This window comes from Heptranchias perlo, chromosome 8 (assembly GCF_035084215.1).
Source record: "Heptranchias perlo isolate sHepPer1 chromosome 8, sHepPer1.hap1, whole genome shotgun sequence".
Lineage (NCBI taxonomy): Eukaryota > Metazoa > Chordata > Chondrichthyes > Hexanchiformes > Hexanchidae > Heptranchias > Heptranchias perlo.
Genome location: NC_090332.1, coordinates 2748181 through 2803130, shown reverse-complemented (window position 1 = coordinate 2803130; position 54950 = coordinate 2748181). Strand labels below are relative to the sequence as shown.

At 49.1% G+C, this 54950-nt stretch overlaps 3 protein-coding genes across 3 annotated transcripts; 1 reads left to right on the top strand and 2 right to left on the bottom strand.

Annotated features, from left to right (window-relative positions):
• Nucleotides 1-5497: 5497 nt before the first annotated feature.
• LOC137324346 (zinc finger protein PLAG1-like) lies at nucleotides 5498-18931 on the top strand. The gene is made up of 6 exons (XM_067988537.1): nucleotides 5498-5642; nucleotides 6216-6328; nucleotides 8572-8721; nucleotides 9357-9479; nucleotides 10814-11301; nucleotides 13931-18931. The coding sequence occupies exons 1-6, from the start codon at nucleotides 5621-5623 to the stop codon at nucleotides 15210-15212; spliced, it is 2178 nt and encodes a 725-aa protein (XP_067844638.1). The 5' UTR covers nucleotides 5498-5620; the 3' UTR covers nucleotides 15213-18931.
• LOC137324290 (zinc finger C2HC domain-containing protein 1B-like) lies at nucleotides 18744-38584 on the bottom strand. The gene is made up of 8 exons (XM_067988431.1): nucleotides 38572-38584; nucleotides 34455-34552; nucleotides 32257-32376; nucleotides 28066-28204; nucleotides 24154-24581; nucleotides 22658-22724; nucleotides 21989-22070; nucleotides 18744-20326 (listed from the first exon to the last, which is right to left on the bottom strand). Exons 1-8 carry the CDS (start codon nucleotides 38582-38584, stop codon nucleotides 20311-20313), a joined length of 963 nt encoding a protein of 320 aa, XP_067844532.1. The 3' UTR covers nucleotides 18744-20310.
• Nucleotides 38585-40160: 1576 nt separating this feature from the next.
• ltv1 (LTV1 ribosome biogenesis factor) lies at nucleotides 40161-54106 on the bottom strand. Its single transcript, XM_067988536.1, has 11 exons — nucleotides 53910-54106; nucleotides 51126-51254; nucleotides 50076-50270; nucleotides 48670-48757; nucleotides 47879-48014; nucleotides 46244-46478; nucleotides 45991-46118; nucleotides 45092-45222; nucleotides 44426-44478; nucleotides 42964-43164; nucleotides 40161-40703 (listed from the first exon to the last, which is right to left on the bottom strand). Exons 1-11 carry the CDS (start codon nucleotides 53910-53912, stop codon nucleotides 40593-40595), a joined length of 1410 nt encoding a protein of 469 aa, XP_067844637.1. The 5' UTR covers nucleotides 53913-54106; the 3' UTR covers nucleotides 40161-40592.
• Between the last annotated feature and the right edge of the window lie 844 nt (nucleotides 54107-54950).

Sequence of the window (54950 nt, the reverse complement as noted above, 5' to 3'; positions counted from 1 at the left end):
TGTCATTGGTGCAAAATGGGCGCTAGTGAATCGCCCCCTTTGCACCCCGCCCGTTTTGCACCCCGCCCCCTTTGCACCCTGCCCGTTTTGCACCCCGCCCCCTTTGCACCCCGCCCCCTTTGCACCCCGCCCCCTTTGCACCCTGCCTCATTATTTTTCCATTGAAGTCAAGCCCAGGGCAAAGATATTCCCACCACATGTGTGGACACAAGGGCAGCTGTAGCAAAGCTTTTTATAGTCTTTGTGTTCTAAATTGCCCAACCAACACAATCCAAAACTATATTGCCTTCCCTTTTAGCCTTGCCAATTTTGGACCAACATCCTACTATTTATTTGACCTTTTTAGTCTTTCCCAACTGAACCTGGATCTGATCCATTGAAGGCATCGTGTGTTTCTCTAAAGACAAACGTTTTTTTAATTTGGTCAAGTTCACACAAATTTGAAGTTAGCCATTTCACCGTAGGACAATAACTGCTCCCACGCTCCTCAGTTCCTCCACTCTCCCAGCCTTTGCCTCTTTCTTAATCCACTGTGTGAGCTCTGGCTCGGGTGGGTGGCACTCTTGCCTCTGAGTTGGAAGGTCGTGGGTTCGAGTCCCACTCCAGAGACTTGAGCACAAAATCTAGGCTGATTCTCCAGTGCAGTACTGAGGGAGTGCTGCACTGTCCGAGGTGCCATCTTTTGGATGAGATGTTAAACCGAGCCCCATCTGCCCTCTCCGGTGGATGTAAAAGATCGCATGGCGCTATTTCGAGGAAGAGCAGGAGAATTCTCCCCATGTCCTGGCCAACATTTAGCCCTCAACTAACATCACTAAAAACAGATTATCTAGTCATTATCACATTACTGTTTGTGGGATCTTGCTGTGCGCAAATTGGCTGCCACGTTTCCTGCATTACAACAGTGACCACACTTCAAAAAGTAATTAATTGGCTGTAATGGGCTTTGGGACGTCCTGAGCTTGTGAAAGGCGCTATATAAATGCAAGTTCATTCTTTTTTTTTCTTTCTTGCACTTTCTCTCGCAGTGGAATTAGGATTCCTCGAGGAGTTGATGCATCGCATCAGTTTATCGAGGTATTCAACAGCAAGCTTATGCAAATCAGTCCACGGGCCTGTATAGCACAATGCCCCAACAGTGCTGCCAAAGGTCTTGTACAAAATATATTTCTTGCTACACCTTTTTTTTTCTCAGATAACAGGAACCCTTGGAAGCTCTCTTGTTCACCTAGAACATTACAACATCACAACCTCAAGTTATGTAAAGGCAGAACGAGGTTAGATGTTGGGCGCTTCTTCTTTTCCCAGAGAATAGTGGGCCTGTGGACCAGCCTGCGGCTCGTGCGGTGAATGCCGATTCGCTGAGTTCCTTCAAGAGAGAGCTGGATCCGTTTCTGGCTGGGGTGGAGATCACCTGGTCACCTGTAATATAAATCAGGGGCAGTGCGGTCCCCTCGACTGGTTTCGAATGCATAAAAGGGTCTTAGAGGAACGTTACAGATCCCCCCCACCCCCCGAATTGGCCTGGGTGTTAATCTGGTTTCTCGCCTCTCCCAGGAGATTACTGGGCGGGTAGGCATTGTCTGTATCGTGATCCATTGGGCATCACAACCATATGGGACAGGTTAGATAGACCGGTCAGTCTTCTCCTGTCTGTCATTTTATCGTATGTTTGTAACTGGTGCTTTGAGAGTTCAGAATGCCAATCGCCATTGGTAATAAGATGGCGATGTTGGCCACTGCCGATCCTATTGGCTGGTGCTTGTCACATGAGTTGTCACTGAGGTACAATGTGTATTCCGTCTCCTACTCCTCGCACCAAAGTCCCGTTCTCCTGCGGTGCCACGCGCTAGTGAGGATAGAAATAGGAGGATAGAGCAGATGAGTGCCTGGCTGGAGAGATGGTCCAGGAGGGAGGGCTTTAGATTCCTGGGGCATTGGGACCGGTTCTGGGGGAGGTGGGACCTGTACAGGCCGGACGGGTTGCACTTCAGCAAAGCCGGGACCGATATCCTCGTGGGGAGGTTTGCTAGTGCTGTTGGGGAGGGTTTAAACTAGCTCGGCAGGGGGATGAGAACCTGAGCGTAGATTCAGATGGGACAGAATCAGAACTGGAAATAGAAGGCAGAAAATTAGTAAGTGACTTAGGAAGGCAGAGGAAACAAAGGTTAGAAAATAAAGAGCTAGGGAGTTTGGCAGTGCTCAATGGTATTTACCTCAATGGAAGGAGTATAGTGAATAAGGCAGATCAGCTGAGGGCACAGATAGACACGTGGAAGTACGATATCTGAGCTATTACTGAAACATGGCTTAAAGAGGGGCAGGAATGGCAGCTCAACGTTCCAGGTTACAGGGTTTTCAGACGAGATAGAGAGGGGGATAAAAAAGGAGGGGGTGGCAATTTTGGTTAAAGAAACAATTACAGCCGTGAGGGGGGATGATATGTTAGAAGGATCATCAAATGAGGCCATATGGGTTGAGCCAAGGAACAAAAAAGGGGCAATCACACTGCTGGGAGTGTACTATAGACCCCCAGTCAGACAGAGATACAAGAGCAAATATGTAGGCAAGTTTCTGAGAAGTGCAAAACTAATAGGCCAGTAATAGTAAGGGAGTTCAACTTCCCTAATATTAACTGGGACATAGACAGTGTGAAGAGTATAGAGGGAGCAAAATTCTTAATTGGATTCAGGAGAACTTTTTTAGCCAGTACGGAGCAAGCCCAATAAGAAAAGGGGCATTTCTGGATTTAGTTTTAGGGAATGAAGCTGGGCAGGTGGAAGGAGTATCAGTGGGAGAGCATTTTGCTGATAGTGATCATAATTCAGTTAGATTTAGCATAGTTATAGAAAAGGACAAAGATAGAACAGGAGTAAAAGTTCTCAACTGGGGAAAGGCCAATTTTACTAAGCTGAGATGTGATTTAGCAAAAGTGGACTGGAAACAGCTACTTGAAGGTAAATCAGTGTCAGAACAGTGGGAGGCATTCTAGGGAGAGATAGTGAGGGTTCAGAGAAAATATGTTCCCACAAAGAAAAAGGGTGGGTCTCCCAAATCTAGAGCCCCCTGGATGTTAAGAAGCTTACAGGGTAAGACAAGGCAGAAAAGGGAAGCTTATGTCAGACACCGAGAACTCAATACTACAGAAAGCCTAGAGGAGTATAGAAAGTGCAGGGGTGAAATTAAACAGGAAGTTAGGAAAGCAAAGAGAGGGCAAGAAAAAATATTGGCAAGTAAAATCAAGGAAAACCCAAAGATGTTTTATAAATACATTAAGAGCAAGAGGATAACTGAGGAAAGAGTAGGGCCTATTAGAGACCAAAAAGGTAACCTATGTGTGGGTATGATTCTTAATGAATACTTTGCGCCTGTCTTCACAAAAGAGAGGGACGATGCAGAGATTGTAGTTAAAGAGGAGAAGTGTGAAATATTGGATGGGATAAACATAGTGAGAGAGGAAGTATTAAGGGGATTAGCATCTTTGAAAGTAGATAAATCACCAGGGCCGGATGAAATGTATCCCAGGCTGTTAAAAGAAGCAAGGGAGGAAATAGCGGAGGCTCTGACCATCATTTTCCAATCCTCACTGGATACAGGCGTGGTGCTGGAGGATTGGAGGACTGCTAACGTTGTACCATTGTTTAAAAAGGGAGTGAGGGACAGACCGAGTAATTATAGGCCAGTCAGTGTAACCTCGGTGGTGGGCAAATTATTGGAAACAATTCTAAGGGACAGGATAAACCGTCACTTAGAAAGGCACGGAGTAATCAAGGATAGTCAGCATGGATTTGTTAAGGGAAGGTCGTGTCTGACTAACTTGGTTGAATTTTTTGAGGAGGTAACAAGGAGGGTCGATGAAGGTAGCGCAATTGATGTAGTCTACATGGATTTTAGCAAGGCTTTTGACAAGGACCCACATGGCAGACTGGTCAAAAAAGTAAAAGCCCATGGGATCCAAGGGAGAGTGGCAAGTTGGATCCAAAATTGGCTTAGTGACAGGAAGCAAAGAGTAATGGTCGACGGGTGTTTTTGTGACTGGAAGGCTATTTACTAGGTCCCTTGCTTTTTGAGATTTATATTAATCATTTGGACTTAAATGTAGGGGGCATGATTAAGAAGTTTGCAGATGATACAAAAATTAGCCATGTGGTTGATAGTGAGGAGGAAAGCTGTAGACTGCAGGAAGATATCAATGGACTGGTCGGGTGGGCAGAAATGTGGCAAATGGAATTCAATCTGGAGAAGTGTGAGGTAATGCATTTGGGGAGGGCAAACAAGGCAAGGGAATACACAATAAATGGGAGGATACTGAGAGGTGTAGAGGAAGTGAGGGACCTTGGAGTGCATGTCCACAGATCCCTGAAGGTAGCAGGACAGGTAGATAAGGTGGTTAAGGCATATGGAATACTTTCCTTTATTAGCCGAGGCATTGCATATAAGAGCAGGGAGGTTATGCTGGAACTGTCTAAAACACTAGTTAGGCCACAGCTTGAGTACTGTGTACAGTTCTGGTCATTACAGGAAGGATATAATTGCACTAGAGAGGGTAGAGAGATTTACGAGGATGTTGCCAGGACTGGAGAATTTTAGCTATGAGGAAAGATTGGATAGGCTGGGGTTGTTCTCTTTGGAACAGAGGAGGCTGAGGGGAGATTTAATTGAGGTGTATAAAATTATGAGGGGCCAAGATAGAGTGAATAGGAAGGACCTATTTCCCTTAGCAGAGAGGTCAATAACCAGGGGGCATAGATTTAAAGTGATTGGTAGAAGGATTAGAGGGGAGCTGAGGGAAATTTTTTTCACCCAGAGGGTGGTGGGGGTCTGGAACTCACTGCCTGAGAGGGAGGTAGAGGCAGAAACCCTCAACTCATTTGAAAAGTACCTGGATGTGCACCTGAAGTGCTGTAACCCACAGGGCTACGGGCCAAGTGCTGGAAAGTGGGATTAGGCTGGGTGGCTCATTTTCGGCTGGCACGGACACGATGGGCCGAATGGCCTCCTTCTGTGCCTTAAATTTTGTATGATTCTCCCATCACCCCTGTGCTCGATGAACTACATCGGCTCCGGGTCCACCAATGCCTCGATTTTAAAATTCTCACCCTTGTGTTGAAATCCCTCCATGGCCTCGCCCCTCCCTATCTCTGTAACCTCCTCCAGCCCCTACAACCCTCCGAGATCTCTGCGCTCCTCCAATTCTGGCCTCTTGCACATCCCCGATTTTCATCACACCACGATTGGCGGCCGTGCCTTCAGCTGGCCTGGGCCCTAAGCTCTGGAATTCCCTCCCTAAACCTCTCCGCCTCTCTCTCCTCCTTTTAAGACGCTCCTTAAAACCTACCTCTTTGACCAAGCTTTTAGTCACCTGTCCTAATGTCTCCTTATGTGGTTCAGTGTCAAATGTTGCTTGATAATCGCTCCTGTGAAACACCTTGGGATGTTTTACTATGTTAAAGGCGCTATATAAATGCAAGTTGTTGTTGTTGTAGGGTGCGAGGACTGCAACAAAAGCCTCCCTGGGGAGTGCAGGATACATGGGCCACTCATCAAGGTGAAGGACAGGGCCATTCCCAGCCGTGCCCGTCTGACCCTCCCTCATTACCTTGCCCTCCGTGTGCTGGAGATGCGTGCTGGGAACAAGCAGGGTGAGTGCCCTGTAGGCTAACTGGGCCACGCAGCCCTCGTTTCTAGCAATATCTGTTACAGGTTCAGGTGGTTGAATGGAAACCAGAGGACAGGGAAGGAGGGGAAAAGGACATAGCTGCACACAGTAAGGACACGGCAGAAAGATGTAAGAGGTTACAAAGTGGGGAACGGGGAAAGGACAGAGGGGCTACATGATGCCGAAAGGATAGAGAGAGAATACGGGGAGGCTACACTGCGGGGAAGGTGGGGAGAAGGATTTGGAGGTCGGCAGGAGAGGAAAAGGCAGATCACGACGGAGAACGTGAAGAGGGAGCGGTGGGTTGTGTGAGAATGGCCACGGAGACAGTTACGGCAGAGAATGGGCTGGGAGTGAGGGGAGGGGTTCTACTGGGGAGGGGATGGAGACTTGGTGCTAACCAATTGTCACTGACCAACGGGAGAACAGTTGGGCGATAGGTTGGGGCAGTTTTAGTACCTGTTGAAAGAGACAGCTGAAATACAATAGTGTAATTCCACGCTGCCCTTCAGTAACTGACCCCAACCCCCACCCGTCATTTGATGTCCCCTTACAGTCCTGGGAGTATTTGCCAAGAAGATCATACAGAAGAGGACCCAGTTTGGACCGTATGTGGGCCAGCTCTCAACCAGACTCACCGACTACGATGACAGCAGGCTTGTGTTACAGGTAAGGCCCGAGAAGGAGGGGCTGTTTATCAGCCCCTGTAATGAGATTGTATTAGGGACCATTTCCCGGGTAAATCCCGGGCACACCGACGGCCTCTCTCGGGCCTGTCGTATTTAGTGACGGATATCCAGGCAGTGGAGGCCAAATCCCTGGAGTCGTTTGAGAACCAGCGGGATGCTTACGGTTGCCAACCCTCCCGGACTGTCCTGGAGCCTCCAGGAATTAAAGGTTAATCTCCCAGACGCTGCTGCGAACATCCCGGGAGAAAAACACTTATTTATTAGTTGTAAAAACATTGGAGATGGGGGGCAACAAAAGGCGGTTTGATCAGGTGGGGCGGCTGGAGGCGGGAGGTCATGTGATGAAACCTCCAGGAATATGTCCAACCAGAGTTGGCAACCCTAGCGATGCTAAGTGGAAGGCTGTATGTTCTCTCTGGGTGGAACAGCTAGGGTGGGGCCGAATGGCCTTTCCCATCTGTATCCATCTTACGATTTATGAATGCATTCAAATTACAAAGCACTCTGTAAAAGAGTGTTTCCAATGGGCAAGTGACCCAAGTCTCCAGATCTGCTCGCTCTCCTCACTCTCTGTGGTGTTGAGTTTGGAGCTGGGTTCATGTTTTCTCATGGGGAGCGAATGGTTTCCAGAACCTTTAAACTTGTAATTTAAAAAAAAAGCTGTGGCGTTCCATCACCCTCAGCTTTCTCCCTCCCTCTCCTGTGCCTGTCCTTAATTCAAGGAGTCTTACAACACCAGGTCCATCACCGGCTTCTCCACATCATGTCCTTAATTCAGCAGCTACTTCTATCTTGTTGAACCCACACTCAGCAGCCTGGAGCTTACCGAGTGCACCAGAGCAGAACGTCCAGGGCTTGGCTCCCTCTACTGGACACCCATGTTTTTAAAAACATTTATTCTCGGGTTATGGACAAGGCCGGCATTTTATTGCTCATTCCTAGTTGCCCCTTGAGAAGGTGGTGGTGAGCCGCCTTCTTGAACCGCTGCAGTCCGTGTGGTGAAGGTTCTCCCACAGTGCTATTTGGGAGGGAGCTCCAGGATTTTGACCCAGCGACGATGAAGGAACGGCCGATATATGTCCAAGTCGGGATGGTGTGTGACTTGGAGGGGAACTTGATAGTGTTCCCATGCACCTACTGCCCTTGTCCTTCTCGGTGGTGGAGGTTGTGGGTTTGGGAGGTGCTGTCGAAGAAGCCTTGGCGAGATGTTGCATTGCATCCTGTGGATAGAACACACTGCAGTCAGAGTGGAGGGAATGGATGTTTAAGCTGGTGGACGGGGTCGAGGTTGTTGACTGTTGTTGCAGCTGCACCTATCACAGTCCTGACTTGCAATTGAACAATTGGGTCTTCAGGTATCCTTCAGGCAGTGCTACTGCATCAATCTTTATAGAGGAGCAGGGCGAGGGTTTACACAGGAAACCCCTCTCTGCCGTATTGATCTGAACTATTGACTATGAGGAGATGCCAAACAGTTCCTGGGTACTTCACCCACAGGGAATGAGAGAAAACCAGATAAAGAATCAAAGCTTTCACCCATATCCTGACCGCCATTTTGTTGGTCGAGGGTTTGGGAGCAGACAAGTTGGCTGCCCATTGGCTGACAGAAGCACAAATGTGTTATATCCCCAGTTTCCCCCCTTTTTTTTAAAGCCACTTCCTTGTATTGGGGACTGACTTTCAGCCCAACTAGCGGAGAAGATAATTTGAGCTCCAGAGGGCAGGTGATGTTTTTAAGCTCTCCAACAAATCAGTCAGCGTTTCTGAAGACCTCTGAATTTGATTAAAGGATTTGATAGGGTAAATAGAGAGAAACTATTTCCTGTGGTGGGGGGGAGTTCAGAACAAGGGGGCAGAACCTTAAAATTAGAGCTCGGCCGTTCAGGGGTGATGTCAGGAAGCATTTCATCACACAAAGGGGAGTGGAAATCTGGAACTCTCTCCCCCAAAAAGCTGTTGAGGCTGGGGGGTCAATTGAAAATTTAAAAACTGAGATTGATAGATTTTTGTTGGGTAAGGGTATTAGGGGTTACGGAACCAAGGCGGGTAAATGGAGTTAAGATACAGATCAACCGTGATCTGATTGAATGGGGGAACAGGTTCGGTGGGGCTGAATGGCCTCCTCCTGTTCCTGTGAAGGTCCTTTGATTATGGCACTAGAGGGAGGGCAGTGTCCTGTGTCTGCTGTACATTGTTCCATGTGCACGCTGTCTGTCTCCTCAGGTCTTAAAGGACGGGGGAAAGTATTTCCTGGACACTCCGGATGAAGAGTGCGGTAACTGGATGATGTTTGTGCGGCCTGCGAGGAACCTGGAGGAGCAGACCCTTGTGGCCTACCAGCACCGGGGAGAAGTATACTTCACAACGGTAAAGGTAGGGGCTCTACTGGGAAGGAGTCACGACCAGCAAAGCGGGGGTGGGGTGGGGGAGGGGAAACGAGTGTTTTTTCCGCCAAAGTGTAATGATCCGTCGACCGGGTTGCCTCCACGGCAACCTCGCATTTCAAAGCCATACGTTCCCTCAATTTCATTCACTGTTAATGACGCAGGAAAAAATCGGCATGCTCCAGCTTATCATTGAAACGGGAAGGTTCTTCCAAACAAGGGCAGGCTCTGATAACCGGTGCTATCAGAGCACGGCTCCAATGGAAGCCTGTGTTTTATCCTTCAACAGCCACCCTGCCATTTCCCCAAGCCTTTCAGCCTGTCAGGGCTGATGTCAGCCATGGCTCAGTGGGCAGCACTCTCACCTCTGAGTTAGAAGGTTGTGGGTTCGAGTCCCACTCCAGAGACTTGAGCACAAAATCTAAGCTGACACTCCCAGTGCCCGTACTGAGGGAGTGCTGCACTGTCTGGAGGTGCTGTCTTTCTGTCACACAGTGTTGAGGCTTCGCAGAGCAGTGAGGGGTCATGTAGTGGTGAGGAGTCACGGAGTGGTGTTATATGATGGGCAGGTGCCATAGCACGATGAGTTATCTATGTAGATGCTAATAATGGTGTCCTCTGCAGAGCATCGAGCCACACGTGGAGCTGAAAGTCTGGTACGCAGCAGATTACGCCACATTCATGGAAGCCCCTTCAGTGCTTATCAAAGAGGAGCCTGGGATCTACATGTCCCCCACTGCCACTGCAGTAAGTCTCATCCCTTGTCGCTCAGAGATGGTTCATTTGGATGAAGTCACGTTGCCTGAGGATTGAGTAAACCACTCTAACTGTCCCAATAGCTCAGAGCTAGAGACTCCATCTCAACATAGGAACAGGAGTAGACCATTCAACCCATCGAGCCTGTCCCGCTATTCAATGAGATCATGGCCGATCTGTATCCTGACCATACACGCGCCTTAGCTCCATATCCCTCAATACCCTCGGCTAGCAAAAATCTACCAATCTCAGATTTAAAATTATTGATTGAGCTAGCATCTACTGCTTTTTGTGGGAGAGAGTTCCACACTTCTACCACCCTTTGTGTGAAGAAGTGTTTCCGAACTTCTCTCCTGAATGACCTGGCTCTGATTTTAAGGTTATGTCCCCTTGTCTTAGATTCCCCCACCGGCAGAAAAAGTTTCTCTCTAACTACCCGATCAATTCCTTTCAAAACCCTAAAACCCTCAATCAACTCACCCCTCAACCTCAAGTTCAATTCTCCGTCTGTAGCAGGTCATTTGCCTGTTCTGGTGGTTGAGGTGAACAGCTAAGGTCCACCGGTAACTATTTAAAGGGTGCAGAGACCCTGAACCAACGATACTCCCTCACCCAGCACCAGCTCATTCATTGCTGTCGGTGGGACTTTGCTGTGGGCCTTGTTTATCTATATAAGAACAGTCATTGCACCTCAAAGCAAATTCATTTGATGTGAAGAGCTTGGAGACATTTCTTATGAGATGTGATAAGACACTACATAAATAGAAGCTTTTCTTTCTTTACAATTGTCCTCAGCTACTTGGGTTCGGGAAGCACAGCACGGTAAGACACAGATGTAAGAGAGGACAGCAAATAGTTTCAACAGTACCTTTTATTTGCTTCTATAACTTTTCCTCACCCTCTCCGAAAGGTTCATAGATTCATCAGGACGATATCTGGGATGGGAAACTGTTAGAGTGGATAGGGAGAAACTGTTTCCAGTGGCAGGAGGGTCGGTAACCGGAGGGCACAGATTTAAGGTAATTGGCAAAAGAACCAGGGGGAAGATGAGGAGAATATTTTTTTACGCAGTGAGTTGTTATGATCTGGAATGCACTGCCTGAAAGGGCGGTGGAAGCAGATTCAATAATAACTTTCAAAAGGGAATTGGATAAATACTTGAAGGGGAAAGCTTTGCGGGGCTATGGGGAAAAAGCAGGGGAGTGGGACTAATTGGATAGCTCTTTCAAAGAGCCAGCACAGGCACGATGGGCTGAATGGCCTCTCTCTGTGCTGTGTGATTCTCTGATTTTAAATTAAAGTGATGTTTCCTCTTTCTCTTGCAGACGGAGACTGCCGACCGCTGGAAATGCTCCAGTTGCTGTAACGTCTTCAGCACCTTCAGCTTGCTGGAGTCCCACCCGTGCGGCCACTGGGATTCGGGGCCCGTCCTGAGCATCCGAACTCCTGCCGAGGCCAAGGGGATGGGCCGGGGGAGGGTCCGCGGGCAGGGCTCCGGAACGACGGTGGCTCGGCGTACGGGGGCCCTGCGCGGCTCCGCCTGCCTGTCGCCGGACTGCTCAGGACCCGAGGGTCAGTTCGGCCGGGAGGCCAGGCCCAGGACCCCGCCACGAGGCGGCCAGGCCTTGGCCGTGAGGAGGGAGGGACGAGAGGCCGAGCCGCAGGAGATGTTCTCCTGTCCACTTTGCGGGAAGATCTTCATCAGCGTGGACAAACTGACGGCTCACTCCTACTCGCACATCGGAGAACGTCCTTATACCTGCTCACAACATGGCTGCACCAAAGCATTTATCTCCAAATATAAACTGATAAGGTAAAGATCCCATGCTCTGGAATTCCCTCCCTAAACCTCTCTGCCTCTTCATCTCCCTCTCCTCCTGTTAGATCCACCTCTTTGACCAAACTTTTGGTCTTAATGTCTCCTTCTTTGGCTCTGTGAATGGCCTTGGGGTGTTTTTGTACATTAAAGGTGCTATAAGAACATAGGGATTGCTTTACGTAAATAGAGCAAAGTCCATCTAGTTCGCCTTCTACCATCCTGATAGTCGCATTTTATAAAGATAATGGAGTTGTTGACTAATCGCAGTATTCAATCTCTATCAATGAGTCTACAACAGACCCAGACATGAGGCGAGGAAAACCCCCAGTGGTGGAGAGCTTTGGGAACCAGAGGTCCAAAGTCACCTGTTCCTCCCGAGCGTGTTACACTCACCATGTGTCATGACTCAAATTACTCGTATACTGTATCCCAAAATGTTATTTTCTGAAAAATATCAATCTAATTTGCATTTAAATGAATCAACACTATCTGTTCCCACCCTCTCCCCAGGGAGCCTGTTCCATAGATTGACCACTCACTCACCGAAATATTGTTTCCGCAAATTAGTTTTGAATTTAACCCCTTCAAACGCAGGCCGTGACCTCGGGTTCTACTGTTCTGGACACGGTGAAACAGCTGGTCAACTTATATAAATGCAAGTTGTTTGATATTTAAGATTCACTAATCACCTGGACCAATTTGCCGATTGGCTAATTCCCATTGTTTTTGTGGCAAAATAGGAGTGTGTATTTTGAAAATATTTTGTTAACCTTGTTGTCATCGAGCATCTCTGGTATGGAATGGAACCGGAAATAAGCAGCGGGTCCACCAACATCTAAAAGGGAAAGGCTATCACATCAGGTGGGGACCCTTCATTCGGAGAAGGGGTCCCAGCCAAAACCCTGGAACTTTCCAGATGCCGACTGACCTGCTGTGCAATCCCAGCATTTTCTCTCGCTTTAATGACCCTGTTCAGATTATCACTGCCCTGGGATTTGACCGTCATTCACCAGGCGAGCTGCTGCCGAAATGTCTGCTGTCGTGGTGCTGGAAAGGGTTTAATCAGGTGATTGGAGATTGAAATTAAACCAGGAATGCAGAGACTCTGACATGAAACACATTGGGGGTGATTTTAAACCCCAAGAACGGGTGGGTTCAGGGGCGGGGGGGTTGGGAGTTGAAAATAGTTTTTTTTTGGGTCGCGACCGCAAAATGTTTGGACTTTGCATTCCCAGTGGGAAGCCTGTACTTTTACACACCGACGTTAAACCTGGAATAAAGCCGGGTTGCGGTCGCGACCCAAAAAAACAACTATTTTCAACTCCCACCCGCCCCCAACCCACCCGTTCGTGGGGTTTAAAATCACCCCCATAATGTTGAAAGTACGTGGCATTTCTGATCGAGGCTTGCACCTTTATTGTGAATCTATCCTTCTCCCTTGATAGGGTGAATTGCTTTTCCTCGCTCCAAGGCGACAATTTGATAACAAGAAGGCAACTGAGACAGCAGTAAGTGTACAGATATCTCCTGGGCTAATTTAGCAGTTCCAAATTGTGGAACTCCCCCAGTCTCTTCCTACGATCTACAGGCTTTTAAGACCCATGCTGGAGTCTCCTCATCACTCGTTCTTGATTAGCCTTGTCTTTTGTCCTATTCTTTTCTATCTTGATCGTATCACAAGACAGATGGGTACTAATGAGGAAGGCCATTTGGCTCATTTTAGCGTACATAGTATCGTAGTATGTCACAGCACAGAAGCAGTACATTTGGCTCACCGCAGCCGACAGCTCCCCCATCACAGCACCAAACTATCTATTAAACGATTCCAGGGTTTTTGCCTCCACTACTGTACTTGGAAGTCCATCCCATGTGTTGATCAGTCTTATACTAAGGAGAACTTCCTGATATCAGTCCTAAATGTGCCTTTTACTAGTTTGAACCCGTGTTCCCTTGTCCCATTGTCACCATCGCAAGGGCACATTCCCAGATTGCAGCCGGCAGCCAAGCCGGAGGGGAGTAGACCATAAGACCATGAGAGATAGGAGCAGGAGTAGGCCATTCGGCCCCTCGAACCTGCTCCGCCATTCAATGGCTGATCTGATTTTTACCTCAACTCCACTTTCCCGCCCTTTCCCCATATCCTTTGACTCCCTTGCTGATCAAAAATTTGTCTAACTCAGCCTTGAATGTATTCAATGACTCAGCCTCCACAGCTTTTTGGGGTAAAGAATTCCAAAGATTCACGACCCTCTGGGAGAAGAAATTCCTCCTCATTTCCGTCTTAAACGGGCGACCCCTTATTCTGAGACTGTGCCCCCTAGTTTTAGATTCCCCCATGAGGGGTAACATCCTCTCAGCATCTACCCTATCGAGTCCCCTCAGAATCTTATATGTTTCAATAAGATCAGATTACAACGTGGTGTAGATAATCAGGGCTGTAGTGTTGTACCTAATCTGCAACAAGCATGGCTCCCCACTGGAAGCATGGGATCAGGGAATTTCCCCAACGGTCTTCTTCATTACGGGCCTTGGTCCTTCACAGTAGGTTTGTCAAACGTTCGTTAACTGGGGGTTTGCGAGCTCGTGGTCCCTGCTAATCTTCTCGGTGTTCTTGCTCCTCCAGGCACATGGCCACTCACTGTCCCCAGAAGTCGCACAGGTGCTCGTTCTGCGAGAAAATGTTCCACAGGAAGGACCACCTGAAGAACCACCTCCAGACCCACGACCCCAACAAGGTCCTGCTCAGGTGCGAGGAGTGCGGCAAGAGATACAACACCAAGCTGGGCTACAGGCGGCACCGGGCGCTCCACGCGGCCACCAGCGGCGACCTGACCTGCGGAGTGTGTGGCCGCGAGTTCAGCCGGACGGAGCAGCTGCTGGAGCACCTGAAGGGCCACGCGGGGAGGCCCGCCAGCGGCTCCAGGGAGAAGAGGCACGGCTGCGATCGCTGTGAGCGGCGCTTCTACACCCGCAAGGACGTCAGGCGGCACACGGTCGTCCACACCGGGCGCAAGGACTTCCTCTGCCAATTTTGCGCCCAGCGGTTCGGCCGGAAGGATCACCTGACGCGGCACACCAAAAAGAGCCACGCCCAGGAGCCGCTGAGAGGGAGGCTGGAGGCTCGCCAGCTAGCAGGGTCTTTGACCGCTGGCTCCCCCATCTCTCTGAAGGAGGAGCTTGGCGCCGTTTGGCCTGTTCCTCTGGGTGAGCCGGAGCAGAAGGACTACGTCAACATGAGCACTGGACCCTACAGCCATCCATTGCAGTCTGGCCAGCCTCCAGGAAGCCCTCACCACGTGGTGCCCAGCCCGCAGAGGATGGGCTCGATGGAGGCAACATCCCCAATTCTTTCTTCTCGCCCGCACCCCCCTACAAGGCACTGTATCCAACATCACCAATACCAACTCAACACTACCTCATATACCCCGCTGCCCACCAAGGGCCTACCAATGAAGGTCGGTACGAGGGGCTACAACCTGGACCCGCCAGGAGATGTACCCTTGCACCAATCCCAATCGGCAGCTCGTAAAGGCAGCCTAGATGTTGATTTGGAAGCTTCGAGGAGTTCCTTGGACAACACTGACAGTCCCGTCATCCACAAAGAGGCCACCGCCGTGGCCAAGCCCATGAACGTGAGCCCCATGGACATCTCCCATTTGCTCGGATTCTTGCCCAGGCCTCCTGGCGAAGGCCAGCCTCCCAACGGGGACATGGGGCTGGCGTATGGTCAAGGGGAGACTCGGCACAGACTGGCTTCTCCCCACCTCGGGCGGCAGCAGCAGCAACAGGACGGGCGACCTTCGGTGGTCAGTTTGAGCTTGACCCAACTTCATCAGGTCTCGCCGCCTTTCCCCTCCACCCTCGCTCCCACTCCACTGCCCCGCTTTCACCAGGTATTTCAGTAGCCAAGGGTGAGCAGCTGCTTCCACTCCATCAGCAAGCTCCAGACAATGGCCGGAAAGGGTAGAGAACGTGGAGAATCAAATTCGAAAGACTCAGAGTTGTATACATTTCATTTTTACTTTTTTATATACATATATATCTCTTTGTTTTCTACTACCATCAGATATTAAGTCTCCACAACCAGTGGGAGAAAGCACTTTGTACATAACTGTTTCTCAGTATATGCTAATCCTTATTTTTGAAGGCCTACTTGTTTGTAATGTTCTAATCTGATGGTTTTCAAACTTTGGGGGAATCCAAAACAAGGGGACCACAATCTTAAAATTAGAGCTAGGCCGTTCAGGGGTGATGTCAGGAAGCACTTCTTCACACAAAGGGGAGTGGAAATCTGAAACTCTCTCCCCCAAAAAGCTGTGGAAGCTGGAGGCCAATTGGAGCTTTCAGGACTGAGATTGGTAGATTTTTTGTTGGGTGAGGGTATCAAGGGATATGGGTCAAAGGCGGGTAAATGGAGTTGAGGTACAGATCAGCCATGATCTAATTGAATGGTGGAACAGGCTCGAAAGGCTGAATGGCCTCCTCCTGTTCCTATGTAACTTTGCTATGTAGCAAATCCCCTGCAAACACTGACGTAATCTCTGGTACTATTAACGCCCATCTAGGGACCTTCTGCAAATATTGACACACTCCCAGGGGGCTCCCTACAAATATTAACACGCTCCCGAGTGACTTTACAAATAATGACATATTCCTGGGGACTCCCGTACAAATATTGACACATTCCCGGGGACCCCCTTGCAATAAATATTGACACATTCCTGGGGACCCCCTTGCAATAAATATTGACACATTCCTGGGGACCCCCTTGCAATAAATATTGACACATTCCTGGGGACCCCCTTGCAAATACTGACACATTCCTGGGGACCCCCTTGCAAATACTGACATACTACAAGGGGACCCCACTGCCCCCCCCCGCCCCCCCCGGCCAAGAGACCTCTACTCTTACTTCTGAAAGGGAAGCGGTGGTTACACTGTAGAAAAAAGTTTTTGTTAAGATACAGCAAGAAAAAAGTGCTAGTGAGTCAACAAATTCAGAAAAGATAGAGAGTGCAGAATTATGGAGATATTGCTCATGGACCTACGCCAGAGAGTCAGAAATCTGATGATCTTGAGGACTAGTTGGGACCCCTTTGGAGAGACCCCTCGGATCTGTGGACCGTGGTTTCAAAACCTCTGGCTTAATTTGCAATTGAAGTCAGAGATTAGTAACAATTGCTGTTTGTTACTGGAGTCCTACCTTAGAGGGTGTTACAAAGCTTCACATTGAATCCATTGAGATGATGCTCTGTTGGGGTGTACGCCTGGAGACTTGGTGGGTATGATAGCATAGTGGTTATGTTACTGGAGTAATAATCCAGACAGCATGACAGTTTGAGAATTTGAATTTGGTTCTGTGTGTAATCTCATCAAATGGTTTCTGAAAGTCCATATAGACAACCTCCATAGACATTCTCTTATCTGCCATGATCTCCTCAAAATATTTAACTTGATTCTCATCCTTGTTTTCAAATCCCTTCATGGCCTCGCCCTTCCCTATCTCTGTAACCTCCTCCAGCCCTACATCCCACTGAGATCTCTGCGCTCCTCCATTTCTGGCTTCTTGCGCATTCCTAATTTTCATCACTCCGCCATTGGTGGCTATGCTTTCAGCTGCCTGGGCCCTAAGCTCTGGAATTCCCTCTCTAAACCTCTCTCTTCTTGAAGTCACTCTTTAAAACCTGCCTCTTTGACCAAGCTTTTGGTCACCTGTTCTAATATCTCCTTATGTGGCTCGGTGTCAAATTTTGTCTGATAACGTTCCTGTGAAGCGCCTTGGGACGTTTTACTACGTTAAAGGCACTATATGAATGCAAGTTGTCGTTATTGTTGATTAGTCAGACATGACTTACCCTTCACAAATCCACGCTGACTCTCTTTAATCAGCTGATATTTGTCCAAGTGCTCAGTCACTCTGTCCCTGATGATAGATTCCAGTAACTTCCCCACAACTGATGTTAAACTGACAGGTCTGGTTTCTGCCTCCCTCCCTTCTTAATAATGGAGTGACATTTGCTAATTACAAAGAGAGCTTTGGAAAATTACGACTAATGTTCCGTTTAATAGCCTGGGGTGGAAACCACCATGTTCTGGAGATCTTAAGTCCCATTATTTTCTCCATTGCCATTTTTAAATTTATATTAAATCCAATAAGTTCCTCCCTTGACTTATTTTTAGGTTCCCTTGTACTTTTTTTTCATCTTCCTCTACAGTGAAAACAGATGCAAAGTATTCATTTAACAATCTCATTTCCTTATTGTCCATTATAGTCTCACCTGCATCTGTCTTTAATGGGTCCACATCCCCCCTCATCACCCTCTTTCTCTTAATATATTTATAAAAACTTTTACTGTTAACTTTGATATTTCATATTCCCATTTTCCACATCTTATTATTTTCTTTTGATTCCTTTTTGTTGTTTTTATAGCTCATTTCCAATTTTCTTTTAGCGTGATGCTGACTCTTACCTCATTTTGTTGACCAAGGTTGGTTAAATGCACAAGTGGAGCTTTTGCCTTTAGGGGCATGTGCTGGTTTTGTACTGGACCGAATACTCCCACTGTTTGTCTGTAGGTTTACCTATTAATCGCTCAGCCCAGTTTCTCTTACTTAAATTTAAAACCTTGGTTTGTGACTCTCCATTCTCACTTCCAAACCTAAAATCAAATTCAATCATATTATTGTCACTATTCGCAAGATGTTCCCTTACTGTCAGATTTTTAACTAATTTTGGTTTGTGGCTCATCACTAAATGAACAATGTAACTCACTCCCGGGTATCCATTATTCTATATATAAACCATCTGAACCCCTCAATTAGATTCCAGCCTGTAACTCACTCCCGGGTATCCATTATTCTATATAGAAACCCCCTGAACCCCTCGATTAGATTCCAGCCTGTAACTCACTCCCAGATATCCATTATTCTATATATAAACCACCTGAACCCCTCGATTAGATTCCAGCCTGTAACTCACTCCCAGATATCCATTATTCTATATATAAACCACCTGAACCCCTCGATTAGATTCCAGCCTGTAACTCACTCCCAGATATCCATTATTCTATATATAAACCACCTGAACCCCTCGATTAGATTCCAGCCTGTAACTCACTCCCGGGTATCCATTATTCTATATATAAACCACCTGAACCCCTCGATTAGATTCCAGCCAGTAACTCACTCCCGGGTATCCATTATTCTATATATAAACCACCTGAACCCCTCGATTAGATTCCAGCCTGTAACTCACTCCCAGGTATCTGTTATTCTATAGATAGACTGATTATTGATCACTCCTCCCAAATAGCTGTTATTCTCAGTGCTGTTCCTCTGATTGACCAGTACAGATCCCCAAATTATCTGTTTCTGCCCGAAACTACCTTAGAGAGGTGACCTTTAAGAACTGAGGTTAACACAAATCAGCAGTAAGGTTTGATCTTTCAAAATACATGTATATATTTTTGATAGAATTGACCCCAAACATTTTATATTAAGTTTGGTCACAATATAATTATTGTTAGACCGTGGAGGTGATAACGATTATTTTTTACGCTGTTGAATGAAAATATATATTTTTGGAAATGATAAACTTTTTTTTACACAGTGCATTAAATTTCATGTGTGATTTTTAACTGAGAGGTGATACTGTTGTCTCTGTGCATAGATTTCAGCTCATTATTTTGTTCCATCCCTATCTATCCAGTCGTAGCCAGAGAATCACCTGCAATGGCTTCTCTTCCCACTCCTGCACCGTTACCTATCCTTGGCCCCCCTCCTATTTCTCATCTACATGCTGCCCCTCGGCAACATCATCCGAAAACACAATGTCAGGTTCCACATTTACGCTGACGACACCCATCTCTACCTCACCACCACCTCCCTCGACCCTTCCACTGCCTCTGCTTTGTCATGCTGCTTGTCCGACATCCAGTACTGGATGAGCAGAAATGATCTCCAATTAAATATTGGGAAGACCGAAGCCATTGTCTTTGGTCCCCGCCACAAACTCCGTTCCCTCGCCACCGACTCCATCCCTCTCCCTGGTCACTGTCTGAACCAGACCGTTCCCAACCGCGGCGTCCTATTTGATGTCGAGCTGAGCTGCCGATCCCATATCCTCTCCATCACCAAGACCGCCTTCTTCCACCTCCGTAACAATGCTAGTCTCCGCCCTGCCTCAGCTCATCTGCTGCTGAAACCCTCATCCATGCCTTTGTTACCTCTAGACTCAACTATTCCGATGCTCTCCAGGCTGGCCTCCCATCTTCCACCCTCCATAAACTTGAGCTCATCCAAAACTCTGCTGCCCCGTATCCTAACTCGCACCAAGTCCCACTCACCCATCACCCCTGTGCTCACTGACCTACATCGGCTCCCAGTCCGTCAACCCCTCAAATTTAAAATTCTCATCCTTGTTTTCAAATCCCTCCATGGCCTCGCCCCTCCCTATCTCTGTAACCTCCTCCAGACCTACAACCCTCCGAGATCTTTGTGCTCCTCCAATTCTGACCTCTTGCGTGTCCCCAATTTTAATCAGTCCACCACCACTGGCGGCCGTGCCTTCAGCAGCCTAGGCCCTAAGCACAAATACAGGCACATGCCCTCACGTGCACAAATACACGCACATGTACGCACGCACACTTAAACAGGCACGCACACAGACACAGACATGCATGCAAACACACACGTGCTTGTTTAAAGCTCATTCTGGTTCTTGCTGGGGGAAGCAATATAACCTTGAATTTTAAAATAAATGTTGCAAATATCTAACTTCCCCCACCCCCTTCCCCATTGCACCAAATAAAATGCATGGAATTGAACTGAATTTTACTGATATTTGGAGGTGGGGAGGAGAGAGCCCGGTGAGGTGAGGGGACCAACAAGGTGCAGCTCAAGGACTCTGGGACTTGCAATACCGCTCCAGGGTTCTGACCCGCTGCAGATCACAGAGGCAGTAACGGCCGTGTCCTGGGTCATCGCGCTTTTCATACGCTGCTGTTACATGTATCGAGACCTGGAAAAGAACAGATGGAGAAAGAGAGATGGCCGATTGTAGTCAGTGTCCCAATACACCAATGCAACTTGTTCACTGTATCCTCCGACCACGGGCTTAGCTCTCCTCTCACTGATGGTGTTACCATCTGGTTTTCCAAAATCGACAACAGCTACTTGGCGAGCCCAAATTCCAAGTTGGTCCCTCAGAAGTTTACAGCACATTCAACAAAATTCTATTGGCCTTTCTTGTGACTTTATCTACCTGCACTTGCACTTTCAGGGTCTTGCGTATTTATTGCGGGATCTTTTACACGCTCCTCAACAGATAGACTGAACCTTGGTTTTCTCATCCGAAAGACAGCACCTCTGGCAATGTAGCACTGCCTCAGTAACGCACTGAAGCGTTAGCCCTGGTTACATGCTCACTCCCCTGAAGTGGGGCTCGAATCCACAACCTTCAGGCTCAGAGGCGAGAGAGCTAAAATTGAGCTATGCTGGCATGTGAAAGGCTAGGAGAAATTTCTTTGCACACAGAGCACGGAATGCTTTGCCACACGGAGAAGTTGAGGCAGAGACCACTGAGTCTTTTAAAGGGAAACAATAGGATAAACATTTGCAGCAATGGAAGATATAGGTCAGTGGGGAAGGAGTGGGGCAGTGGGCATTAGTTTTGAATTGGCCCTGCAAAGAGCTGGCCTAGTTATGATGGGCCGAATGGCCTCTTTATATACTGTACAGTACAGTGGGTTTATCTACCCGACGTTTTGTGTTAGATTCATACAGTGTGTTATCATGGACCAAGGGTACCAGCCGTGGGTCAGTGGGTAGCACTCTCGTCTCTGAGTCAGAAGGTTGTGGGTTCAAGTCCCACTCCAGGGATATGAGCACGTAAACCAGGGTGACACTCCCAATGCAGTACTGAGGGAGTGCTGCACTGTCAGAGGTGCCGTCTTTCAGATGAGACGTGAAGCCAAGGCCCCGTCTGTCCTCTCAGGTGGATGTAAAAGATCCCACAGCACTGTTTTGAAGAAGAGCAGGGATGTCCTGGCCAATATCCTACATCCAACATCATTAAAATGGATTATCTGGTTATTATCACATTGTTGTTTGTGGGATCTTGCTGTGTGCAAACTGGCTGCCACGTTTCCTACATTACAACAGTGACTACACTTCAAAAGTTATTCACTGGCTGTCGTGAAAGGCACTATATTAATGCGTGGCTTTCTTTCTTTATTGATCCACTCCACGTTTTGTGTTAGATCCACACAGTGTCTTATCATCGCTCCACTCCAATGATAAGACACAGTGAATCTAACACAAAACATGGAACGGATCTCACTACATTCCAGAAACCAGGAGTCTGATATCTCTAAACTAATCTTGACTCATAGGTAGGACTGACCTGGTGGTCCGATAACCTGTTCACTCCTCTTGGTCTTCTTGTTGTTTCTTGGTCTTTCCCCCTGAGCTCCCTCCATTTATTGTTAACAAAGTTAAACTAACATGGCCACCTCCCTCACTGACCATCTTCCAGCAACGCTGACCCATATCAGGCTTCCACTCTCTCCCTCTCATTTCTCACTCTGCTGTGTGCTCCCAACTGATGGCCCAGTGTTCTCCAGAGACCCTTCCCCCAACCCCAACCCCATTACCAGGAGGCTTTCCCATTGTGTGTACTCACTGCTGCATTGAAGGAGGAGGTCCCCTCGCACCGGATCTCATGGCACCTGATGATGTCAGGCTGCTGGAAGGAGCATCATATTCTTCAACAAATAAAATATACAAGAAATACATTTCAGAATTAAACCCAAAGGCAGCAACAAATGCAGTCAGACTTCACCACATGGAGGGCCAGCTACCATCCCATAACTACCTACATAGAATTACATAGAATTTACAGGCCACTCAGCCCAACTGGTCTGTGCCGGTGTTTATGCTCCACACGAGCCTCCTCCCTCCCTACTTCATCTCACCCTATCAGCGCATCCTTCTATTCCTTTCTCCCTCATGTGTTTATTCAGCTTTCCCTTAAATCCATCTACACTATTCACCTCAACTCCTCCTTGTGGGAGCGAGTTCCACATTCTCACCACTCTCTGGGTAAAGAAGTTTCTCCTGAATTCCCCATTGGATTTATTAGTGACTATCTTATATTTATTGCCCCCAGGTCTGGTCTCCCCCACAAGTGGAAACATCTTCTCTAGGTTTGCCCTATCAAACCTGTCATAAATTTAAAGACCTCTGTTAGGTCACCCCTCAGCCTGCTCAATCTTTCCTGATAGTTAGAACTTCTCAGTTCTGACTGGTTATTCTGACAGCACAGTGTAAGTACTGAACTCTGGGCCTTTACCTGGTCTAATACCCATGACAGCTTGGGCAGCTGTAGTCAGCTTGCCTCTCGATGGAGAACCTAATGTCTTTGTCCGGGGGTGGGGTAAAGAAAAAGAAATCATTAACATTTTGAGCGAGAGCTTCGACAACAGCTAACACTGATTGTACAGATGCCAGCCCAGCTCCAATGAGCAGGTTAGCAAGACTAACTTACCTATTTGTACCAGTTAGTCTGGTTCATTTAGTAACACTCTCACCTCTGAGTCAGAAGGTCACAGGTTCACGCCCCACTCCAGAGACTTGAGCACATAATCCAGGCTGACACTCCCAGTGCCAGTACTGAGGGAGTGCTGCACTGTCAGAGGTGCTGTCTTTCTGGATGAGAAGTTAAACTGAGGCTCTGCCCTCTCAGGTGGACATAAAACGTCCTCTGGCATTATTTGAAGAGCAGGGGAGCTCTCCCCGGTGTCCTAGCCAACATTTATCCCTCAACCAACATCACTAAAAACAGATTATCTGGTCATTATCTTATTTGGTCCTTGTGTGCAAATTGGCTGCCATGTTGGCCTACAAAGTAACAGTGTCTCCACTTCAAAAGTATCTCTGGCTGTGTTGAGCTTTGGGACATCCTGAGGATGTGACAGGTGCTACATTAATGCAAGATCATCCTTTCTAGAATTGGCACCTTATACGATAACTGGAAGTTATTTTTCTCGCCCAGTGATCAAGCCTCCTCTCCTGAAAGTGTTGTCTCTCGCTGAGCTCTGGTGCCATGGGAACTGGCTGCCCAAACTAACCTCACCCAGGTGGTCATTCCTTGTGCGTGGGCCTCAACAACAAATGCTAGTTGGCTATTTTACCATGAAGGGCGTTGCAGACTGATCCGGACCTGACCTCTGTCGCTCATCCTACACCCGTGAACTCCCAGCACGAGTCACCGGATAGGGATCGGGAGCAGGAAACCCTGACTGATTTCTTTCATTTCCCCCTTGCCGGACCAGTGATGGTGGAATGGGCTCCACCAAGAGGCATAGCCCAGCTCGCATACGAACCACGGCCACTTGGGGCGAGGAATCCCGGGGCTGCAAGCGCCCGTAGAAACACATCCTAACCCGGGTCTGCGGCTTCAGGACACGAGGGGATGAGTTTCGACCTGGTGACTGTACCGGATGTGGTGACTGCTCTGAGGTGGTGACTGTACCAGATGTGGTGAGTGTAACGGATATGGTGAGTGTACCAGATGTGATGACTGCTCAGAGGTGGTGACTGTACCAGATGTGGTGACTGCTCGGAGGTGGTGACTGTACCAGATGTGGTGAGTGTACTGGATATCGTGAGGGTACCAGATGTGGTGAGTGTACCAGATGTGGAGTGCACCGGATATGGTGAGTGCACCGGATATGGTGAGTGCACCGGATGTGGTGATTACCAGATGTGGTGATTGTACCAGATGTGGTGATTACCAGATGTGGTGATTACCAGATGTGGTGACAGTACCGGATGTGGTGACCTTACCGATGATGGTGAGTGTACCGGAGGTGCTGCCCGTACAGGAGGAGGTGAACGTACAGGCGGTGCTGCCCGTACAGGAGGAGGTGAACGTACAGGCGGTGCTGCCCGTACAGGAGGTGGTGAATGTACAGGCGGTGCTGCCCGTACAGGAGGGGGTGAATGTACAGGTGGTGCTGCCTGTATCGAAGGGACGCTCGGTGGCTGATGCGAGGTGGACGGCACAACAGGACTTCTGGCTGGGCTTGTGATCTGCTTGGTGGCCATCTGTACTTGTGCCATAGGAGGTGGAGCTCTGGGCTGGTAAGAGGAAGAAGACTGTGGGATTTGCTTGGCCACAACTTTGCGGTTGACGTTGGTCTTACAAAAGTTTATGTGCCGCTCTGCAGCTGTGTCGTTAAAGCGTCTGAAGCAGTAGGGACACTCAATGTAATCTGTGGGTTAAAACACACACACACACAACCAAATGTTAGACAATGTCACACTTTTAACCGAACTTATAGCACATACAGCTCCGATGTTACACTTGGACAAGAGGCAGACGGCGATGGGTTCATTTCCTCTGGCGGCATGCTGCTTAATGTGTTCACTTAGAATTCCTTCTACACTGACCTATTTACATTGTTAGCTGTGGCACAGTGAGTAGTGCTCTCAAGGTCATGGGTTCAAGTCCCACTCCAGAGACTTAAGTACAAAATCCAGGCTGACACTCCCAGTGCAGAATGAGGGAGTGCTGCACTGTTGGAGATGTTGCCTTTTGGATGAGACGTTAAACCGAGGCTCCGTCTGCCCTCTCAGGTGGACGTAAAAGATCCCATGGCACAGGCACGATGGGCCGAATAGCCTCCTTCAGTGCTTTAAGATGCTAAACAATTCTAAACACCAACTGACCCAGTAATGTGCAGCAATATGTTTTTGCTACTTCCATTGTTAAAGGGTGAAAGGTAGTTAGCAAAAAAGAGCAAGGGGAGATAAACTTGTTAATGCCTGGGCACGCCTTGTGAAAATCCAACAGAGAGGAAGCTGGCAGGGCAAAACAAGGGGTATAAAAATAAAATGGAGCTCTGAACTCCCACTCAGTGCTAGCGTGAGATTTCAGGAGAATGGTCTTGATTTCCAGGTACCCTAGAACAGTGTGAGGAGCAGTGTGGTGGGTTTAGGCGGAGCTGTTGGACTGCGAGAGGGAGTCCTCACTCTGTTGGCACTCCCAACTGATCCCCACTGATTCATCCCAACTGATCCCCACTGACCGACCCAACTGATCCCCACTGACCGACCCAACTGATCCCCACTGACTCATCCCACTGATCCCCACTGACTCATCCCACTGATCCCCACACACCGAACCAACTGATCCCTGCTGACCGATCCAAATGATCCCCACTGACCGACCCAACTTATCCCCACTGACCGACCCAACTGATCCCCACTGACCGACCCAACTGATCCCCACTGACTCACCCCACTGATCCTCACTGACCCGACCCAACTGATCCCCACTGACCGACCCAACTGATCCCCACTGACTCACCCCACTGATCCCCACTGACTCACCCCACTGATCCCCACTGACTCACCCCACTGATCCCCACTGACTCACCCCACTGATCCCCACTGACTCACCCCACTGATCCTCACTGACCCGACCCAACTGATCCCCACTGACCGACCCAACTGATCCCCACTGACTCACCCCACTGATCCCCACTGACATTCTTGACTTGACCCCTTCATTCGGCACTAAAATATTCCGATCTATTCCCGCTGAATCTGGAGTGCATAAGATACTGTGTGTTCCAGCCTGAATGTCTACCCTTAGCTTGATAAAGCACATCATTTACAAATTACTGCACTGAGCATGTCCAATTCACTGAAAATCATGTCACCTCCCCAGCTTCCACAGTCTGTTAAAAACCCCGCAACACATGAAATCATACAGTGGAATAATTCATCTCATTCTATGAACATTCAAACATCCAACAAATGACAGACAGGAAAAGGCCCACTGGTCCATCTAGCCTGACCCATATAATTGTGATGTCTTGTGCATCACGATACACTCACTCCCCACCCCACCCCCACTACAACAACTTTAACATGGAAAAATGTCCCAAGGCACTTCACAGAGGTGTAATCGGACAGAAACGGGCGCTGAGCCACATAAAAAGCTAGTAGGACAGGTGACCAAAAGCTTGGTCAAAGAGGTGGGTTTTAAGGAGCATCTTAAAGGAGGAGAGAGAGGCGGAGAAGTTTAGGGAGGGAATTCCAGGGTGTAGGACCCAGGCAGCTGATTCCACAGCCATCAGTGCGCAAGAGGCTAGAGTCGGAGGAAGGGCAAGTTCTGAGGGGGACTGTAGGGCTGGAGGAGGTTTCAGAGATAGGGAGGGGCGAGGCCATGGAGGGATTTGAAAATAAGGATGAGAATTTAAAAATTGAGGCGTTGTTGGATCAGGAGACAGTGTAGGTCAGCGAGCACAGGGGGCTTGGTGCAGGTTAGGATACGGGTGCCAGAGCTTTCGATGAGCTTAAGTTTATGGACAGGGGAGGATGGGAAGCCGGCCAGGAGAACATTGCAATAGTGGAGTCTGGAGGTGACGAAGGGAGGAGCAAAGGCGGGTGATGTTACGGATGTGGAAGTGTGATGGAGGGGATTATGTGGTGGGAAACTCAGCTCAAGGCCAATGGAACACCAAGGTTGCGAACAGTCCGGTTCAACCTGAGATAGTGGCTGGGGAGGGGGATGGAATCTGTGGCTAGGGAACGGAGTTTGTGGCAGGGACAGAAGACAATGGCTTCGGTCTTCCAAATGGTTAATTCTCTGACAACAGAGGCTGTGAAGTGGTCAAGAGAGGAGGGGGAGAGGTAGAGCTGGGCGTCATCAGCCCACATCGGGAATCTGGCCCCATGTGTTCCAATGATGCAGCTAGTGGACAACATGTAGGTGAGGAAGAGGAAGGGTCCAAGGATAGATCCTTGGGGGGATTCAGAGGAAAGGGTGCGGGGGCTGTCTCTACCCGCTAATCTGTGGGAGATTAAGTGTTTTGTGGTGCTGGCTGTGTCCTCCACTTGTATCAAAAGCAAAATACTGCGGATGCTGGAAATCTGAAATGAAAACAGAAAATGCTAGAGAGGCTCAGCAAGTAAGGCAGCATCTGTGGAGAAAGAAACAGAGTTAATGTTTCAGGTCGAAGACCTTTCATTAGAACTGGAAGATGTTAAAAGAGTTTTTAAGTGAGTTCAGAGCCAGGGAAAGGAGGGGAGGGAGGGGGGGGGAAAAGGACAAAAGGGAAGGTCTGTGATAGGGTAGAGGACAAGAGTGATTAAATGACGAAAGGGATGATGGTGCAAGGCAAGGAGGGTGGGAATGGGACAGGTGAGGAAACAAAAAGCTTGACCAGGAGTAGCTGTAAATGGCAGCAACAGAACCATTACCAGCACTGGCTGACTGAAAAAATGGGAGCAGTGGTTCTGATCTGAAGTTATTGAAATCAGTGTTGAGTCCGGAAGGTTGTAAAGTGCCCAATCGAAAGATGAGGTGCTGTTCCTCGAACTTCCATTGAGCTTCATTGGAAACGTGTAAGAGACCGAGGACAGAGAGGTCAGAGTGGGAGCGGGACGGGGAATTAAAATGACAAGCGACCGGCAGGTCAGGGTCACACTTGCGGACAGGGCGGAGGTGTTCAGCAAAGCGATCACCCAATCTGCGTTTGGTCTCCCCAATGTAGAGGAGACCGCATTGTGAGCAGCAAATACAGTACAGTAAATTGAAAGAAGTACAAGTAAATCGCTGTTTCACCTGGAAGGAGTGCTCTGCTTGTATGTTTACAGTCCAAATGTAATAATCCAGATTGTGGGTTATTTTGTGCCAAGACGTCAAGATTAAACAGCTAATAAAACAGATTGAATAAAGCGAGGCACCTGGATTGAAACTGGGAGGTGGTGGAGGGGGAAGAGGCAGTCCCTTTTTTACAGCATCTGTAGCAAGCCTGGCTGATCGGATGGAGTTGATGAAATCCTCATGCTGTTCTCTCCAGTGTGTTACTGGGGGCGATAGTTTCTGCAAAGGCACAAAATAAGGAGTGATTTGCAGATGATAATATTTCCACGAGGCACACGACTTCTGAATGTACGCTCCCAAATAAGGAATTCTCCTCACACCGCATCACAATCAGCTCACAATCCCACGTGAAATAACTGTAAATAATCCAAGGCCCAAAATATAACTGTACATAACCCAATACATCCCAGGGCCAGTAGAACTGTACATAACCCAATACATCCCAGGGCCAGTATAATTGTACATAACCCAATACATCCCAGGGCCAGTATAATTGTACATAACCCAATACATCCCAGGGCCAGTATAATTGTACATAACCCAATACATCCCAGGGCCAGTATAATTGTACATAACCCAATACATCCCAGGGCCAGTAGAACTGTACATAACCCAATACATCCCAGGGCCAGTAGAACTGTACATAACCCAATACATCCCAGGGCCAGTATAATTGTACATAACCCAATACATCCCAGGGCCAGTATAATTGTACATAACCCAATACATCCCAGGGCCAGTAGAACTGTACATAACCCAATACATCCCAGGGTCAGTATAATTGTACATAACCCAATACATCCCAGGGCCAGTATAATTGTACATAACCCAATACATCCCAGGGTCAGTATAATTGTACATAACCCAATACATCCCAGGGCCAGTATAATTGTACATAACCCAATACATCCCAGGGCCAGTATAATTGTACATAACCCAATACATCCTAGGGCCAGTATAATTGTACATGATTGGCAGCCACTCCCTCCACCACTGGCGCACCCTAGCTGCAGTGTGTACCATCTACAGGATGCACTGCAGCAACTTGCCAAGGCTTCTTCAGCAGCACCTCCCAAACCCGTGACCACCACCATCTTGAAGGACAAGGGCAGCAGGTGCATGGGAACACCATCACCTCCAAGCTCCCCTCCGAGTCACACACCATCCCGACTTGGAAATATATCGCCGTTCCTTCATCGTCGCTGGGTCAAAATCCTGGAACTCCCCTCCTAACAGCACTGTAGGAGAACCTTCACCACACGGACTGCAGCGGTTCAAGAAGGCGGCTCACCACCACCTTCTCAAGGGCAATTAGAGGTGGGCAATAAATGCCGTCCTCGCCAGCGACTCCCACATTCCAAGAATGAATTTGGAAAAACTGTAAATAACTGACACTCTTCCTTCTCCCTACACCCTCACAGTTTGGATCAATACTTTTTGCACCGTGTTGCTGTGGCCTATTTCATCAAATCATAGAATCTTACAGCACAGAAGGAGGCCATTCAGCCCATCATGCCTTCTCCGGCTCTCTGAAAGATCAAACTAATTAGTCCCACTCCCCCCGCTCTTTTCCTATAGCCCTGCAAATTTTTCCTTTATAAGTATTTATTCAATTCCATTTTGAAAGTTAGTATTGAATCTGCTTCCCCTTCAGGCAGTGCATTCCAAATTATAACAACTTCCCAGAACCCCAAGACTGTGGCACTCTTTACCTCAGTCCTGACTCCCTCCTACAATGCTTTTCTAACCCTGACCTTATGGATCCCAATTCTCCCCCTCCAGAAAAAATTCTGAAGTGTGTTCAGAAGAACCTTCTTCATCAGTACGTTTCTGGCCCGATGAGGAAGGAGGCATTGCTGGATCTGGTTCTGGGGAATGAGGTGGGTCAAGTGGAGCAAGTGTCAGTGGGGGAACATTTAGGGAACGGTGATCATAGTATCATAAGGTTTAGATTAGTTATGGAAAAGGACAAGGAGCAATCTAGAGTAAAAATACTTAATTGAAGGAGGGCCAATTTCAGTGGGTTGAGAACGGATCTGGCCCGCGTAAATCGGAATCAAAGATCGGCAGGCAAAACTGTAATCGAACAATGGACGGCCTCTAAAGAGGAGATGGTTCAGGTACAGTCTAGATACATGCCCAAGAGGGGGAAAGGTAGGGCAACTAAAGCCAGAGCTCCCTGGATGACAAAAGAGATAGAGAGCAAGATGAAGCAGAAAAAGAGGGCATGTGACAGATGTCAGGTTGTTAATACAAGTGAGAACCAGCCTGAATATAGAAAGTTCAGAGAGGAAGTAAAAAAGGAAACAAGAGGGAGTATGAGAACAGACTGGCAGCCAACATTAAAGGGAATCCAAAAGTCTTCTACAGGCGGGTAGTAAGAGGAGGGGTGGGGCCAATTAGGGACCAAAAAGGAGATCTACTTATGGAGGCAGAGGGGATGGCCGAGGTACTAAATGAGTACTTTGCATCTGTCTTTACCAAGGAAGAAGATACGGCCAAAGTCACGGTAAAAGGAGAGGTAGTTGAGATACTGTATGGGATAAAAATTGATAAAGAGAAGGCACTTGAAAGGCTGTCTGTACTTAAAGTAGATAAGTCACCCGGTCCGGATGGGATGCATCCTAGGTTGCTGAGGGAAGTAAGGGTGGAAATTGTGGAGGTAGTGGCCGTAATCTTCCAAACATCCTTAGATACAGGGGTGGTGCCAGAGGACTGGAGAACTGGAAATGTTACACCCTTGTTCAAAAAAGGGTGTAAGGATAAACCCAGCAACTACAGGCCAGTCAGTTTAACCTCAGTGGCGGGGAAACTTTTAGAAACAATAATCCGGGACAAAATTAATAGTCACTTGGACAAGTGTGGATTAATAAGGGAAAGTCAACACGGATCTGTTAAAGGCAAATCGTGTTTGACTAACTTGATTGAGTTTTTTGATGAGGGCAATGCGGTTGATGTGTATATGGACTTCCAAAAGGCGTTTGATAAACTGCCGCATAATAGGCTTCTCAATAAAATTGAAGCCCATGGAATAAAAGGGGCAGTGGAACCTTTTTTACAGAATTGGCTAAGAGACAGGAAACAGAGGGCAGTGGTGAGTGGTTGTTTTTCAGACTGGAGGAAATTATACAGTGGTGTTCCCCAGGGGTCGGTACTGGGACCATTGCTTTTCTTGGTATACATTAAAGACTTGGACTTGGGTGTACAGGGCACAATTTCCAAATTTGGAGATGACACAAAACTTGGAAGTGCAGTAAACAGTGAGGAGGATAGTGATAGACTTCAAGAGGATATAGACAGGCTGGTGGGGTGGGCAGACATGTGGCAGATGAAATTTAACGCTGAGAAGTGCGAAGTGATACATTTTGGTAGGAAGAATGAGGAGAGGCAATATAAACTAAATGGTACAACTCTAAAGGGGGTGCAGGAACAGAGAGACCTGGGGGTATATGTACACATGTTATTGTAGGTGGCAGGGCAGGTTGAGAAAGCGATTAAGAAAGCATACGGGATCCTGGGCTTTATAAATAGAGGCATAGAGTATAAAAGCGAGAATGTTATGATGAACCTTTATAAAACACTGGTTCGGCCACAACTGGAGTATTGTGTCCAGTTCTGGGCACCGCACTTTAGGAAGGATGTGAAGGCCTTAGAGAGGGTGCAGAAAAGATTTACTGGAATGGTCCCAGGGATGAGGGACCTTAGTTACGGGGATAGACAGGAAAAGCTGGGATTGTTCTCCTTAGAGCAGAGAAGGTTGAGAGGGGATTTGATAGAGGTGTTCAAAATCATGAAGGGTCTAGACAAAGTAAATAAAGAAAAACTGTTCCCATTGGAGGAAGGGTCGAGAACCAGAGGTCACAGGTTTAAGGTGATCGGCAAAAGAACCAAAGGCGACATGAGGAAAAACGTTTTTACGCAGTGACTGATTAGGATGTGGAATGCACTGCCTGAAAGGGTGGTGGAAGCAGGGTCAATTGTGGCTTTCAAAAAGGAATTAGGTAGGTAGCTGAAGGAGAAAAATTTGCAGGGCTACGGGGAAATAGCAGGGGAGTGGGACTAGCCGGATTGCTCTTGCAGAGGGCCGGCGTAGGCTCGATGGGCCGAATGGCCTCCTTCTGTGCTGTAACCGTTCTATGATTCCACTCTTCAGCCCCAGTTGTGTCCTTCCCCGTGGACCTTGACCCTTTCACCTCGGATTGTCCTCAAACAATGCAGGATTGTGCACTGAGGCAGTGGGGGTCCTCGCTGCGATAGGTGGTCAGTCATACCTTTCCAACTGACGGCGCTCTCACCGATGAAAGATCTGTCCCAGCAGCTCTTTGCTTGTACGAATTGAAGACTTTTTTTCTCTTGGAAGTGACTTTGCTACAGATCGGTTCATGTCTTTCCTTAAAATAAAAGCAGTGTTGAGCTTAACGGTGGGTTGGAATCAGTCCCAAATAATCATGTTAAGTTTTAGTGGGATTTTCCTCCTCCAACTTTCTCCCTTAACTCCTCCCCACTCCCCACCCCCAAGTAGGGGTTGCCAACTCTGGTTGGATGTATTTCTCTCGCCTCCAACTGCCCCACCCCCACACTCCCACCATTGGTCGCCCAACACGTCTATCATTGCCTTCCCACCAAGTATAAAGTGAACAGACTCTTTGTTACACGATTGGATGATTTTTGACCATCAATCAAACAGCCAATTTTCCCATCACAAATATTTTTACAACTAATAAATGAAAGTGCTCAAAGAAAATGAAAACAACATACAATTTTGTTTAATGCCCCGTTGATTTTTCTCCTGAGTGTTGCTCGCAGCAGTGTCCTGGGAGATTAGTCTTTAATTCCTGGAGACTCCAGGCCAATCCTGGAGGGTTGGCAACCCTCCACGGTGAGCTGTGGCCCTGCCACTGACCCTCTGTTGAACTACCTGGGGCAGGATAGGGCAGCTGTTGAGTAACTCTGATTGAGCAGGAAGTGCTGATGACCTCATGGGGGAACGTATGTGGTGGAATAGCTTAGCCTCACACTGCAAAGCAGCTGAGCCTGCATCTGTCAGGATCGACCTGGGCTGCTTCAGCAGTGTGTGAGGTTAACTGGGTACATGGGTTTGGTGGTACGGAGATAGAAAGAAAGATTTGGATTTAAATAGCGCCTTTCACAATCACAGAGTGTCCCAAAGCGCTTCACAGCCAATGAAGTAATTTTGAGGTGTAGTCACCGTTGTAATGTAGGAAACACGGCAGCCAATTTGCGCACAGCAAGATCCCACCAACAGCAACGTGATAATGACCAGATCATCTGTTTTTTAGTGATGTTGGAAGAGGGATAAATATTGGTCAAGACATCGGGGAGAACTCCCCTGCTCTTCTTCAAAATAGGGGCCATGGGATCTTTTACGTCCACCTGAGAGGGCAGACGGGGTGTCAGTTTAACGTCTCATCCGAAAGACGGCATCTCCGACAGTGCAATGCTCCCTCATTCAGAAGGTTGTGGGTTCAAGTCCCACTCCAGAGACTTGAGCCCATAATCCAGGCTGACACTCCAGTGCAGTACTGAGGGAGTGCTGCACTGTCGGAGGTGCCGCCTTTCGGATGAGACGTTAAACCGAGGCCCCGTCTGTCCTCTCCGGTGGACGTAAAAGATCCCATGAGACTATTCAAAGAAGAGCCGAGGAGTTCTCCCTCGTGTCCTGGCCAATATTGATCCCTCAACCAATGTCATTAAAGCAGGTGATCTGGTCATTTATTTCATTGCTGTTTGTGGGATCTTGCTGTGCGCAAATTGGCTGCTGCGTTTCTTGCATTACAACAGTGACTACACTTCAATCATTCTTCATTAGTTGTAAAGAGCTTTGGGATATCCTGAGGTCCTGAAAGGCGCTATATAATTGCAAATCTTTCTTTGTTTCTTATTTCACACAAAAAAATTAAGCTCCCACAAGCGGCATTCTTGGACAGGACTAGCAAGAAAATCACCCTGCGGCGCTTCAAACTAAACAGTCCCCTTTTGGTGATAACCAGGCCGGCCTCTCACTCAAAGTGGCCTCAAAAGGCAGGCTTGAGTTTTGTGATTTCTTAGGCCCCACAGTGAGCTTGAATATTCATTTTGTCAGGACATGGTGGGGAGGGAGGAGGAGCAGCAGGGGGAGGGGTAGCCATGACGGTTCACACCCTCCGCCATAGCGTCACTGTTGGATGACCAAGAAACCTGCAGGCACGATCCCCCCTGTCTGAGGACGTAAGAGTACCAAGATGGCAGCCTGTGCCCAGTTACTGGTTTAGGCCGTGGCAAAATAAAATCACTGAAACATCCCTTTAAAAGATGATTAACAGCCTGAGACGTAGCAGAAGGTGAAGGTGGCCCACAATCACGGTTAACGAAGCAGAAGCAACGCCTTAAAAGAAAAGTTCCCGGAGAGGCTTGACAGGAAGTGAAGGCAGGGAAGGAAATTGAGGAAATAAATCTTGTAAGAACTTACCAGATTACTGGATTCAAATTTTCTCCCACAGTTTCGACAGGGTACAAGGTTCTGCTCTGTGGTCAAGAAAAGAAAGTTAAATAAATTGAACTTCGACGCTTTTCATTCGTGAGAACGTGATCCAGTCCCACCGTGGCAGTTTGGAAATGAAAAGCCGCAATCAGTAAAAGTGACCGTGAAGCTGTCGGATTATCGTTAAAACCCAATTGGTTCACTGATGTCCTCTATGGAAGGAAACCAGCCGTCCTTACCCGGTCTGGCCTATACACGACTCTAGTCCCACAACAACAGGGTTGACTCTTAACTGCCCTCTGAAGTGACCTAGTAAGCCACTCAGTTGTATCAAACCCGCTATCAGTGGTTCAAGAAGACGACTCGGGGGCAGCAAGGGATGGGCAATAAATGTCGGCTATGCCATGACGCCCACATCCTGAGAACGAATGGAGAAAAAATATTTGAATGAAACATTTTCATCACTCTGAGTGGCCATGGCACTAATACACTGAGTGCTAATAAGGACTCAGGAAAGTCTGGTATGAAAAAGGCCATTCGGCCCATCAAACCCATTCCTTTCAGCAGCCATTGTGCACAATCATGGAGTTGCTCCCAACTTATTGAATCTCCAAATGGAGATGAGTGACCAAGGTTGATATTTTCAAGAAGGTAAGCCTCTCTGAAATTTCTAGTTGCCTTTTCTAATTCCATACTTTTGTGTGCATTAGGGTCTAAAATCTTGCACGTCTACATTGTTATCTTTGATCTTAGTGAAATCAAGGTGGGGTGGGGGTGAAACTGGTCAGCCAATCGACAGCCCATTTTACACTCTCCCTGATCAACGGCAAAGAAGATGGAGCGGGTTGTAAAACGGGCGGGGTGAAAAATGGGCGGGGTGAAAATAGGTGGGGCATAAACCGGACGGGGTGTAAAATGGGCGGGGCATAAACCAGATGGGGTGTAAAATGGGCGGGGCATAAACCGGGCAGGGTGTAAAATGGGCGGGGTGTAAAATGGGCGGGGTATAAACCAGGCGGGGTATAATTTGGGCGGGTCAAAAAATGGGCAGGGTGTAAAACGGGCAGGGTGTGAAAGGGCCGGCCGATTCGCCATCTCCCGTATTACACCACTGCCTGGGGCTGATTTCACCGCTCCCAAATCTAAATTTCTCAGTGGATGCTAGAACCCAAATGTCGATCCGAGCCAGATTACTCGTCACTTCTGGTGGACTGTTAAACGCCGGGTCTAATAGATTTATTTAATTGGGAGGCTAAGATGAACGGCCAAGGCCCATAAAGCAGCCCAGATCCAAGGCTGAAAAGAGAAGACGAGGTAAATCAAGACTAGTTGGCAAGACTGACCCCACAATTGAGTTTTAAAAGCTTGCAGGTGTCAACTGTGGCTCAGTGGCTGCACTCTCGTCTCTGTGTCAGGAGATTGTGGGTTCAAGTCCCCCGCCAGAGACTTGAGCACAAAATCTAGGCTGACACTCCAGTGCGGTACTGAGGGAGTGCTGCACTGTCGGAGGTGCCGTCTTTCAGATGAGGTGTTAAATCGAAGCCCCATCTGCCCTCTCAGGTGGACGTAAAGGATCCCATGGCACTATTTGAAGAAGAGCAGTGGAGTTCTCCCTGGTGTCCTGGGTCAATGTTTATCCCTCAATCCAACATCACTAAAACAGATTATCTGGTTACTTATCACATTGCTGTTTGTGGGACCTTGCTGTGTGCAAATTGGCTGTTTCCCTACATTACAACAGTGACTAAACTTCAAAAGTATTGGCTGTAAAGTGCTTTGGTCATGAAAGGCCCTGTAGAAATGTAAGTCTTTCCTTGTAGATTGTAGGAGAAAGAGTTGAGGGAGATTGTTAATAAGGTTGTGAGGGAAGATTGGATTAAGAGTAGACAACTTGACTTCAACAAAGTTTGGAGGAGTGTGCAGGACAGTGTATTTGGAGCTTGAGAGGGGAAAGGTCATGGAAGCAACGATTAATGTAGCAGGAATGAGAAAGAGACGTACAAGAAAATTTGGATGGAGAGGGTGGAGGAATTGGGCTTGGAATCAAAGGTCAGGCTGATGAACCGTTGGATACGTTACCACTCTATGGTGTACACCTCCACGTGGACAGGCTAAGTCCCGAGCTCCAGTAGGTCTGGTGCAAAAGGAGGCTTTGGGGAAAAGGCAAACTCAACACAGAAACAGGAAACAGTAAACTGGCACAACTCAGCATGGAATGTTGAGAGGTGCCATGGCAACAGAGAGTGCTTTTATTGACCGTGGGACCGTTGCACCTTTCAGATTTTGTTCAATGGGCTGGAACGATCACTTCTGATTGAACAACTTGCATTTATATAGCGCCTTTAACGTAGTGAAACGTCCCAAGGTTCTTCACAGAGGCAATTATCAGACAGAATTTGACAACAAGCCACATAATGAGATATTAGGACAGGTGGCCAAGAGCTTGGTCAAAGAGATAGATTTTAAGGAGCGTCTTAAAGGAGGAGAGGTGGAGAGGTTTAGGGAGGGAATTCCTGAGCTGAGGGCCTAGGCAGCTGAAGGCCTAGGCAGCTGAAGGCACAGCTGCCAATGGTGGAGCGGAGGAAATCAGGGATGCACAAGACCTGGAGGAGCGCAGAGGCATGAACACGATGGGCTGAATAACTTTCAATGATTCTATTATTTAATCTGAGGATTGTAGGGCTGGAGGAGGTTACAGAGATAGGGAGGGACAAGGCCATGGAAGGATTTGAACACAAGGATGAGAATTTGAAAATTAAGGCGTTCCCAGGCCGGGAGCCAATAGATTAGCGATCACAGGGGTGATGGGTGAACGGGACTTGGTGCGAGTTAGGATACAAGAGTGTGGTGAGGATTTACCAAGTTATTTGCTTATGTGTGTCTCCAATTGGCGGCACAGTGCTGTGAGAGTATAGAAAGTTTTCAAGTCTGCATCAGTTCAGGGTTAGATTGGGAAGAGGGACAAACTCGTGCACAGATACTCAAGTACCCTCCTCTTTTTCCGTGGGAGGATGGCGTTCTTTACGGAGTGTGTTTTAGATCTGATGGTTTCAAGAAAGCAAAAAGCCAAAACATAATGAGCCATAATTTGCTGTCAAAATAACGGTGAGGCTAATAACACTCACCGTTATTTATGCGCAAATGCTACAGCAACTTCAGGCGAGATGCAGATGCGCGGTTAAACGCAAATCCAAAAGTTGCTGTCCGAGATGTGCCGTTAGCTTCGCGAAAAAGACATCTCGCTATCTCACCATTGACATGCATTCAATGGTGTGAAATTGCTGTATTTGTGCAGTAGATATGAACCACAGAAAGTTAAGTCCTGTCCATTTCAGTTTAAGTACCCTTTTAACGATGTGTTAATTACTGCCAGTCAATCTTTCTGGCACTGAAAATTAACCATTACAAGTGTGGAGTCTCATTCCTTTAGATATTTAGAGATTTTGAAAATGTCAAATTTTAAATTAAATTCTTTTTTTTACTTTTCCTTTCTGTCTCTTTTTTCTCTCTTAATCCAATCTTTCTTTCCCTCTCCATTATTCTTTCTGTACCTCCAATCACTCGAGTCACATATAGGCCTAGACTGGGTAAGGACGGCAGGTTTCCTTCCCTTAAAAGGACATTAGTGAAATGGGCTACTCTCAGAGTTCCTCTATGTCCACTCCCTCCCCCATTAGCCCCAATGTTATTCTCCGCTGAGAGCTGCCAAGAGTTTCATTCAGAGCCTCGCAAATAGCCCCAAACGCCACCAATACAAAGGTAATCGATCCCTGCAGTCATGGCCCAGAGCTGCCACTGACTCTGAAGAAGATGATATCTGATTTCATCTTCAGAGGCTGAATGACATTGAATGAAGAACCATTGTGATGTCAGCACTGCAGTGTAATAACGGCACATGGCTCATAGGGAGAATCATGAGCCTAATGTTCTACCTTGATCTTAACGTTCATCCCTCTCCTAGTCTCTCACGCACTCTGTAATTACCTCTACCCTGCTTTTGCAATGCAGCTCCCAGAACTGTACAGCAGTTCTTAGAAACCTTTAACCTCATTCAAAGTTGTTTTTTCCTTGCTGCTGCAGTGTTAACATTTGCTTATTTACTTACGAGAAGCATTCATTTTGCGCCTTTTAAGAGACACTTGACCTCTAAAGTAGGTGGTATAGGTCCGTTGGCAGATGATTGACCAAAGCTCCCCTCCCCCCTCAAATACGTCAGACTGGGCTGTCCTCTATAGCAACCGTTGCTAGGGTTGACAAAGAAAGCTATTTCCCTCCCCTTTCCCTCCATTGTCTCCTTTCATCTTGCCTTGGCTGAATTTTATGTCATAAATATTTATCTGCAGTTTTTCCTCGGTGTGTGCCCCCAAGTTATCTGAAATAAGAAAGAGAATGAATGGCAAACTTGGGAGACATCCAGGGAGAGAAAGAAGATTATGAGGAAGAGTGCAGTTAACTCAATTGTCATTTGATCTTGAATGATCCAAAGGGTCTAAACGTCAAGGTCCTGTCACCATGTTTTGTGTTTGGAGGCTGTTGATTAGAGGCAAATGTTGCCTTAAACTCGCCAGTGTGGCATCACCAACACCTTCTCTCCAGTGGGGGGGGGGGAACAAAGCTCATTCTACATCATCTGATGTCATGAACTGTAATTATGTCCAATGTGTTCATTGTACTGCACTTGATGTAACCTGCAAATTGTATAATCTGTATTGTGTACGTTTGGAAAGTGATATGACAACTGTATTGTATGTACTGCTGCAAATTTAAAATAAAGTATATTTTTTGAAAAAAAAAGTCATGGAATTTTCAAAATACCAAGGGTGTGTTTGCAGCTGAAGGTCGAACGCTTTAAATACTGATGTCAGTTCTCAAGAACTGAACCATCTCTGGCACAGGCCAAGGGACACCGTGCTGGATACAACCGTTACTCAAAGGGAGAAAGACTTGCATTTATATAGCCCCTTTCACGCCCTCAGGATGTCCCAAAATGCTTTACAGCTAACGAATTACTTCTGAAGTGTAGTCGTTGTTGTAATGTAGGGAAATGTGGCAATTTGTGCACAGCAAGGCCCCACAAAAAGCAATGTGATAATGACCAAATAATCGGTTTTATGATACTGATAAATCTTGGCCAGGACAGCGGGGAGAACTCCCCTGCTCCTTTCCAAAATAGTGCCGTAGGATCGTTTACGTCCACCTGAGGCGGCTGATGGGGCCTCGGTTTAACGTCTCGCCCGAAAGACAGCCCCTCCGAGAGTGCAGCACTCCCTCAGTGCTGCCCCCTCCGACAGCGCTGCACTCCCTCGGTGCTGCCCCCTCCGACAGCGCTGCACTCCCTCGGTGTTGCCCCCTCCGACAGCGCTGCACTCCCTCGGTGTTGCCCCCTCCGACAGCGCTGCACTCCCTCGGTGTTGCCCCCTCCAAGAGTGCAGCACTCCCTCAGTGCTGCCCCCTCTGCACTCCCTCAGTGCTGCCCCGACAGCGCTGCACTCCCTCAGTACTGCGCCGAAGCGTCAGCCTAGATCACCTGCTCACGTTACAGTGCAGGGTTCAAACCCACGACCTTCTGACCCAGAGGCGAGAGGGTAATCACCGAGTCCAGCTCCTACTCAGTCTGTACGCTGCCACCAATAGAATAATCAGTGGACGATTTCATTATAAAAAGTCACAAAAATAAAACCAAACATCCCACAGTTCATTGGTTAAGAAATTTCACAAACATTTTATAAATAGATATGACCAAATCGTGTTTTGCTTTTGTTCCTCTCACATGCGGAGAAAGACCCAGAAACGAGAGAAAGACAGATTGCTGCAGATGATTCGAGTCCAGGTGAAACATTCGCTCTGCACGAGGCCTCATCCTTTTGACGTCGGAGGAGTTTTACTTGTGGAACGATCCGGGTAACTCCGCGGTCTGGACCGTTCTTTGGGAAGAGGCCCAAAGGCTGGAGATTCTCAGAGGGTCCAAGTCCGTCCGTTGGTTGGTTTCGCACTCAGAAGCCAGACCCATCCAGTGAAGGCACGAGGTTGACTTCTCAATCGAATTGGCAGGGAGCAGCCAACCTCCATCGCAACGCTCTCCCTCCGCAGAGCCCCGGGGAGGGGAGGGTCACGGCCCCAGCCCCCTCACAGTTTGATCCCCTGCAGGTTCTGTCTCAGGTTCAGCATCACTTGTTCCTGCCTTGCCTTCTCCACTTGGAAAGCTGTTCTGTTGGATTTTTTCTCCACTCTTCGCTCCTATGAGAGAGGGGGAGAGGAGCATTAGAACAGGCAACACATTTTTCACAAAGTGCATCGCAATAACTAATACTCTAAATACGGAGAAATACCCAAGGGGAGGGAAGCAGGAGGGGACACGGTCTGGAACCAGATATAGAACCATAGAAAAGATACAGCGCAGAAGGGGGCCATTCGGCCCATTGTGTCCGCGCCGGCTCAAAGAACAACCAGGTGCCCATTCTAATCCCACCTTCCAGCACCCGGTCCGTAGCCCTGCAGCTTACAGCACTTTAGGTGCAGGTCCAGGTACTTTTTATAAGAGTTGAGGGTCCCTGTCTCTACCACCAATTCCAGCAGCGAATTCCATACACCCACCACCCTCTGGGTAAAAAAGTTTTTCCTCATGTCCCCTCTAATCCTTCCGCCAATCAGCTTAAATCTATGTCCTCTAGTTCTTGAACTCTCCGCTAGGGGAAACAGGTACTTCCTGTCTACTCTATCTGGGCCCCTCATAATTTTGTACGCCTCAATCAGGTCTCCCCTCAGCCTCCTCTGCTCCAAGGAAAACAACCCCAGCCTATCCAATCTCGCCTCGTAGCTGCAATTTTCAAGCCCTGGCAACATTCTTGTAAATCTTCTCTGCACTCTCTCCAGAGCAATTACGTCCTTCCTGTAATGTGGTGACCAGAACTGCGCACAATACTCCAGCTGTGGCCTAACCAGCGTTTTATTAGGGGTTACGGGGAGCGGGCAGGAAATTGGACATGAAGCTGAGTTTGGATCGGTCAAGGCCCTGTGGGTGGCGGGGTGGGCCCAGGGGCTGAGTGGCCGGGTCCTGCTCCTACTTCTGGTGTTCTTTAGATTTGAGGTTAGAATCAGATCAACCATGATCTTATTGAATGGCGGAGCAGGCTCGAGGGGCCGATTGGCCTACTCCTGTTCCTATTTCTTATGTTCTTATACAGTTCCATCATTACATCCCTGCTTTTGTATTCTATACCTCAGCTAATAATGGAGAGCATTCCGTATGCCTTCTTCACAACCTTATCTACCTGTACTGCCACCTTCAGAGACCTGTGCACATGCACTCCAAGGTCTCTCACTTCCTCTACCCCTCTCAATATATTCCCGTTTACTGCGTATTCCCTTTTACTGTTTGCCCTCCCTAAGTGCATTACCTCACACTTCTCCGGGTTGAACTCCATTTGCCACTTTTCCACCCACTCCACCAACCCACTGATATCTTCTTGGAGTCTACAGCTATCCTCTTCACTATCAACTACACGGCCAATTTTTGTGTCGTCTGCAAATTTGCCAATCATGCCCCCTACATTCAAGTCCAACTCATTAATATATACCACAAACAGCAAGCGACCCAACACTGAGCCCTGTGGCACACCACTGGAAACGGATTTCCATTGAAGCTGCTGCTTTTTTTCTCAATGCCACTACTTTCAGGACAAAGTTGTTTTGTGTTGTTTTACGAAGATATTTACAATTAGCCAACTGCACGGATTCTACAACATCCATGAAACACATAGGGCTAGAACATTTCTCATCCCTGCATTCAAAAATTCTAGACATTAGACATGTGCAAAATGACACTTTGCAATGAATCCTTTACAATTTAACAATTATAAAAACAGCCCAATAGCCAAGATTGAACTGAACGTGCACACGAGCCTGTGGGACCCTGTGGTTTTACTGATTCACCATTCCTTATTACAGCTCTCCTCACAGTCAAACTGTTCCTTTTTAAACAAATATTTAATGATTTGGAATAAAAGGCTATTTTTCAAGTCATCTTTATGATGTTGCACATTACTGCCCTGTGACACACTCCTCGCTGTGTGTTATCCTGTATACAATATAAACTATCTGAACCCCTCGATGTGACCCTGCCCTGTGACACACTCCTCGCTGTGTGTTATCCTGTATACAATATAAACTATCTGAACCCCTCGATGTGACCCTGCCCTGTGACACACTCCTCGCTGTGTGTTATCCTGTATACAATATAAACTATCTGAACCCCTCAATGTGACCCTGCCCTGTGACACACTCCTCGCTGTGTGTTATCCTGTATACAATATAAACTATCTGAACCCCTCGATGTGACCCTGCCCTGTGACACACTCCTCGCTGTGTGTTATCCTGTATACAATATAAACTATCTGAACCCCTCGATCTGACCCTGCCCTGTGACACACTCCTCGCTGTGTGTCAGGTGTGTTTTCTTGCTACGTTACAGACCAGAGTAGAAGAGGATTTTCCTCACCCTTCGTTCTTCTTTTATTGCCTGTTTCCGGTCTTTTCTCTCGTCCTTGCTCTCGCCTCGTTGTCGCGGTTGTGTGGAAGCTCTCGGTAAGTCACTGATGTTGATCATTTCCAGTTGTTCCAGCTGTTTAGCAGTGAGACGCCTTTTGGCTAAAACGTCGAGTGGAATTCCTGTTTTATTGGACACCTTGATTGAATTGAGCTGAAAAGCAATGGAAAAAAAAAAATCACAACCGTAGTACCTACAACAACATCTTGCATTTATATAGCGCCTTTAACGTAGTAAAACGTCCCCAGGGCGCGTCACAGGAGTGTAAATCAGACAAAATTTGACCCTGAGCCACATAAGGAGATATTAGGACAGGAGACCAAAAGCTTGGTCAAGGTAGGTTTTAAGGAGCGTCTTGAAGGAGGAGAGAGAGGCGGAGAGGTTTAGGGAGGGAATTCCAGAGCTTAAGGCCTGGGCAGCTGAAGGCATGGCCGCCATTGGTGGAGCGATTAAACAAAGAGGTCCAAACACACAAACCGAGAGGTAAACAGACACTTCCCCTAACCGCTCCTGCTCAGCTCAACGTCAAGTATAAAAGGGCCTTGGGATGTTTCGCTACATTAACGTCGCCATTAAAAATGCAAGTACTTGTTGCTGGACCATGCTACCCCAAACTCCCATCACTGAGGGTTTTCCAGTACATCGGTCACTGTACAGCAACCGGGGGGGCGGTGGGGCAGATGAACCTCTCCACACTCCCTCACATACACCATGACCACCCCCTAATCTTACAGGTCTCTCAGGGAGGGAGAAAACACTACAGGGGGCTGGCAGAGAAGAACAGCACAAAATAAAATGACCCGCCCTGAACTTTACTGTGTTCTTGGAATTTATTGCCCGTCACAAGAACATCAAGGGTCAATGGGAGGTCATTTTGACTTTGGGTGATGGTATAAAACGGGTGATATTGATTCAGCCGCCCGTTATACATCTCCCCCCCGATTTTAATTTCCATTGCATCGATATCATGCATTTTACACTATCACCCAAAGACAAAATAATCTCCATAAACCTTCCCTAAAGGACACTAGTGAACCAGTTGGGTTTTTACGACAATCCGACAGCTTCACAGTCACTTTTACCGAAGCCAGCCCACAAATCATCAGATTTATCACCACATCTGGGCCTTTGATCCACTGTGACAAGCACAAGACCAGTGTCCACATCAGATGGATACAGGCTAAAAGCTGCCTCCCCTCCACTCCAACCTCAGGGGATGGGCAGCCCCCGCTGCCCCAGTATAACCTCGGCAGCTCCCCGCCCTGCGGGCTCAGTGAATGAGAAGACTAGAAATCACCGCTGGCATCAGTGGGCAAATGCTCAGTGCCCACATGTGGCATCCCTCACCCTCGCTTATTAACAGAGTCAGTAACTGAGACACGTAAACATTCACCGCGGGAACCTTCGCTATTACCTTTGGTGGATCTGTTATTAACTTCGGGTGGTTGTATAGATTTGAATAGGTACCTGTACAAAAAGAAGATTCAAACTGAGGATTTAAACATACTAGTGTAATGTTACAATTACTAGAACAAGCTCCATGTCACAGTTTGGGAGGGGCAGTGTGGTGAAATTGTATCAAATTACTTAAGCTGCACCGATCACAGGCGTGTACCACACGCGGCAGTGTAAGCCCAGAAGGATGGTTAAAATTCTCATCCTCGTGTTCAAGTCCCTCCATGGCCTTGCCTCGCCCCTCCCTATCTCTGTGACCTCCTCCAGCCCTGCAACCCTCAGAGATCTCTGTGCTCTTCCAATTCTGGCCTCTTGTGCATCCCCCATCTGTCAGATGAGGCACCGTCTACCCTCTCAGGGGGACGTAAAAGATTCCCCGGGCTCTATTTGAAGAAGAGCAGGGGAGTTCTCCCGCGTGACCTCCAACACTACAGCACTCCCTCAGTACTGCACTGGGAGCGTCAGCCTGGATTTTGTGCTCAAGTCTCTGGAGTGAGACTGTGAACCCACGACCTTCTAACTCAGTGGCGAGAGTGCCGCCCACTGAACCACGGCAGACACAGAGACGACATTTCGATAAGGGTGAACCACCGTGCAAAGCTTAAAAACTGAAACCCGCACTTACTCAGAATGGACTCACAATCCCACCGCTCCGTCGCTTCCTCGATGACCAGCGTCTCCAGCTCCCCTTTCTCCCCCTCCTCCTCGTTTAACACAACGTCCCCTCTCGGCCCCAGCTCATCGGGCATCTGACAGCTGGAGGGAAGATTGAGAGGAGTTGAAAAGTGGCCAGCGACAGTGAAACGCAAAGCACCGCCCACGAGGGTCCGTGGATCCACCACCGTGCCCGGGGATCGCACTGTCCCCAACGTCCAAGCCCGCAAACGTCTGAAGACCCCTTGTGCAGTGTTTTATTTTATTATAAACCAAAAAAGAAACCCCCCCCCCCCAACCGATAAAGGACTCGGATATCTCTACTCTACAGGGATTATCCCTTTTAAACAAGAATTTACTGTCTGTTTTATTGTAGATGCACATTTTACTAGAATGGTACCAGAGATGAGAGACCTCAGTTATGTGGAGAGACTGGAGAAGCTGGGGTTGTTCTCCTTAGAGCAGAGAAGGTTAAGGGGAGATTTGATAGAGGTGTTCAAAATCATGAAGGGTTTTGATAAGAGTAAATAAGGAGAAATTGTTTCCAGTGGCAGAAGAGTTGGTAACCAGAGGATTTAAGGTAATTGTCAAAAGAACCAGAGAGGGGATGAGGAGAAATTTGTTTTACGCAGCGAGTTGTTATGATCTGGAATGCGCTACCTGTAAGGGCGGTGGAAGCAAATTCAATAGTAACTTTCAAAAGGGAATTGGGTATATATTTAAAAAGGAAAAATTTGCATGGCAATGGGGAAAGAGCAGGGGAGTGGGACTAATTGGATAGTTTCTTCAAAGAGCTGGCACAGGCACGATGGGCTGAATGGCCTCTTTTGCGCGGCAAAATTCCATGATTCATATTTTAGATCCACTTACTCTTTTGCTTTCTGAGTGTGGTAATCAGTGATGACTTCACCCAACCTCGTGCTGTCCACCTGAATGGATCCCTCCAGTTCATGGTGATCCAGGGCTCCAATCTCATCATCGTCATACTCCTCGTAGAGCTAAACCAGGCAGAGAGGCAGGGTTACTGCACAAAGCACCATCTACAGGGACATGTCTACTTTCAAAGACAAAAAGAAAAAAAAGGAGAGAGAAAAAGAAGGCTGGCTCAGTGTTACAGACCGACCTTCTCAAACCGATCGTCCAACAGGGTGAGCTGCTCGTTCCGCCTCATCACGGACGAGGTCATGGAGTAGGCGGTGAAGCGACTCCGCGTCTCCTCCTCCATAAACATGAACTCTCTCGGCCCTCCTTCGCTGCTGGGAATCCCCGGCCCGTCTTCATCAGAGAGCGCGCCGGCCGAGTCAAAGTCTTCGTCCTCTGCATCCTCCCACTCTTCATCATCATCATCATCAGATCCCCTAAAGAACGGACAAACAATGCATTGATTTATGGCATCTCAGGATGTCCCAAAAGAAAGCAAGTCGTTGGCAACGAGACACTTCGGGAGGGTCGTCGCAGCTTCTTATTGAAAGCAAACGCGGCAGCCAATTTGTGCACAGCAAGATCCCGCAAACAACGAATGAGATAAATGACCAGTTAGTCTGCTTTTTGGTGGAGTTAGTTTGAGGGAGGAATGTCGGACGGGAAACCAGGAGAATTCACCCTACCCCCTCCTCCTCCTCTTCGAATAGCACCACAGGATCTTTAGGTGTCCACCTGGACAGGGGGGGGGGGGAAAACGGGGGCCTCAGTTTAACAGCTCGACAGCACTGAAGTGGTCAGTCTAGGTCCGGCCCGACCAACTTAGGGAGTCAGAGAGGAATGGCCCGAATTCACTGCAGGTTATTCGTTCCCCGTTCTGTCCCAGGAAATTGTATGGCGATGGTGGGGGAAGGTCAGTGGTATACATAATTGGGTTGTGTCGGGATCAGGTGGAGAGGTATTTTCCTCACCCGCCTGCCACCATACGATCGGATGTCAGGGTGGGAGGGGGGGGAAGAAACGACAGAAGTGGAGGAGGAAGGAAAGCAGACCCACTGGGGGCAGGATAAGCCCAGAAGCCTCCATGTATTCTGCCCCATTGAGCTGGTACGGAGTGACACGACAACAAAACCTGTCAGTGAAGGTGGACACTTCACCAAGGGGCCCGTCTATAATCTGTACTAAGCCCCGCGATCGATCAAACATCCTCACTGCACCTACTGCTCAGAAAGCTCCCCTGGCTTACCATACAGGAGGGTCACAATCTCAAGTTATATGAGGCCAGGTCTAGGTTAGATGTCAGGAGGAGGTTCTTTTCCCAGAGAATAGTGGGTCTCTGGGACAGGCTGCTGGCTCGTCCGGTGGACGCCGATTCGCTGAATTCCTTCAAGCGAGAGCTGGGCCTGTTTCTAGATGGGGCGGAGATCACCTCGTACAAAAGGTGGGCACCTGGTAACGTCAGTCAGGGCCAGTGAGATCTCCTGGACTAGTTTCCACTGACCTGAAGGGGTGGGGGTCGGAGAGGAATTTTCCAGATTTCCTCCCCCCCTTAAATTGCCTGAGTTTTCAGCTGGAAGGAGATCACATGGCTCTGGGCGGGGTGGGGAGTGCCTGGACTGTGATGCACAAGGTACCAGCACTGAGTGGGACAGGCTGGATGGACCAGCAGGTCCCTTCCTGCCTGTCATTGTTCAAGACCATCTCTCACCGTCCTCACACCACCCCCCTAAACCCGAGCTAATCCACCAGCAGCACGCTGACCTCCTCCAGCAACCCCCCAACCCCAAGACCCTTCCCCCCCCTCACAGAGACTCCTCCCCGTATTCAAATCACGTACACCCGCGTATCCTTCTCACTCCCTCTCCCGACAGCCTTCGCCACAAAATCGTCCTCCAGAGCGTTGTCCGGATCATCGAAGTCAAAGTCGTCATCGAGAGCGGCCACGATATCGGGGTCCAGATCCAGGCGAGGTCCTGAGGGCAGATCCAAGCATTTGACATTAATATACACGAGCATCTCGGGCAACACATCGCACTCGCTCGGGAGCAGTCAGCACTGACACGTGGCGCCAAGCGTTCAGTGTACGACACACACGGCTTGTAGAGCAATGATTTATAATTCCAACAGGCGGCCACTGATATTATTGCCCCTCCCACGGTCAACTTAGCTCAGTGGGTAGCACTCTCGCCTCCGAGTTAGAAGGTTGTGAGTTCAAGTCCCACTCCATAGACTTGAGCACATAATCCACGCTAACACTCCAGTGCAGTACCGAGGGAGTGCTGCACTGTCGGAGGAGCCGTCTTTTGGATGAGACGTTAAACCGAGGCCCTGTCGGCGCTCTCAGCTGGATGTTAAAAGATCCCACAGCAGGTTTAAAGAAAAACAGAGGCGTTCTCCCCGGTGTCCTGGGTTCAACATTCCTCCTTCCCTATATTAGGAGAATTGAGGGACAAGCTTTGATGGATGCTATATGAGCAGAATTAGGGTGCCGGGGGGGGGGGGAAGACGAGCTTCGATGGGCCGAATGGTCTTGCCTTTGACTCTACTTGTGTTCTTAGTGTGGAGGAGGGAAAAGATTCCTTTCAGATTAGTGACTGAATCAGTGTAAAGGAGGAACCCCAGCGTTACCTCTCACGGGAGCTGCTTTGTTCAACAGTCCGATCTCCTCTTCAAACTCGGAGGCAAACACCGACGACGGCAGGTTAATGGAATGAGTCTGAAATCAAACGGATACATCACAGGTTCCAAGTTCACTTCACCACAACAGGTTCGAGAAACCACCCCATCAGCAGGGGACAACAGAAGGGGCCTTTCAGTCTCTCAGACCGTGCCGACGTAGCGCACGACTGCGTTGAACACAGTTGAGCGGTGGCCGCACAGTAGAGGGATCTATCAACGTGCCGTGCTCTGGATGTGGAGGGGAAGGGTTCAGCTGCAGTCTACTCATCCCCAGCCACATTGAAAGTGAAAGCGAGACACAGAGAGCAAATAACGACTCCCCTCCCCATGGGGAAATACCTCTTTGCCTGGCCGCCCCATCTCCTCCCTCGCGCATGCAGGACAGCGCCCTTTAGCCGCTGCACTAACCGTTAGAACCAGGGGGGAAATGAGAATTTTTTTTGGCACAGTGAGTTATGACTATCTGGAATATGCTGCTGAAAGAGCGGTGGAAGCAGATTCAATAATAATTTTCAAATGGGAATTGGATAAATACTTGAAAGGGAGAAAATTTGCAGGGATATGGGGAAGAGCAGGGGATTGGGACGAATTGGATAGCCCTTTCAAAGAGCCGGCACAGGCATGATGGGCCGAATGGCCTCCTTCTGTGCTGTAAGATTCTATGAATCTAAATCTGTGTCAATCCAATTATTCCTTTATTTTCTCAGCTGTTTCTCATTTCTCTGCTAACAGCTCTCTGCGCTCCTTTATTTCGGCTGTGATGGGTGTGGTAGTGTAGTGGTTGTGTTACTGGACTAATAATCCAGAGAACGGGAGTTCACAATCCCACCCTGGCAGGTTGAGAATCTAAATTCAGTTTAAAAAAAAAATCTGGAAATAAAAAGCTGGCATCAGTAAAAGTGACCGTGAAACTGTCAGATTGGCGTAAAAACCCAACTGGTTCACTAATGTCCTTTAGGGAAGGAAACCGGCCGTCCTTACCCGGTCTGGGCCTATATGTGACTCCAGTCCCACACCAACGTGGTTGACTCTTAATTGCCCTCTGAAGAGGCCCAGCAAACCACTACCAGCGGTTCAAGAAGGGCAACAAGGGATGGGCAATAAATGGCGGCCTTGCCAGTGACGCCCACAATCCAAGAATGAACCTGCTTGACGTGCCACGAACATGGGGATTAATCCTCTCTGACTATAGATGCAGCCATTAGGAGAGAGGGGCGATTAAGGGCCATGTTTTTTGGCACTCTTCCTCCCCCCACCATGCTCCAAATCCCAGATTTGCCTCTGATGCCCCCCCCCCCCGCCCCTGCCCTCTGCTGTTTTACATCTGGTTGCGGCTTTGCCTCCGTAACCCTTACAGGAATCTGTTGCACCTCCTCCTGCACCCCTCCGTCTCCCGTGGAATCGGTCTGGTTCTCCTTCAGGGGCGCGCTGGAGGCTACGAGCTCGCTAACTGGAGCGGCCTCCTTCAGGTGCTGCAGGTAGTTATAATCGTCATCGAAGAAGACGCCATACTTCCTCTCCTCTGCCTTCCGCTTTTGCACATCAGCTCTCTGCACGAAAGGAGTGAAGACTGGGTCAGACTGACAGCCGCTATTCACCGTTGCTGCTTAACTGTTAAAGTGACTTGTGTCCAACTCGCTCAACAAGACCTGTGCAGCCCCTCTCCTCACAGCAACTCACCCACTGCCCATGAAGGGTATTCACCCCCAATCAATGTGCCCACTGGTGTGGGGGGCATTCTCTCTGCCCAACCCCCCCACAAAACTAACCCCCAGAATCCACGGCAGAACGATCTCCTAGCACACACGCACGCAATCACACCAGGAAACCTGAACTTACCAGTGCACTCTTCCCGTGAGCACCGTGCAATCAAAATGTATGGGGGAAATTCGCAGAGTACGCACGTGAAAGTACAATGTAGACGTGGCTGGGAAGTCTAGGACTAGGGGACATAGCCTAAAAATTAGAGCCAGGGCTTTCAGGAGTGAAGTTAGGAAACACTTCTACACACAAAGGGTGGTAGAAGTTTGGAACTCTCTTCAGCAAACTGAAGATGATGCTCGCTCGATTGTTCATTTTAAATCTGAGATTGATGGATTTTTGTTAACCAAGGGTATTAAGGGATGTGGGGCTAAGGCGGGTATATGGAGATAGGTCACAGATCAGCCATGATCTGATAGAATGGCGGAACAGGCTCGAGGGGCTGAATGGCCTCCTCCTGCTCCGATGAAGACCTGACCAACTGTAATGTTGGACATTTCCTACGTGGATCCAGAGACCAAGAATTTAAAACAAGTCTCGATCCCTGAGGAACCTGGCCCACGCCCAGCGACGAATCCAATCACATCATAAACGCACGTCCCACACTCGCACAGAGCTCTCAGCCGCACAAGAGGGCGAATTACCTCTGCCGGCAGTAGAACTCGCTGTGGGGCCTTCTCATCTGCGGCCAATGGGTCTTTCTGGCTTCTGTGCACCAGGTGAAAGGTCACCGACGACTTCTTCTGGATAAAAGGCTTCTTCTTCCGGTGAGGCTGCAAAGCAAAATTGGAAACAGGGCGAAGGGTTAGGCACGGGAACGAGGCATCGCCACACCAGCTCATTCTGAGACCAGGCTGCCCTCACTGCCTTCACACAGTGCTCGAGTGCCTTCTCACTTGACGAGAGGGAATAATCATGTCATTCGTGGGTGAAAGGGTGCAGAGGAGATTTACCAGAATGGTACCAGGGGTGAAGGGCTGCAGTTATGTGGAGAGACTGGAATTTTTCTCCTTACAGCAGGGAAGGACAGGGGGATATTTGATAGAGGTGTTCAGAATTATGAAAGGTTTTACTCAGCGAGGGTGAACCTGCAGGAGAAGTGGGGAGGAAATTGAAAAGGGGAAAATATCACATGCAAACAGATGTATCCTACATGAGGAATCATCCTGTGTGCACATAAATAAGACATCATGAGGGGTTGAGACAGAGTAGATAAGGAGAAACTGTTTCCACTGGCAGGAGGGTCGGTAACCAGAGGACACAGATTTAAGATAATTGGCAAAAGAGGCAGAGGAGAGATGAGAATTTTTTTTTTACGCAGCGAGTTGTGATGATCTGGAATGCGCTGCCTGAAAGGGCGGTGGAAGCAGATTCAATAATAACTTTCAAAAGGGAATTGGATAAATATTTGAAAAGGAAAAATTTGCAGCGCTCTTGGTTCTTGTGCTCACCGGTCTGCCCCACAGCGGAGAGAATGGTCACCCGGTAACAGCTGTGGCTCAGTGGGCAGCACTCTCGCCTCGGAGTCAGACGGTCGTGGGCTCAAGCCCCACTCCAGAGACTTGAGCACATAATGCAGGCTGACACTGCGGGGCCGCACCGAGGGAGCGAGCGAGGGAGGGGCCGCACCGAGGGAGCGAGCGAGGGAGGGGCCGCACCGAGGGAGCGAGCGAGGGAGGGGCCGCACCGAGGGAGCGAGCGAGGGAGGGGCCGCACCGAGGGAGCGAGCGAGGGAGGGGCCGCACCGAGGGAGCGAGCGAGGGAGGGGCCGCACCGAGGGAGCGAGCGAGGGAGGGGCCGCACCGAGGGAGCGAGCGAGGGAGGGGCCGCACCGAGGGAGCGAGCGAGGGAGGGGCCGCACCGAGGGAGCGAGCGAGGGAGGGGCCGCACCGAGGGAGCGAGCGAGGGAGGGGCCGCACCGAGGGAGCGAGCGAGGGAGGGGCCGCACCGAGGGAGCGAGCGAGGGAGGGAGGGGCCGCACCGAGGGAGCGAGCGAGGGAGGGAGGGGCCGCACCGAGGGAGCGAGCGAGGGAGGGAGGGGCCGCACCGAGGGAGCGAGCGAGGGAGGGAGGGGCCGCACCGAGGGAGCGAGCGAGGGAGGGAGGGGCCGCACCGAGGGAGCGAGCGAGGGAGGGAGGGGCCGCACCGAGGGAGCGAGCGAGGGAGGGAGGGGCCGCACCGAGGGAGCGAGCGAGGGAGGGAGGGGCCGCACCGAGGGAGCGAGCGAGGGAGGGAGGGGCCGCACCGAGCGAGCGAGGGAGGGAGGGGCCGCACCGAGGGAGCGAGCGAGGGAGGGAGGGGCCGCACCGAGGGAGCGAGCGAGGGAGGGAGGGGCCGCACCGAGGGAGCGAGCGAGGGAGGGAGGGGCCGCACCGAGGGAGCGAGCGAGGGAGGGAGGGGCCGCACCGAGGGAGCGAGCGAGGGAGGGAGGGGCCGCACCGAGGGAGCGAGCGAGGGAGGGGCCGCACCGAGGGAGCGAGCGAGGGAGGGGCCGCACCGAGGGAGCGAGCGAGGGAGGGGCCGCACCGAGGGAGCGGCCGCACCGAGGGAGCGAGCGAGGGAGGGGCCGCACCGAGGGAGCGGCCGCACCGAGGGAGCGGCCGCACCGAGGGAGCGAGCGAGGGAGGGGCCGCACCGAGGGAGCGAGCGAGGGAGGGAGGGGCTGCACCGAGGGAGCGCGGCGCCTGCGGAGGGGCTGTACTGAGGCCCCATCTACCCTCTCAGATAGACATAGAAGAGCGGGGGAGGTCTTCGTGGCCAATATTTACCCCTCAACCTACTTCACCTAATAAACGGATTATCCGGTCATTTACCGGATTGCTGTTTGTGGGATCTTGCTGTGCGCAAATTGGCTGCCGCGTTTCCCCACAGTGCAACTGTGGGCCACACGTTGTGAAGCGGTTTTGGGACGGCCTGAGGTTGGTTGGAGGTTGTTGGTTGGAGGGAGGATGGAGGTTGGATGGTGGGTGGGAGGGAGGTTGTTGTTTGGAGGTTGTTTGGAGGGAGGGAGGTTGTTGTTTGGAGGGAGGGAGGTTGTTGTTTGGAGGGAGGGAGGGAGGTTGTTGTTTGGAGGGAGGGAGGGAGGGAGGTTGTTGTTTGGAGGGAGGGAGAGAGGGAGGTTGTTGTTTGGAGGGAGGGAGGGAGGGAGGTTGTTGTTTGGAGGGAGGGAGAGAGGGAGGTTGTTGTTTGGAGGGAGGATGGAGGTTGGATGGTTGGTGGGTGGGGGGGGGTTGTTGTTTGGAGGGAGGTTGGATGGAGGGAGGAGGGAGGTTGTTGGAGGGAGGAGGGAGGGAGGTTGTTGGAGGAGGGAGGGAGGATGGAGGGAGGAGGGAGGTTGTTGGAGGGAGGTTGGAGGATGAGGCGCGATGGAAATGCCCGCTCTGTGTCTCTAAGAGCGGCCGCTCCCCGCCGGGAGCCCCATCACTCACCATCGCCGCCCCGTCACTCGGCGGGGCCTCCGCGAGTCTCCGGCTCCCTCCCTCAGCACCGAATACCGGAAACTAACAGCCCGCCAACTCCCCGAGTGTCGCCCGCGGAAAATAAAACAAATGAAGTAAAATCCACGCGATGATCCAGCAAGGCCGCTCGGCGCCCGAGTGAAGCACCCTGGGATACTGGCTGACCCGCGCCTCTCCTCCCAGACCCGCGCATGCCCGTTGAGAGGCATCTTTCTTGGAAGCTTTGTAGTTATTTTAAATGCACATTTAGAGGGGCAGGAGTGTGTCCTGAGAGACACATGATCCAGTTTATAAATACAGGAGGTGCAATTGGGCATTATTTATTCCATGATATTTTTTAATGTTATGTTGGTATTTAATATAAATCTTTTTACACCCAGTTTCAGCATCAAACACTCCCAGGGCAGGTACAGGGTTAGATACAGAGTAAAGCTCCCTCTACACTGTCCCATCAAACACTCCCAGGGCAGGTACAGGGTTAGATACAGAGTAAAGCTCCCTCTACACTGTCCCATCAAACACTCCCAGGGCAGGTACAGCACGGGTTAGATACAGAGTAAAGCTCCCTCTACACTGTCCCATCAAACACTCCCAGGGCAGATACAGCACAGGTTAGATACAGAGTAAAGCTCCCTCGACACTGTCCCATCAAACACTCCCAGGGCAGGTACAGCACGGGTTAGATACAGAGTAAAGCTCCCTCTACACTGTCCCATCAAACACTCCCAGGGCAGGTACAGCACGGGTTAGATACAGAGTAAAGCTCCCTCTACACTGTCCCATCAAACACTCCCAGGGCAGGTACAGCACGGGTTAGATACAGAGTAAAGCTCCCTCGACACTGTCCCATCAAACACTCCCAGGGCAGGTACAGCACGGGTTAGATACAGAGTAAAGCTCCCTCTACACTGTCCCATCAAACACTCCCAGGGCAGGTACAGCACGGGTTAGATACAGAGTAATTTGTTAATGCCCAGTATCTGTGATACTGTACCTCCTCTAGGAGACAGC

Excerpts from the sequence above, each read along its gene's own strand:
- LOC137324346 (XM_067988537.1), top strand. The coding sequence starts at position 5,621 with ATGCGTGCTGGGAACAAGCAGG. Across the intron at positions 6,329-8,571 it reads ACAGCAGGCTTGTGTTACAG|GTCTTAAAGGACGGGGGAAA; the intron begins GTAAGGCCCGAG and ends CTGTCTCCTCAG. Across the intron at positions 9,480-10,813 it reads TGTCCCCCACTGCCACTGCA|ACGGAGACTGCCGACCGCTG; the intron begins GTAAGTCTCATC and ends TTTCTCTTGCAG.
- LOC137324290 (XM_067988431.1), bottom strand. Across the intron at positions 32,377-34,454 it reads AATTTGAATCCAGTAATCTG|GAAAGACATGAACCGATCTG; the intron begins GTAAGTTCTTAC and ends TTTTATTTTAAG. Across the intron at positions 28,205-32,256 it reads GAGCGCCGTCAGTTGGAAAG|AAACTATCGCCCCCAGTAAC; the intron begins GTATGACTGACC and ends GTGCCTTTGCAG.
- ltv1 (XM_067988536.1), bottom strand. Across the intron at positions 46,119-46,243 it reads TGGACGATCGGTTTGAGAAG|CTCTACGAGGAGTATGACGA; the intron begins GTCGGTCTGTAA and ends TGCCTGGTTTAG. Across the intron at positions 40,704-42,963 it reads CAATAAAAGAAGAACGAAGG|GAGCGAAGAGTGGAGAAAAA; the intron begins GTGAGGAAAATC and ends CCTCTCTCATAG.